Genomic DNA, 69,916 nt, shown 5'->3' with positions numbered 1-69,916 from the left:
ACACACTCTCACACTCACACCTAGGGGCAATTTAGAGTAGCCAATTAACCTAATGTGCATGTTTTTGGTATTGTGGGAGGAAGCTGGAGAACCTGGAGAAAACCCACGCAGGCACAGGGATGGATTTCACAGTTTTAAAAGTGCTACAACTAGACAAAAACACAGCTTGATCAGATTTTTCTGTATTTAAAAGGACTATCCTATTTTTTTTACCAATATTTGTACTAATATTGTTTTGAAGGACTGTTGTGACAGGCCTACAGGAATACCAAGCTCTGTGCCATCACATGCCACATCAGTATTAGGGCCAGCTGTAAATGTAAGGCTATAAAATATATCCGGTTGTTATCATATCAGACATTAAGTGTACATGTATTCACCTGCTTCCTAGGTGCACCTTTTGAAAAACACTGATGTCTTGGCAGTTTGTTCAGCCACCATAATTTTTTATTCACTTTTGTGAACATATTCTGTTGAGAACGCAGGCTGCCTTTTAGTTCTATACATTTTGTTGCTTTTCTTTGTGGTTAAATTTAGCATGCTTGCGTCAATGTTTGGTGTCAAAGTGTCGTCGTCTATGCATGATAATGTGCTCCATAGTATAGCACAAATCATCGTGCATCGTGCACAGTAATACAAGAGAGCGAGACATTCAAAAATATTTATAGACCTAGTACATGAAGGGGGTCATGAACGCAGTCGAAATTACAATCACAACCACGCTCGTAGAACAAGAAGAAAACCAGAGGGCGGCAGTAATGCAACTCAAAGGCAGTAAAACACCTAAGCGGGATGGGAAAGGAAGACGAAGAAGAGGAAGAAGGAAAAAGAAGAAGAAAAACCCATGGACAGACGTGTGTTATAAAATGGGTAAGATTAACTTTATTTAAGGATAGGACAGGACTATACTGTACTTCAGTACTTCTGGTGTGGGTCAGCACAGTTGCTCCGTGGGTCGCCCGAGAGGAACGCTGTAGGGAACTTTAGCCGGTGTGGGACGATATTCAGACACCTTAATTTAGCGAGCTACAGTTAACTACAGTTAATTCGTGATACTTGCGGGCTTTTGAAGACCCATTGTTGACGACGTCGCCTCTATCGCACACACACATATACATATATATAGATGTCCTTGGCGAGTATTTCTGTATGCTGTCTTTCCTGTTCCCTCGCGTCTCACTTTGTCAACCTTAGTCTGTTGAAGGGGCCTCACATGTGTGTGTGTTTCAGTCAGTGATGGGTTAAATGCAGAGAAGTCATTTCCCAGCTTGGGATTGATAAAGTAAATTGTATCTTGTTAAGGTTACTACAAACACACACATACCCTCAATGCATAGGACCCAAAGGATTCAACATCCCGATGCTGGTGACCACACAATACCCCCAGATGTCCTGCGTCCCTTCCCCTGACAGGTTGTGGCTTCCAGGTGGGTGTTTCTGGTCTGCAGTGTTTAGGTGAGCAGTGTGTTTCAACATCCACATGATTCCCACATGTTTCCTTGCATATGGCTAATTTTTCATTCACTTCATTCATTTCATCTGTCAGTGGTTTTGGTTTTGTGGCTGATTGGTGTATATAGCACCAGCTTACTTACTTACCAACTTATGACGTTGACATGAGTAAATTCTTCACAATAATATCATCTCAGTGCATATAAACTTTATAATGTGAGGTTATTATATTAAATATTTTACAGTATGTATGAATATATTAGCCAAGATTTGCTCTTGTGTCTACCTAAGTCTATAAATGATCTATAAAGATACAATGATAGAAAGTATCGAAGGCAGGCCTTAAATCTGAAACAGCTAGGCCACTGGCTACACCACTGTAGCCACTGGGAGTGACCACAGCAGTCCTATTCACTTAGTCACGATGACTGGGAAAGTGGCTTCAGGAAGTCAGTGATTTTGGAGGTTCTGACATTTAAGTGGGTGGGAGTAAGAGAGGACAGTAAGATGTTGGGTATGGCTTCGTTGTGGTGAGGCAGTGACATCAGACATAAGAGAAGGATCATCTGCTCAGGGCAGTGAGGAAATAATTGGTTGTATTAAAATGTTCACTTTTGTTTAAACTTTGAAAAAGGAGTTGATTCATCTCTGTAGATTTCTGAAAGATATTTCTATTAATCATTGGTAGTCTATAACATCTCCTTGAAGTTAAAAGCTCAAATTCATTGTGCAGTGGATAAGAAGGGTCATTATTAATTGTGTTTGCTTTATTGAGAGTTCTTCATACATGTTAGTTAGCAACCTTTATGGTTCCCCCACCATTTTGGAGCTCTGTTTACTGTTGCAGTTTGTTCCTCCTCTTGATGTCCAGATCACCAGATCGATAGATAGATACTTTATTGTTCCCTGGTTTTTTTTGTTTTGTTTTGTTTTTTTACCATATCACATGGTCATGTTAAAAGATAGGATGCTTTCAACCAAGCTCTTTTATACAGTTTTCAGGATATTTTGGCTCACTCCAAAGTTGTAAAGTTTGCGTAGCAAGTGGATATGTTGTGCACATTTCTTAAAAATTAAAATCGTTGACTTCCTCAGATATTTGCCCATTGATCATTATAGGGTGTACTGAAACTTTGCTGTTTTGTATAATGAGCTCTTTTGTCTTACTGACATTTATTTCTAAGGAGCTTTCTAGGCATCAGTTCTGAAGAGTTGACACATGATTAAAATAGCAACACTCACCCTCAGTGTCTTCTTTCTGCAGTGGGGCAAGCAGAGCCACATCATCAGCGTATTTAAATAGACCAAAATTAACATAATTGATCTTGAACTCATTTGTGTAGACAGAGTTGTGGGTGTTCAGAGAGAAAATCTCTGATCCAATGAATAATTCCTCCACTTACCCCTAGATCCCCAAGTCTCTATGCATGGTGATAAAAGCAGAGTTAAAATCAATAAAAAGAACTCTAGCATAATGGGTGGAGACTTGGTGTTTTGGTAGAGTGTTAAACAAGGTTACAATTGCATCAAATGTGCCTTTCTGTTTTTTATATACAAACTGTAGCTGGTCTAAGCAGCTAGATACAGTGTTATATATCTGCTTAGAGCTAGGTTTAGATATTTTTTCCAGCTTAGATACCTGGTTACCTGTAAAACAGAAATAGTATTCTAATAATGATGAGATATAACATTACAAGTCACATGCATTTTTGTCAAATGAGCCAAGGCAACACTGCAACAGTAAGATGAGATTACTAAGATAAGAACTTTATTGTCAATGTGCAAGTGAAATGGCCTGAAGCAGGCCTATAGATGCCTATTTAAAATAAATAAAAAATAAATATACAAATTGTTGACACTATACACCACAATATACCGAAATATATAATGAATAAGAACTAATTACTATACACAAAGCAAAGGTGTAAAGGTATAGATGCAAAAATATCTAATAAATAATAACGTAATACTAGATACTCAGTAGAAAGAGTAGATATGTCCAATAAATGGCAGCGTGAAGTGTTCACACAGAGTAAAATGTCAATTTAATGAGAGAACAGTAGTGCACCAATTAGAGAACTATTATGAAGAAGATATTGCATTTGAGGATTTGCATCTTTATGTATCTTTATGTATAATGTATTTGTGTGACATGTTCCTGGTATTAGGTTGTAGTATATTTGTATCTGAGATGTATTTCACACTTTGTACAACAGAGACTTAAATGCTATACCACAGCTTACCACATGGGCATACTTTAAGTGATTGCTAAGGTGTTAATATTTGATATCTGGGTGTATACCATATTTACCCAAGGCTGATAACTAAGTCAACTGAACCCGAAACACAAACATGCTCAGTCTACCCTTCAGGTTCTCTAGAGGAACCACCTGCATGGGCTGGTAAATTTAAGGTATTTACTATTGGTATTAGTATCTAGCTCTTGAACTGAAACCCACACCACATCTACTCAACTAATTTCTTCTAACTAGTTCATCAGTCAAATAAAATGTGTATCACCGCTAAACAGTAAGCTAATTAATAAACATGTATGATATATTTCTGGCATAGTTCTGTTTAATACTTATAATAAATAATGCAGTTGGCAGTGTGGAGTGATAAGTGCAGTGGCACAATGGTTGGCATTGTCACCACATAGCAAGAAGGTTAGCTCAGACGGTGATCTTTCTTTGTGGAGTTTGTTTGTTTTACCGGTGTTTGTGTGGGCCATCGAAACATGTTTGTTAAGCCCCTTGCACAGATGCAGTGTCACCCTGAAATTTCCCAGGCTTCAACCAGAGGAGTTGTAGATGTGAAAGCAAATATCAGAATCAGTTGGCCATTTAGAGAATTCAGAGCGAGTGTGTGTGTTGATGATGCCACTGGCTTAGAACTGGAGGTGGTCACTGGGTGCTGCACAATAAGTGCTCTCTGCTCATAGTACTTAGGATTTGTTAAATGCAGACTTGGAATTTTTCAAATGCTGAAATGGATTGATGATAATGAGTGTTGACCTGTTCCCTGTGTGTCCACCACAGAGACCAGCAATAATGCCACAACCCAGAATGATGCTGGTGGTTACAGGAGATGATTTCGGCTATTGTCCGAGGAGAAACCAGGGGATTGTGGAGTGCTTCCAGGCTGGAGGGATTTCCAATGTGTCACTGCTGGTTAATGCATCTGCTGCAAAAGAGGCAGTGGATCTGGCTAAAAGGTAGTGAAGGTGCTGAAAAAATTCTGTATCCTTAAAATCCTAACACAATTCAGATCTCTAAAAACAGCTAGTGGTGATATACGGCGGGCTTTGTGTCTGTTTATTGGTTTCTTAATCCCTCACATAACTCAAAAAAGAAGAAGAATTTATTATTTATTATGTATTATTCTTTATTTTTCACATAGCATATTAGTCACGCTGAGACATATCCAGCTCAGCTTCAGTTAATTTTGAAAACACTTCATATTTTATCCATCTAAGACAGTAACTGTAACATTTTGTTAGTAGGCTATATCAGGTTTATTTCTGCAGCCCCTCTGGACCATCAGAAGTGTACAAACTAGGAATACACAATATTTATTTCACAGATGAATTACCAGCTTGGTAATGGCAAAATTTATAGTTTCGGCTTTCAATGGTTCTGCAACTCAGATAAGACCAAAACCGGTTTAGTGCAGTGTTTCTCAAGCTTTTTGAGCCGCGGCACACATTTTACATTAGAAAGAATTCACGGTGGGCCACCGGGCAAAAATGTTTGGATCAGATCACACTCTCTGTCCCCTACCCTCGTTTTCTTGAAACTGAAAACTAGTTGCGCTAAAAATGCACTGACAGTGAAAAACATAGACATGGACATAAACATGATGAAAAATTACTGGCATTGGAAATTTTGAATGTTAAATAAAACAGAAATGTTAAACTTAAAGTCACTGAAAATATGAAAGTAAAAAAGGCTCCTGTACACTTGGGAACCTGGTAAAATATGTCTTTGTTAAGAGGTTGAATGAATTTTCAACAATTGTTGTATTTGTTAATCTAGTATTAATGGAATTACCCACCTCAGTTGTATATGTGATATTCTCTATTTTCTGGATGTAAAAAATGAGTATCTGCTGGGCATTTGCTAAGATATTATAATGTATTTATTAGATTGCTGTGTTCTGCTACTTCTGACAGCAATCCCCAGTCTAAATTACAATGGAAACATGAAGTGGATGTACACATAACTACAACACAGCGGATTGCAGCACTTAAAATGGTTCTAAAATTTCAAATTGTGTAAGATACAAGATTTAGTAAATTGTGCCTTGCACACTGAATAGATATTGAAAGCCTGTTATGTCTTCTTAATATAGTTATCAAACCCTGTCCAGTAAATTGTACGCCAGATGTGAAAATAACCACTGTGCAACCACAAATTGTACAAAATTTTATAACATTGGCCTATCATCCAAGTGGATCATGTGGTTGTTTACTAAACATTCTTGTCAGACATTTTCAGTTAGAATCATATGAAATGATAGAATTTTCTCTTTTTCTATCAGGCACAACATCCCCATCGGTCTCCATGCCAACCTGTCAGAGGGCATTCCAGTATGTCAGAGTCTCCAGAAGGCCTCCACATTGATAAACCAGCATGGCTTCTTCCATGGGAAAATGGGCTTTCGTCAGGCCCTGGAGGGAGATCAGCTCAGCATGGAACAGGTACACTGCTCCAAAGTCCATGTTGTATACATGTATTAATGAGCCCATAATCCTCCACCAGATCTGGTACAGTGAGTACTTAGTGTTCATATTGTAAATAGACAGATTTATTGAATTGCGAACACGATGATTTGGTTTGATTTATTCGTGGGGATCTGCGGTAAAATTGAGAGTGGATTTTTTAATTAACTTCACTGTGAACTGGATTGAACTGACCAGTTTGAATTAAACAACATGGGCTCATTCTTGAGCAGGTTGAACTCTGGGACTGTGGGCCTAACACACACACATTGCTTGTTTTTTGTTTCAATACACCTTGAAAAACTGAAATGTGGTGTTGATTATTTATGTTGCAATGCTGCATATATATTCTATGTTCATATTCTATCTATGTTGCATTTTTAGGCGTTTACTATTTGCTTTATTGTTTTTATATGGTTTGACTTTAGTATTTTCTTTCTATTTTGCAATTATTATTTGTATTATTTGTCAGATGTGACTCTGAGTAGCATCAGGATTTTCTAATTTATGCGTCAATGTTATGTTGTAGAACAAAAGAGGACTCCAAATAAGCAGACGAACAGAGGCAAAACTAAAGTTAAAGTGTGTTTACTTAGTCGTCTATTCAAAATACAAATAAGTGAGAGCCTGACTAGATACCACTGAGTAGACGGTATAATCTGGCAAAGTTGGAGAGGGAGAGTCGGCCTTAAATTAGTCACAGGAGCAGAGTGGATAATGATGTTGATGAGGTGCTCAGGTACCACTCCTTTATGTGAATAGCATAATAAACCTGCGATAAAAGTTGGCGAAGCCCCAGAATCTCTGTATCTGTTTCCGGGTCTCTGGTGTGGGCCAACTGGTAACGGAGATTACAAGTACAAGATTAAGACTTTCAGAGTGAGCTCCTGTTGATGGTTTCCTGAAAAAGTTAGCTTTAATGGAACAGTACTGTGTGTCCAATAAATGCCTGTTCAAAGCAGTGGCTGGCATGGGTGTAGACAGTTCTTCAGACTCCATCAGACAGGTATCAAATATAACACTAAGATCTAACAGTACAAAGTACAGAGACAAGTCCTGTGTCTTATGCTGTTAGGTCACCTGTAACTTTGACCAGTGTAGACTCTTTGAGATACAAGGTGGCAGCACACAGTAGTGCAGCGGCTTCTCGCGCTCCCCGGTTTAAGCCCCCTTTTTGTACTTTTTGTGTCGGTCAAAAGGCCAGCTCTACCTGTCTCGTTTGTGTGAACAAGCGTATAAGGTACAGCCAAGCCAAACTTTTTAAAATAAGGGACGGTTAGAGCTCCATGACCGCAACGACAACAACAACAACAACGGCCCCACTCCAACTCAGAGCCTCGCTGGGCAGACTGCAGCTCCTGAGAACACCGGACTGGCGTAGCAGGCTACGCCGGACGGAGAGCAAGAGGAAGCGGTGTGCGCGGAAGCAGAAGAGGAGCTAACGATTCCATCCCTGTTCCTGTCCAATTTTCGCTCTCTGGACAACAAAATGGACCTACTTCGACTGAGGCTGGGCGTTTCACGTGAGATGAAGAACTGTGCGGTGCTTTGTCTGACGGAAACATGGCTAAACCAGAACATGCTGCCTTCCGTAACCAGCTGTCAGGGAAAGCTCGCGGGGGCGGACTATGTGTCTACATTAACAAAGGTTGGTGTACAAGCTGCCTTAAGGTTAACAGCCACTGCTCTGAGGTGATAGCGTATATGACTGTGAAATGCTGGCCACACTATCTGCCTTGGGAGTTTACGGCGGTGTTTGTTATGGCTGTTATAGCTGCGCCGGGTGCTAATGCTAACGAAGCGCTAAGGGAGCTACACAATAACATCAGCTCGCTTCAGAACAAGCACCCGGAGGCTTTCTACGTGGTTGCGGGAGACTTCAACCATGTAAACCTGACAGACACTCGTTTGCTGTGTGTGTGTGCACGTCACTTGGGTGGGTTAAATGCAGAGCACGAATTTCGTTGGAGTGAGTTCCCTCCAATGACAAAATATGTCACTTTCTTTCTAAGTTTTACCAACATGTCACCATACCAACACGGGGAAATAACACGCTGGGCCTTGTTTACACAAACAAACGAGACGCATATAGAGACCCAGAGATGCAGTCCCTGCACTACAGGACTGTTTCCAGCGCACACACTTGCAGGTCTTCAGGGAAGCAGCTGTCCATGAGGGAGAGGTGGACCTGGAGGACTACTTATCTGTGGTCCTCAGTTACATCTACAAGTGTGCAGAGGATGTTACCAGTACCAGGACAGTAACCACCTACGCAAACCAGAAACCCTGGCTGAACACGGAGGTCCGGTCTCTGCTGAAGGCCAGGGATCAGAATCAGAATCAGAATTCCTTTATTTATCCCCGAAGAGAAATTCTTTTTCGTACAGACATTGCACTTGCAGTTTTCCCCACCAAGAAAGATAAGTGAAAGATATAAAAATAGTATAAACAAAGATAAAAGATAAGTATAAATCTAAAAATACAGGTATTTACGTGTTAAAAATTTAAAAATACAGGTTTTTACATGTGTGAAACAATATATACATGTCACAGTGCAGAGTTTAACAGTGTGATGGCGACAGACAGGATCGTTTTCCTGTGTCGGATGCTGCGTTTAGGTCAGGTGACAGACTGGCACTCAGGGCGGCGAGAAGAGAGCTGACGGCAGGAGTGAAGAGGGCCAAGACCGCATACGCCCAGAGGATCCAGGGACACTTTGCATCCAACGATTTACGGAGCATGTGGAGGGGCATTAAGAGCATCACAGACTATAACACCAAAGATGCACAATGCCCCAGGGACGCCTCTCTGACTGAAGCTCTCAACAACTTCTTCGCCCGCTTTGAGGACCCAGACACCCCCCTCAGCACCTGGTGAAGAGCCCCTCAGTGTGACCCCAGAAGAAGTGAGGAGGACCCTCCAGAGGATAAACCCACACAAAGCTACAGGTCCCGATAACATCCCGGGGCGGGTGCTGAGGGGCTGTGCACATCAGCTCACAGAGGTACTGACGGACATCTTCAACACCTGTCTGAAGACCGCCACTATCATCCCCATCCCCAAGACCTCCACAGTGACGAGCCTGAATGACTATCGGCCAGTAGCGCTCACTTCGATAGTCATAAAGTGCTTTGAGAGACTGGTCATGGCCCGCATCAAAGACTGCATCGACATCACTGTGGACCCACACCAGTACGCTAATAGGAAGAACCGATCCACAGAGGATGCCATATCTTCTGTGATCCACACAGCTCTCACCCACCTAGAAAATAAGGACTCCTATGTCCGTCTGCTCTTCGTGGATTTTACATCAGCTTTCAACACAGTGATTTCACAAACACTGATCCACAAGCTCAGTACTCTCGGACTGAGCTCCACCCTCTGCAACTGGGTCCTGGACTTCTTGACGGACAGGTCGCAGACCGTGAAGATCCATGACATTTCCTCCTCCCCCATCACCCTCAGCACCGGCTCTCCCCAGGGCTGTGTGCTGAGCCCCCTCCTGTTCACCCTGCTAACACACGACTGCTCAGCGCAACATCCGAGCTGCCTCATCGTGAAGTTTGCGGATGATACAGCTGTGGTTGGACGCATCGTCAACAGTGACGAGTCCGACTACAGGCAGGAGGTGGAACACCTGGAGGGTTGGTGCAGAGAAAACAACCTCTGCATCAACGTGAAGAAGACCAAGGAGATGATTGTGGACCTCAGAAGGGGAAGACATCTCCCCCTTCCTCCCCTGTACATCGGAGGGACAGCAGTGGAAGTGGTCTCCACCTTCAGGTACCTGGACATCCACATAACGGACGACCTCACCTGGAGCAACAACACTTCCTGCCTCATCAGGAAGGCACACCAGCGGCTCTACTTCCTCAGGAGGCTGAGGTGTGCCGGACTGGGGAGCTCAGTCCTGACATCCTTTTACAGATGTGTGGTGGAGAGCGTCCTGTGCTCCTGCATCACTGTGTGGCACGGCAGCTGCTCTGCGGCAGAGAAAAAGGCTCTGCAGAGGGTGGTGAAAGCTGTACAGAAGACTGTGGGACACAGCCTATCCACCCACCACCACAGACATTTACACCTCCAGGTGCAGGAAAAGGGCCTCCTGCATCATGATGGACCCCACCCACCCCTCACACAAACTGTTTGCCCCTCTCCCCTCAGGCAGGAGGCTGCGGAGCATCAAGAGCAGGACCACCAGACTGAGGAACTGAGACTGTTGAACTCTGGAGGACCTCTGTAGCCCCTGCTGCTACTCCATCCCACACACACACATCACCTTCCCTCTCCCCTCCCTGACAACCACCCATGAACATTGCACAATGCAGCCATTTTGCACAGCACTATGCACTGCTTGTTTCATTTGTACTATTCCTTCATTTGCACAACTCCGCAATACCACTGTAAATATTGTTGCCATCCCACTGGTTATATCTTTTTATTCTGGTTGTTTTTTATATTTATATAGTGTTGTTTTTATATTTATAGCATTCGGTATTTGTAGGTTACTGGGATTATACTGGGACCAGGGAAACTAATTTTCGTTCCACTTCATGTTCCTACATGAGTGAAATGACAATAAAGCTCCTTAAATCCTTAAATCCTTGAATCCTTGAATCCTTGTTATGATCCATTGAAAACCTGACTCTAAATATTCAAAGTGTTGTCTTGTATAAAGTCACATAACTGATTTCTGGGGGTATTCTGTGGTCACTGGCATGGAAATGTTGGGTCCTTTGGGTCTTGTGCATCTGACGCAATACGCTCACTGTGAGTCGGAGGAGGAGGATTGTGAAGCTACATTGAAGAACTGCGGTACAAAGTCTGTTAATAGAGGCACATTTTTCATATCTTGTAGAGATGTACTAACTCATGATTAAAAATCTTGAAGCATCTGAGTTGGGATGGGGAGACATGTTAACGGTTTAGATGAAGAAATGATTGAAGTTGGTGAATGCCAATGATAGATAGAGATAGAGTCCTATGTTAAACCTAGTCCCTTATGATTTACTTAAGTTACTGAATGTGGTCTGAACAATCACATCTCAAATGCATCCTCAGTTCACCTTGGGTGCATGTACTGTACTTTGAGCTGTCCACTGGTGTCTGTACACATGTAATACCAGGTCAGAACAGGACCAAACAACTGGATTCAGTCCATAGGAGGCTTCTTGGTAATGCTGTTTTGCAGCATAGACTGCAAGTCAGATGCAGACATTGAAGCCCTACACACAAAATAAACCAAGCTAGGACTCAACAGAGAGAGTGTTTGGTCCTTGGATAGCACCTGGTTTCAGTGATCTTTCAGGCTACTTCATTAAAGAGTATCTAGACTTGGATGCTGAGACAGATTCTCGATGGGGATTAGTCCATAATGAAGCCTGTTAGACACTAATATTCAGATGTGTTTTTCCTTCCCAGGTGGAGTTGGAGTTGAGAGCCCAGGTCCAGCTGTTCAAGGAATTGACAGGTCACCTGCCTCAGCACATGGATGGACACCAACATGTCCATGTACTACCAGGTAATGCAAAGTGGCTCATTTAAATCATCCATTTTCTATACCGCTTAACAGTCATTGTCACATGAAGGGGGCTGGAGGCTGTCCCAACTGACGGGTGAGAGGTGATCGTAAGGCTGACACGCAAAGACAGACAAGCACACACTCACGGGCAATGTAGTGTAGCCAATTAACGTAATGTGCATGTTTTCGGAACTGTGGGAGGAAACCAGAATACCTGGACAAAACCTACACAGGCACTGGGAAAACATGCAGCTCAGCACAAAAGGGCCCAGACCAGGATTCGAACCTGGAGCCCTTTTGCTGGGAGGCAACATTTCTAACCACAGCACCACAGTGCCACCCTAAGTTATTATTGAAGGTTTTGCAGGTTTTGAGTATGAGTATAAAGTTGTGTGAACTAAAACCTATAGTCCGTTAAATTTGAAGTACTACTACTAATCTGGTCGATTTTTCTTGATTGGACAATGAATTAGGTTTGATCAACAAAATCGCAGAGAAATGGCAACAAAAGTGGTTCTTAGAATTTCCAAAAGGATGATATTTTGTTTGATCTACAGTCCAAAATGCAGTGAACACTCAATAATATAAAAAACAACAAACACACGTACACCCATACTCACACAATGTAACTAAGAAGTTGTGGGTTTAGGGATTCAGCTTCATCTTGGTGACAGAGAAAAAAAAAGAGGCCAAGACCAAACATCACTTGTTCGGTGAAAAATATATTTTGCACTGAAAAGCAAAGCCCTGGCAAATAATACCATGAAGCTAGCACATCTATAGGGGCACCAGAGCACCAAACACTCAGGAACTGTCATAATTGTTTTCTGAATTCTAGTCAATTTAGTTACATTGAAGAAAAAGACGTGTCAAACAAGGCGCTTGAGGCGTCTTGTGCTGTGTCACTGCTTGTGGCTAAGTTGTTGCACATCGCAAGAGCTCGTTCTCCCTGCAGCCATAGTTTGGGGCAGTCGTGGATCAGCGGTTAGGGTGTCGGACCCGTAACCGGTGGATCGCTGGTTCGATTCCCCGTACCGGTGTCCATGGCTGAGGTACCCTTGAGCAAGGTACCTAACCCCCACTGCTCCCCGGGTGCTGCACACGGTCGCCCACTGCCCCGGGTTTGCTGTGTGTGTGTGCACGTCACTTGGGTGGGTTAAATGCAGAGCACGAATTTCGTTGGAGTGAGTTCCCTCCAATGACAAAATATGTCACTTTCTTTTCTTTCTTCTTTCTTTCCATTGAAACTATGATTCACTAGAAAGCAAATACTTTTGGACAAGTGGTGGATAAAAAGAAGCACGTAGGTCTGTTTGCTTTGTAGATGAAACTACAGATGTTTTTGGTGGGCTCAGCTTTTGTTGTTTGTGCATTGTAAAGAATCAGTATTGTAAAGCAGCATATTTGGTTTGGCAAGGACACTTTCACATTGTAAACAACAATCTGGAGTTAAACATACATTCACATTTGTATGGATGGTGCGGCAGCACTGATGCAGAGATTGCATTGGCTACTTGGGCGTGTGAAGAAGGTAACCTGACATAAAGGGTATGTATGTACTGTATTATTCACCAGGAGGCACTTGCAAACAAATGAATGAGCCCCAAGTTGAGTGCTGTTCTGGATGATGCAGTCAAGGTAATTAATTTCATTCAATCAAGGACATTGAATCACAAGTTGTTTCAAAGTGTTTGTCATGACAGCAGGTCAAAGCATGAGCAGCTACGGCTTCATGCAGATCTCCACAGATGTCTTCTGAAAAACACTACTGAGAATGAACTCCACAGTGAGGTATTGCCCCCCCTTGTGGCTTTGTTTGAGGATGCAGATTAGGCTGTGTGCCTGTCATATCTTGTACATGTGTAACTGTAAACTGAATGACCTCAACCTGTCACTTCAAGGCGAAGCTTCACATATCCTTCACATATGTGACAAAGTGAATGGATTCATGAAGAAACCACTGATATTGACTTGAATTAAGTCCTGTGGTGAAAATGGTGAAAGCATCTCTCTTCAGGCTTGACACTGATTTGAACCAGTGATACTGATTTTGAAGCAAACTCAGAAAAACTGTGCTGGGTATCTGGTGGTTTTTTTCTTTGATTGTGCAATAAAGAAGACACATGCTGAAAAGTCATTGACAGAGAAAATTCACATCATTGTCATCATTATTGTTCACTGTCAAAGGCATTCTACAAGTGGAAAGATGAGGCTGGGTGTAGCAGCTGTGGCAACACTGCACAAAGTCTGAGGTGTCATTCAGTCTAAATCAGGTCTTGGAGCAAAAACATCAGTACTCCCATTCGTTTTGAGTGTGAGAAATGTGTTTAGGCTGCATTGGTGTGGACCATAGCTTTGTTACTGAAAGAAACACTGAGATTCTTTGGTTTTTTAGGCCGCATTTTCTGTTTTAAGGCCAAAACAGGAAGTCTTTTTTTTGCTTGGTTTAAGTGTATGATTCAATGCAAAACAAGTAAATGCTGGGAAAGTTCTGAACTGAGAGTCAAGTCCTTCACCTCAGTCAGTGCCCCAGAAGAATAATACCATGGACAGTTTCTTTTTGTTTTGTGTGAGTCGACGGCTGGGTTTACGACTGGAGGACCTTAAAGCGGATTAGTTGGCACAATTTTTCGGGTAAGCCTTTTTGATTTTTAACCTTTAAAACCACTGCTGGTATGTTTAGATCAACCAAGCCATTGTCATGTTAGCTTGTATCAGTGAAATAACTATGGATCGAATCGTACCTTTTTTATTTATGAAACATGGTGACAGTCAATTCAGCATTATTCACGAACATCATCTTGTGTGTCCCTTGGTTATAACGTCAGTGTTGGTCGAAACAACAAGAAGTTAAAAATGCACTAATACCGCCTTGTTACATTAGGCTGCTCTTGCTTTTATACCGGTTGTTTTTATTCTTGCGCTCCACCAACTATGTTTTGGTTACATACAAAAGACATAGCATTGGCCTCTAGGTCATATGTCAACCACGCAGCTATAGAGCACTGGACAGGGTCAGACATGAAACTTAGCTTATGACCAAATGAAAATTGATAGGCAAATGTACTGCATAAAGGTGTGAAGTCATACCACTTTTGAGGCGTTGCAAGTACCCTTCATGTTTGGCTTCAATGTTAGAAAGCTCCCCAAGACCATGTCCTAAAGCACACTAATACGTAGCATTAGCCTATCCCTTGTAGTTCAGAAAGAAGTAGATTTTCTGAGACTAGTTTGTTGTCCAGGGGATATTGTGTTCATACTTTTAGTTTTTAGTTTTTTTTGGTTTGACCTGTTAGTTGAAAAAGATTTTTTTCATGTCCATCCACAGGCAGTATTCCTTAAAGATGACCACACCAAGTTGTGGTGCCAACACGAAGAATGTTCAACACCATTGACATGAGTAATGATAATGACAGTGAAGTATACAGAAGGTATTATGGGGATTATGATAGCAATATTAGTAACAATAATAATGGTAGCAGCTGCAGCAGAGTAGCCCTATGACCCTATGACCAACCCAATGTCTACTGTTGACATCTGCCTGTCATTCTTCTGTGCACCGACTATCGGTGGGGTGGTTCTCCCTTGCAGACCAGGTCCTGCTCGGGGTTTCCTCCTGTTGGGGTGGGGGGGTGACATGAAAAATACATGAATGATACAGCATTTCATTATAATTTCAGTCTTGTGAAATGTTAAAATCATATTGAGGTGGTATGGAAAGTGAAACTGAACGGATGAATGAAAATTTAAAATTTTTATGAGTTGAGATTTTGTTTTATTTGTCTTTTTAGTAATGTTGTTCTCATGTTATTAACTGCTTTCCTGCCTGTACAACATCCATTGCACATCTGCCCATCCTGGGTGAGGGATCCCTCCTCTGTTGCTCACCCTGAGGTTTCTTCCATTTTTTCCTGTTAAAGGTTTTTCTGAGAGTTTTTCCTTAGTCGATGTGAGGGTCGAAGGGCAGAGGATGTTGCTGATGTTATGTTAAGCCCTTTGAGACAAACTGCTTGTAAAAATGGGCTGTACAGATAAAGTTGTCTTGTCTTGTCTAGTAATAGAATTAAAATAGATTATGACTACACAGTATTCATGGTGATTATGACAACAATAGTAGTAACAATAATAATGGTAGCAGCTGTACAGAGTAGTGATAGAATTAAAATAGATTATGAATAAACAGTAGTAATCGCAGTAAGTTTCGAGCAGGACCGCAGCAGGAGGTCCGACCAAAATCCATGGGAACCTGCAAGACAGAAAGAAAGCACAAGGACTCCAGGGAAGAAGTTGAGTTAGTAATATGCATTAACGGAACATAAATGTGTGCAGAAGGAGAGGGAGAGGAAGAAAGAGCTCAGTGCGTCATGGGAGGGCCCCCGGCAGTCTAAGCCTATAGCAGCATAACTAGGGGCCGGCCTAGGCCAGCCCTAACTATAAGCTTTATCAAAAAGGAAAGTTTTTAGTCTACTCTTAAATGTAGAGAGGGTGTCCGCCTCCCGGACCGAAACCGGAAGATGTTTCCATAGTAGAGGAGCTTGATAACTACAGGCTCTGGTTCCCAATCTACTTTTGAGGACTCTAGGAACCACAAGTAGCCCTGCATTTTGGGAACGCAAAGCTCTGGTGGGATAATAGGGAACTATCAGCTCTTTAACATAGGATGGTGCCTGACTGTTCAGGGCTTTATATGTGAGGAGAAGAATTTTAAAATCTACCCTGAATTTCACAGGTAGCCAATGTAGAGAAGCCAGAACAGGACAAATATGATCTGTCATGCTGGTTCTTGTCAGTCGTGCTGCAGCGTTCTGGATTAGCTGGAGAGTCTTATTGGGGCAGCCTGATAGAAGGGAGTTACAATAATCCAGGCTGGAGGTAATGAATGCATAGACAAATTTTTCTGCATCTTTCTGACTCAGGATTTGCCTAATTTTTACAATATTGCGGAGGTGAAAGAATGCAGTCTTTGAAATATTCAATATGTGTGGGTTAAAGGACATGTCCTGGTCAAAGATTCCTAAATTCCTTACAGTGGAGCTTTAGCCACTGCCAAGCAATCTAGCATTGCTATATAACTTGATAATTTGTTTCTAAGGTGTTCAGGGCCCAGAACAATAACTTCAGTTTTGTCTGAATTTAGAAGTAGGAAATTGCAAGTCATCCAGGTTTTATGTCTTTAAGACATGCCTGAAGCTTGACTAGCTGATTTGTTTCATCTGGTTTCATTGACAAGTACAATTGTGTGTCATCCGCATAATAATGAAAATGAGTGTTTCCTAATAATATCATCGATGGGGAGCATATAAAGGGTGAGTAATATTAGCCTGAGGACAGAACCTTGGGGAACTCCGTGACTAACTTTTGTGAGTGTGGACGATGTGTCACAAGGACAGAGGTAAGTCCCTCGTCTGATGCCAGTAGGAGGTCATTTGTGACTTTGCCCAATGCCGTTTCTGTGCTACGATGACCTCTAAAGCCAGATTGAAAATTCTCAAATAAGTTATTATTTTTAAGAAAGTCACATAGCTGATTGGCTTTGTTCTTTCAAGGAACTTGGAAAGAAATGGAAGATATTGGTGTATAGTTGCTTAAAATCTCTGGGTCAAGTGTGTGTTTTTTAAGGAGAGGTTTGACTACAGCTACTTTAAAGGACTGGGGTACATAGCCTGTTATCAGGGACAGATTGATCATGTCTAATAGACAGGTGCTAAGTAAGGGTAAAGCTTTTTTGAGTAGCTTAGTAGGGATGGGGTCTAAGAGGCATGTTGTTGGCTTGGATGAATATTTAAGTGAATATAGCTGATGAGGGTCAATAGGAGAAAAGCAGTCAAGATGCTTATCTGTTTCTACTGTTGTTTCTAAGATTCCAGTGTTTGGATGTCAATCTGTAGGTCAGTAGGTGTTGAATTTTGTCTCTAATGTTTAAAATCTTGTCATGAAAAAAGGTTATAAAGTCATTGCTGCTGAGGGTCACAGGGATACAAGGCTCGATAGCACGACGGCATCAGGACATGATACTGAAGTAAATGACAATAGAACTGCTTCTTTAAATTTGGCCACAGCACTATCAGACAGGTATCTAGTGTAGGAAGGGAGCCTTTGCAGACGTAATCTATACAGGTATGTAATATGCTGTTGGTTTGTACATAAAGTTAATACATGAGCATGATGTTACTGTTAATTTGCAAAAAGAAACAACAAGACTAACAACAATAATAATAATAATAATGATAATAATAGTAATAAGCTCGAAATCAGATCTCCCAATCCAATCCCCAATCCTCACATAATTCTGAGTTGTGATGGTAATCTGGGGGCGGCACGGTGGTGCAGTGGTTAGCACTGTTGCCTCGTAGCAAGAGGGTTCCAGGTTTGAGTCCCGGTCTGGGCCGTTCTTCACGTTCTTCAACAAAACTCCTATTTTGATGTTGATAATGAACAAAAGCTGCTGAAATTGTGAGTAAGCTAGTTTGCAAACTATTCTACAGTCAGATGTTCTGTTGTCTGATTTTGCTGGTGGGCATAAATACAGCACAGTAATATTCTATTCATAAAGTACAACCAATAATAATGTTCAATCTTACTTGTGAAAAGTAATCCTCTGAGCCCTGTTTTCAATGGTCCGCCGATTTGTACAGCAATATGCCGCACAGTGCTCAGGCATCTTGCTGCTGTGGCAGTTTACGGTAGAATGACCGGCGTCTACTCTTTATTATGTCTATGCACAGCCCCTCTAAGGACAGCCTGTCCACCCCCTATTAATGCCATTGTACTGAAAATTGGCTGCAATTTACCTAGAGGACACTCGTGAAGTAGTCCGCAATTAGCGGGAGTGAATGGACCTAATTGGCTAAAACAATTGTTTATGCCCACTTCTAGACAAAAAAGCCTAAATTCTATTTTAGCTTTTGGAAATGTCAATTATATATCAGAATTGAAAAGAAAAAATACTTGCTTGTTCATTTTTTTTACAGGACAGACAGATTTGCTCATAAAGCAAAAACATTCTGCTAATGCTGATTGGTCGGTTAAAGATTTAGGACTAGCCATGTTACGCTAGGGGGGCAGTGGTTAGCACTGTCGCCTCATAGCAAGAGGGTTCGAGGTTCGAATCCCGGTCTGGGCCCTTCTATGTGGAGTTTGCATGTTCTCCCTGTGCCTGCGTGGGTTTTCTCCGGGTACCCCAAAAACATGCACATTAGGTTAATTGGCTACTCTAAATTGCCCCTAGGTGTGAGTGTGAGTGTGAGAGTGTGTGGTTGTTTGTATTTGTGTGTTGGCCCTGTGATTGACTGGCGACCAGTCCAGGGTGTACCCCGCCTCTCGCCCGTAGTCAGCTGGGATAGGCTCCAGCCCCCCACGACCCTGACGGATAAGCGGTATAGAAAATGTATGGATGGACTTTGACTAAATTTCTCATTATGTCATGTTGTATGTGTGTTAGTGGAGCCATTTTAAAGTAAATTTTACTGCACTTAAGTAGATGCACTGCCAAGGAGGTCATGTTTTCGGTCTAGATTATCTGTTTGACTGTTTGTCAGCAGAATCACAGAAGAACTGTTTACCTGATTTTCATTAAACTTAGTGGAAGGGTACAACATGGGTCAAGAAAAATCCCATTAAAATTTGGAGTGGATCACATTAATGAGACAAATTAGTTTTCACTTTCATGAATAAGATTCACTTGTTGGCCCCTAGTCTCTGGCTCAAGAGAGCAGTGGTACTTGATTGAGCTAGAGGTAGCAAAGTAATGAACGAGATATATAAAATCTTTCTAAAGTACAAGTACTCCACATAACCCTGTTGAAAGGTGCCACATTGCCAGATTTTGTTTGAATTCCACAATTTTTTTGTTTGAATTCATCCCCCTGTCCCAACTTTTGGGACAGGGGGATGATATTGCAGACATGAATATTTGCAAAAAACAAAGCTTATCAGTGTGAACATTAAATATCTGGTCTTTGTACTGTATTCAATTGAGTATAGGTCGACAAAGGGCTCATGAACTGATGATGTACTGTGTGTTGCAGAGGTGCGTGAGGTGTTTGCACAGGTCCTGTCAGACCTCAGGATTCCATACACTCGTGTTCCAGTGGAGACAGGTTTACACAGCTGCCCGTGGCTGCCAGCTCACCTCCACAGGTTTTATGCACAAGTGGAGAAGGATGCTCTGGACTCCATCCCTGTCTTCACACGCTACAGAATCAGGTCTGTTGGGGCACATGTGTGTGATTGTAAAAACAGTGACGTGTAACTAGAATTTCAAAATAAGGGCACTTCTTAAAGACGGTGATGTCATGTCATCGATATGTCAAACCAGATCGATGGATCGTTAAAACCCCTGGTACTAAGAGGAAATCAGTGTAGTTCTTGAATTTCCCTTGGGATCAATAAAATACCCTTCTATCTAGCTGAGTTGTTGCATAGCTGCTTCACTAAAACAACATTGCTGCTAGTGTAAATAAGAATTCCTTAGTGGGGATCATGTGCCCCCCCCCCCCATATACAGTAAAGAATATGTTTAATGTGTTCTCCTGGCTTACTCTGTCTGTTGTTATTTCCTTTTTTTTTTTTCCAATGTATTTTTGTTGGTTTAGGAAAACATATGAGCATGTTGTTACTGTTAATTTGCAAAAAGAAACAACAAGACTAACAACAACAATAATAATAATAATGATAATAATAATAATAAGCTCAAAATCAGACCTCCCAATCCAATCCCCAACCCTCACATAATTCTGAGTTGTGATGGTAATCTGGTGATCTGTAGGGTTTTTTAATTTGGTCAGTCAGTGGATGTGAACAAACAGAAAGCAGGATCGGCAGCCCGACATACATGTTTTTTTTTTGTTGTTTTTCAGATAGCGAAGGGAAGATCAAATGTCAATAGAAGTTTAGGATGTCATTTTAATTTTTTTTACCCAATCCGTTAAAAAATTTGTCAACATATGATATATATATCTATATTTTTGCACAGCTCATTTTTTTCATTGAGTTGACTCTCAGTCATAGTAGAGCATCTTGTTGTGACTACTGACTACTGGTCTCCATGACAATCTGATTAATAGCAGCTGGGTTGCAGTACCATTTAAGTGTGAGGCACAGCATCTGAACTCCTATCATTATTTAATATCCTATTTTCTTCTACACATCTCAAAGATCAATGACAATAAAGAAGTGACCTGGAAATCTCAAGCTACTGGACACTATTTAAAAGGAAATATAGGCTAGAGGGACCAGTACAGTCGCAGTGACATTTCCAAGCTGGTGCGGGTTGTTAAATTAGTGAAAATAATTTATTTGGGTGGGTGGCCGATGAATGATTTATGTAAGCACGGCAATACTGATGAGTCAATCTGCAAATCTGTAGCTGATGAATTCCACGGCAGACTTTGTGTTAATGGTGACAATCACGGCGACAGTTGTCTCATATGAACACATCCACAGGTTCGGTGTGCCTCAGTAAATCTCTGAATGTGCTCATCTCCTGCGTAGAGAGGCTGTACTTTCCTGTATTATTATAAACTGTTAGTCACTGTGGCTGCTTTCTTGTACAGTAGGCCATTTTGATGTTAACGTTTGCTCCCTGTGGTGATGTAACATATTGTGAAGTTAGGTTAATGTTAATAAATCTTAAATATAAGTAATCCTTGTCATTCAATTTAATCTGTTCTAAATGTGCATATTTTCATATTATACAAACAGAAATTTAGACAACACACCTTAATCCCCCCACACAGGTAACAGGACAAGTTAGACGCCATAGAAATCATCCCACCTCTGCCATTATCGAGGAGCTTCCAATCCCTTAAATGCTCCTTAAGGAGATGCGCAGCAAGTAGAGACAGCAACACTGGTAAAATATTCATCTCAAAATTACAGTACCCTCCATTTTGCACATTGTGAAATTATTATTGTGACATCCGCCATAATCACCAAAGAGCTTCATGTACTAACATTGCTAAACCTCAAGTTACATTCATTCCTGCAAAGCGAAGTGATAAGAAAGCATGGGAACTACCCATTACAGAATTGCTGTACTCAAAATATTTTCCTAAGGTTGGCAGGTCTGCATTAAGTATTATGTTAGAGGTAGTGTGAACAGGATCTAAAAATTCTAACTTGCGTTGGTATATGTTTTGTTAAATAATCATTTATGTCAGTCTTGTCAGTCCATAGCTATAGCATTTAGATGGGGTTCCCCGCATAGGCCCTCACCGTCCATTGCACTAAACACAAACCAGGGTCTAAACCTTTTCTGTGTCCACAGGTGGCCAGACATGTACCTGGGACTGACCACCATGGGTCAGAATATGTCCATACCCAACCTGCAGAGAGCCCTTAGCCATGCCTTGGCTGCAGGGCTGTCAAACATTGGCTCCAGTGGCGGAGAAGGCTCTAATCAGCCTGTGGTTACAGCGGAGCTCATGGTTCACCCAGGTTACCCCAGTCATCCCCAGGAAGGAGGCTGTGGAGAGGGCCCTGATGACTTCTCCCAGTCAGCTGACAGACAGCATGAGTTGAGCATGCTCAAAGACCCGTCCCTGCTGGCCCTCTACAGCCAGAAGAGAGTGCAACTCTGTGCCTTCAAAGACCTCTAAGTACTGTATAGTATAAAATGACAATTGGTTTATACTGTATATGTATACTGTAGAACTATGTGCGTGCGTACGTGCGTGTGTGTGTATGTATAAACAACACAACAGTGTAATGTTGTTTTCTAATGAACACTACTTCCCATAAGCAGGACAGTTTAAACGCACTCAGCAGATTTAAGCTGGTGCTTTGAGTGGAGTTGTCTCTCCATTTGGCACATTTTGTCCTTTTCACTGTGCTGCAGCAAAGCGGGGCCTGTCCTATAAATGAAAAAGTCTGTCCATAACTTAGTGAGTAAGTGAGTGAAGTAACATCTTTGGTTTGTAAGATGTTGGTTCCCTGTTGGCCATTATTCTTTTAAAATGAGTAGGCGTGGAAAGTCCTGAATTATATGCTCTGGAGGCTTTTACAGCAAGTTGACATTTCCTTTACTGAAAGAAACAAAAAATCACAGGGGTTTTCTTTCCAGGTTTTGTAAGCCTTAAAGGGGATAAATGACTGTGTGTCTCTGCACTTAAAAGGGGTTATCTGACAAACAAGAAAACAATAAAGCTTTGTTTCTGTTTTTCTGCATATGTATTCTTAACGGAGCGTGACACTTGTGGAAGAACACAGACTCAAAGGAAAAGTTAAAAAAACTTTGTTAAAATTTAAAATTAAGGTACGTTTTAAGAAATTTGAAAATTAAATTAGGAAACATTTTTATCAGAGATGGTAACGGTTATACCTTTACCTTCACCCGGCCGACTATCAGCAGGATAGTTCTCCCTTGTGAGCCGGGTCCTGCTCAAGTTTTTTTTCCTGTTAAAAGGGAGTTTTTCCTTGCCACAGCTTTATTTGTATAGTCCATTTTTACAAGCAGTTTGTCTCAAAGGGCTTAACATAACATCAGCAACATCCTCTGCCCTTCGACCCTCACATCGACTAAGGAAAAACTCCCAGAAAAACCTTTAACAGGGAAAAAATTGGTAGAAACCTCAGGGTGAGCAACAGAGGAGGGATCCCTCACCCAGGACGGGCAGACGTGCAATGGATGTTGTACAGGCAGGAAAGCAGTTAGATTAGATAGATGGGGAATGTTCAGTCAGAGGAGAGCTGATGGAGGGAAAGCAGAAGCAGCAGATTGGTTGATGAGCAGAGACGGCAGACAGGGTAGAAGCAGAGGGAAGGAAGTGATGCAGGTGGAGGTTGGTGCTGGTGGATCGAGCTCTGGAGAAATCTGTGAAGACACAGAGAGAGTACGAGACAGTAAGGCCAGACTACACAGTATAACAGATGAAGATAGAACAGCAAATGTGTAGGAGAGGAGAGGAGTTTGCTAAAGTAAATTCAAATGTTATTGAGTTAAATTAAAGATTTCTATAGATGATTATTATGGAGATTACAAATTGCCTCGTGGACCAGATAGTAAATTTGTCAATCACTAAATTCCCTCAGACATTATTCCAGTGTCTGATAGTATGGACAAGTTAGTAAACTGAGATGAGAATACATGGTGACATCAATGAATATGGGTCCAATGAAATGAGCAGCCAGAAGATTACAGGTTGGAAACAAAGCAGCAGGCAATGTAAACTTAAGGTGAACAGTAAAATTAACTGTCTATATCAAAGGGAAAAAATTCTGCACACTGAAAAGCCATGGAGGTATGGGGCACAGCAGCATATTTCTGCCACGTGACCCTAAACAGGTAACCAAGCCATGCGATCTTGGTAGTTTTTATGGAAGAGAGAATTTCCAGTGATCTCAGTTCTGTGTAGCCCAAGTAGCAATGAACATCTAATCACCTGCCAAGAATGTTATTGTAACATTAAGATTTGAAATCACCTGTAACTGGACAGTAAGTTTGTTATCTTAATGTTGTTTGTGAGGTAATTGTGGTCTTGGTATTTGAAATAGTGATAAATGTTGAAGTTTCTGTTGAAACTTTTTATGCGTGGCTATATTTTATATAAGATATAGATAATAAATTAAGTCAAACTGTTGTCGGACGTTTCTTTCTGTAACCCGAAAGCAACATGTGATATTTGAAAATCTACTTTGATAGCACTTTGTAACATTTTAATTTCCATTGATCTCCAATCACCTCTGCTTTATTTATTTTTTGTGGAAACACAATCTGTGTACCTTCAGCTCAATCTATTTTCTGTTCTGAAACAGAAATCAAAAAAACAAACATCAGGGCTTTTATTTTGTCCTGAAGAATTGTGGAATGTTTAATAATTTGATTTTCATACAGTGAGTCAAATACAAATAATTCAACTTCCATTTCCACAAAATCTAAAATTGAGGTGATTTTAATTATTAATTAATTAGTTAATATAAAGTATTAATGTCAAGAACTGACCATCTCAACATTTATTGAAATAAAACAATCAAAGGTTCAGAGGGAAAAAAAATCAGTTTGATGGAGCTGTTAACACTCAGACATGTGAAATGTGACCCATATTACGCTGCCTTTTGTAAGATGTCAGAAGCCAAAATGGTTGGAAAACACTTTAATGTCCAACAATGTGCTGTATTTTAAAAGCTTGCTATATTTTCCATTGTGTACAATCTTAAGCTGAAAACTAACTAGTAACTAAACCTGACATATATGTAGTGGATCAGAAAACATTGTCAATGTTTTCCGAAATGTAGTGGAGTGGAAGTTTAAAGTTTCAAAGAGAAATACTTAAGTACTTGATTTGAGTAAACTGAATACTGGTTACTTTAGACTTTCAGCCAAATAATTAAGGGGCTTGTTCATTCAGCCGTATATCACTCATCACGCACAGATCACATGTACAGTGTCTGGGCACTGTGGATAATGTGCCATGTGGACAAGGTCATAAAAATAATTATCCTCATTTATAATGGGTGGGTAAAATAATACATCTTTAATGAAGAATATTCATATTAATTACAATTAATGCAGCAATCCCCCAGCAGCAGAACAATGAGGGTGTCTCCAGTCCACATTTGCACACTAGACACAGCAGCTTAACTTCACTGATTATTTAAATATCCAAGCATCTGACAGAATCATTCAGGATCTAATTTGAATTAATGCTCCTTCACTCGATTACACACAGTCCAGGTCCATACAGCGAAATTATTTGTAGTAAAGAAGCAGCAGTAAAGCAGCCATCCTTCTTATAAACCCTGAACTCCTGTCAGATCTGTGTAAAAACATTTATTTCAAAAATTCAAAGTTTATTTCTGTTTCCTCAGGGGCATTTTGTCTGTCTTACCAAGCTTATTACCACCTGGGTACCACATGCACTCCTCCCCCACCCACCACCTCAACGATGACCTTCACAGTTGATCAGGTGAGAAGACAGCTGCAGAGACTCCGTGCAGGCAAAGCTGCAGGCACAGATGGTGTGAGCCCCAGGGTCCTGAAAGCCTGTGCCCCCCAGCTAAGCGGAGTACTCCATCATGTCTTCAACCTCAGTCTGAGTCTTCAGAGGGTCCCCGTGGTGTTGAAGACGTCGCATCCCAGTGACCCCAAGAACAGCTCGCTCCAGAAGAAGCACCCGGAGGCTTTCTACGTGGTTGCGGGAGATTTCAACCATGTAAACCTGACAGACACTCTGCCTAAGTTTTACCAACATGTCACCATACCAACACGGGGAAATAACACGCTGGGCCTTGTTTACACAAACAAACGAGACTCATCCAGAGCTGTCCCCCACCCCCACCTCGGCTTCTCCGACCACATCTCCATCATGCTGGTTCCCGCCTACCGTCCGCTGCTCAGACGCCACACACCAACGCAGAAGACCATCACCACAGGACTGTTTCCAGCGCACAGACTGGCAGGTCTTCAGGGAAGCAGCTGTCCGTGAGGGAGAGGTGGACCTGGAGGACTACACATCTGCGGTCCTCAGTTACATCTACAAGTGTGCAGAGGATGTTACCAGTACCAGGACAGTAACCACCTACGCAAACCAGAAACCCTGGCTGAACGCGGAGGTCCGGTCTCTGCTGAAAGCCAGGGATGCTGCGTTTAGGTCAGGTGATAGAATGGCACTCAGGGCGGCAAGAAGAGAGCTGACGGCAGGAGTGAAGAGGGCCAAGACCGCATACGCCCAGAGGATCCAGGGACACTTGGCGTCCAACGATCCTCGGAGCATGTGGAGGGGCATTAAGAGCATCACAGACTATAACACCAAAGATGCACAATGCCCCAGGGACGCCTCTCTGCCTGAAGCTCTCAACAACTTCTTCGCCCGCTTTGAGGACCCGGACACCCCCCTCAGCACCAGACTCACCCCCCCACCTGGTGAAGAGCCCCTCAGTGTGACCCCAGAAGAAGTGAGTAGGACCCTCCAGAGGATAAACCCACACAAAGCTGCAGGTCCCGATAATATCCTACTTCTTGACAGACAGTCCGCAGACTGTGAAGATCCATGACATTTCCTCCTCCCCCATCACCCTCAGCACTGGCTCTCCCCAGGGCTGTGTGCTGAGCCCCCTCCTGTTCACCCTGCTAACACACGACTGCTCAGCACAACATCCGAGCTGCCTCATCGTGAAGTTTGCGGATGATACAGCTGTGGTTGGACGCATCGTCAACAGCGACGAGTCCGACTACAGGCAGGAGGTGGAACGCCTGGAGGGTTGGTGCAGAGAGAACAACCTCTGCATCAACGTGAAGAAGACCAAGGAGATGATAGTGGACCTCAGAAAGGGCAGACATCTCCCCCTTCCTCCCCTGTACATCGGAGGGACAGCGATGGAAGTGGTCTCCACCTTCAGGTACCTGGACATCCACATAACGGACGACCTCACCTGGAGCAACAACACTTCCTCCTCTACTTCCTCAGGAGGCTGAGGCATGCCGGACTAGGGAGTTCAGTCCTGACATCCTTTTACAGATGTGTGGTGGAGAGCGTCCTGTGCTCCTGCATCACTGTGTGGTACGGCAACTGCTCTGCGGCAGAGAAAAAGGCTCTGCAGAGGGTGGTGAAAGCTGCACAGAAGACTGTGGGACACAGCCTATCCACCACCACAGACATTTACACCTCCAGGTGCAGGAAAAGGGCCTCCTGCATCATGAAGGACCCCACCCACCCCTCACACAAACTGTTTGCCCCTCTCCCCTCAGGCAGGAGGCTGCGGAACATCAAGAGCAGGACCACCAGACTGAGGAACAGCTTCTTCTCAGAAGTTGTGAGACTGTTGAACTCTGGAGGTCCTCTGTAGCCCCTGCTGCTACCGCATACCTTACACCCCACCCACACACCCACACACACACCCCCACCCCCTTCCCGACAACCACCCATGGAACATTGCACAATGCAGCCATTTGCACAGAACTCTGAACTGCTCATTTCATTTGCACTACTGTTGCACAATACCGCAGTACTGTTTATATCTCTTATTCTGATTGGGTTTTTTATATTTATATAGTGTTGTTTATATTTATTTGCATTAGGTATTTTGTTAGGTAACTGGGCTTATACTGGGACCGGGAAACTAATTTCGTTCCACCTCATGTTTCTACATGTGTGAAATGACAATAAAGCTCCTTGAATCCTTGAACACCCACCTGGACAAGCCGGCAAGCACTGTGAGAATCATGTTCTTTGATTTCTCGAGTGCGTTTGACACCATCAGGCCGGTTCTGCTGGCTGAGAAGCTGACAGCGATGCAGGTGGATGCCCCATTGGTGTCCTGGATCGCAGACTATCTGACGGGCAGACCGCAGTATGTACGCCTGAAGTGCTGCTCCACAGGGGACTGTCCTCTCTCCCTTCCTCTTCACGATCTACACCACAGACTTTACGCACTGCACAGAGTCCTGCCATCTTCAGAAATTTTCTGATGACTCTGCAGTGGTTGGGTGTATTACTGGGGGGGATGAGAGAGAGTACAGGACGGTAGTGGACAACTTTGTCACATGGAGCGGGAAAAACCACCTACAGCTCAATGTGACAAAGACCAAGGAACTGGTGGTGGACCTGAGGAGGACTAAGGCTCCAGTGACCCCTATCAACATCAAAGGGGCCACTGTGGAGGTGGTGGAGGAGTACAAGTACTTCGTGGTGTACTTGGACCACAAACTGGACTGGTGCAAGAACGTGGACATGGTCTACAGAAAGGGCCTACTCTCTACTTTCTGAGGCGATTGAGGTCCTTCAACATCTGCAGGACGATGCTGAGGATGTTCTATGAGTCGGTGGTGTCCAGTGCCATCACTTATGCTGTTGCCTGCTGGGGCAGCTGCCTGAGGGTGAGGGACACTAACAGACTCAATAGAATCATTAAGAAGGCCAGTCATGTTGTGGGAGGGGAACTGGACTCTCTGACAGTGGTGTCTGAGAGGAGGATGTTGTCCAAAATAAGAACTATACTGGACTTTCCCTCTCACCCTCTCCACAATGTGCTGATCAGCTACAGGAGCTCGTTCAGCAAAAGACTCTTACTGCCACGATGCACCACAGAGCGACACAGGAAATCATTCCTGCCTGTCGCCATCAAACTGTTAAACTCAGCACTGTGACCGACACACTCACTCACTTTATATATACAATGTATATATTGTTTTTACACATGTACATACCTGTATTTTTTTAAAAAAAAATTTAAATTTTGAACACATTGTAAATACCTGTACTTTTAGATTTTAGATTTTAGATTTATACTTATCTTGTTTTGTTTATCCTATTTTTATACTCTTCACTTTTCTTTCTTGGTCGGGAATACTGCAAGTGCAATGTCTGTTCGATGTGTTTATGTATCCCCTTCGGGGATAAATAAAGGAATTCTGATTCTGATTCTTTTGTTTTAGCTGTTTAAATTTGCCATGGTATTTGCTGGAAACTTCAGCAAAACAACGTGAGGGAGGTGTGGAATGGAAAACAGCGGTGGAGGAGTTGATGGCAGTGTGGAACAGTCAAATGAGCTGAATCAGATTAGACACAGTGACCCCAGCTCATGTTTCAAACAGCTCCTCAGCAGTATGGCAGCAATGAGCCACTTCACTCTCTCTCCCTCCCCCCACATCCCATCTGGATGGTCTCGCTCACACCTCGTCCCCGGACGCCCTGGCTGACCGCACTCTCCTGGGAATCACTGCACCCCTCCTCCACATGTCACCTCAACAATAACCTTCACGGCTGAGCAGGTGAGAAGACAGCTGCAGAGACTCCACTCAGGCAAAGCTACAGGCTCAGATGGTGTGAGCCCAAGGGTCCTGAAAACCTGTGCCTCCCAGCTAATTGGAGTATTTCACCATGTCTTCAACCTGAGTCTTCAGAGAGTCCCCATGGTGCAGAAGACGTCATGCCTCATTCCTGTCCCAAAGATGCCGTGTCCCAGCAACCCCAAGGACTACAGACCCATGGCTCTGATGTCACACATCATGAAGACCCTGGACGGGACTCGTCCTGAGACAGCTCCAGCCCATGGTCCAATCATTTCAGGATCCCTTTCAGTTGGCCTATCAGCCCTGCCTCAGAGTGGATGATGCTATCACTTGCTCAACAGAGTCTACACCCGCCTGGACAAGACAAGATAACTTTATTTGTATAGCCCATTTTTACAAGCAGTTTGTCTCAAAGGGTACATAACATCGTAGCAACATCCTCTGCCCTTCGACCCTCACATCAACTGAGGAAAAACTCACAGAAGAAACCTTTAACAGGGAAAAAATGGGAGAAACCTCAGGGTGAACAACAGAGGAGGGATCCCTCACCCCAGACAGGCAGGAAAGCAGTTAACAGAGGAGAGGAGTTAAGGAGAGGAGATGGCTCCCTCTATCCTGATGTGTTCCCCAGCAGTCTAAGCCTATGATAGCATAGCTATAAAATGGTTCAGAGTTAACTGAACAGCCCTAACTAAAAGCTCTATCATAGAGCAATGTTTTTAGCCTGGATTTAATGTGGAGAGAGTGTCTGCCTTTCTGACCCATGGAGAGAGTTGGTTCCACAGTGGTGGAGCACGATAGCTGAAGGTTCTACCTCCCAGTCTGTTTTTAGAGATACTGGTAACCACTAGCAGACCTGCTTTCTGGGAGCGAAGTGTTCTACTGGGGCAACAAGGAACAATGAGGTCCTTGATATAGGACAGAGCTTTGTTATTGAGAGCCTTATAAGTCAATAGAATGATTTTGAAGTCTATCTTATATCCCACAGGAAGCCAGTGGAGTGAGGCTAAAACAGAAGAGATATGTGGTCTCTTATTAACTCCTGTCAATACTCTCGCTGCAGCATTCTGGACCAACTGGAGACTCTTCAGAGAGTTTCTAGAACATCCTGACAAGAGAGAATTACAGTAGTCCAACTTACAAGTGATGAATGCATGGACCAACTTCTCAGCATTACTCTGAGAAAGGATGTTCCTTATTTTAACTATGCTACGAAGGTGAAAGAAGGCAGTCCTAGTGATATGTTTTAAATGGGAATCGAAGGACAGGTCCTGGTCAAAAATGACTCCAAGGTTCCTCACCGCTGTAATAGAGTTAAAGGTGATGTCATCCAGGGTGGCGGCCCGGCTAGAAAAAGAGTCCCTGAGATGTTTAGGTCCAAATACAGTAACTTCTGTTTTTTTTCTGAATTAAGTAATAAAAAGTTAGAGGGCATCCAGAACTTAATATTTTTCAGACAGTTTTCAAATACAGTGGTATGAAAAAGTTTGGGCACCCCTGATCATTTTCAGGATTTTCCTTTATAAATCATTGGTTGTTCGGATCAGCAATTTCAGTTAAATATATCATATAGCAGACAAACACAGTGATATTTCAGAAGTGAAATGAAGTTTATAGGATTAACAGAAAGTGTGCAACAATTACTTAAACAACATTAGGCAGGTGCATAAATTTGGGCACCCTTGTTGTTTTATTGATTTGAGTACCTTTAGCACTAATTATTGGAACACAAAGTTTGTTTGGTAAGCTCATTGACCCTTGACCTACATACACAGGTGAATCCGATCATGAGAAAGGGTATTTCAGGTGGCCAGTAGCAAGTTGTTCTCCCTTTTGCATCTTCTCTGAGGAGTGGCAACATGGGAGCCTCAAAACAACTCTCAAATGACCTGAAAACAAAGATTGTCCAACATCATGGTTTAGGGGAAGGATACAAAAAGCTGGCTCAGAGATTTAAGCTGTCAGTTTCCACTGTGAGGAACATAGTGAGGAAATGGAAGACCACAGGCACAGTCCTAGTTAAGGCCCGGAGTGGCAGGCCAAGAAAAATCTCTGATAAGCAGAGGCGAGGAATGGTGAGAACGGTCAAACTCAACCCACAGACCAGCTCCAAAGACCTACAACATGATCTTGCTGCAGATGGTGTCACTGTGCATCGTTCAGCTATTCAGCGCACTTTGCACAAGGAGATGCTGTATGGGAGAGTAATGCGGCGGAAGCCTTTTCTACGCACATGCCACAAACAGAGTCGCTTGAGGTATGCTAAAGCACATTTGGACAAGCCAGCTTCCTTTTGGAATAAGGTGCTGTGGACTGATGAATGTAAAATTGAGTTATTTGGACATAACAAGGGGCGGTATGCATGGCGGAAGAAGAACACAGCATTCCAAGACAAACACTTGCTACCCACAGTAAAATTTGGTGGTGGTTCCATCATGCTGTGGGGCTGTGTGGCCAGTGCAGGTACTGGCAATCTTGTAAAAGTTGAAGGTCGCATGGATTCCAGTCAGTATCAGCAGATTCTTGCCAACAATGTTCAAGAATCAGTGACAAAGTTGAAGTTGCGCCGGGGCTGGATACTTCAACAAGACAACGACCCCAAACACTGCTCAAACTCTACAAAGGCATTCATGCAGAGGAACAACTACAACGTTCTGGAATGGCCATCTCAGTCCCCAGACCTGAACATTATTGAAAATCTGTGGTGTGATTTAAAGCGGGCTGTCCATGCTCGGAAACCATCAAACCTGACTGAACTGGAGATTTTTTGTAAAGAAGAATGGTCAAAAATACCTTCAACCAGACTCCAGACCCTCATTGGAAGCTATAGGAAGCGTTTAGAGGCTGTTATTTCTGCAAAAGGAGGATCTACGAAATATTGATGTCATTTTTCTGTTGGGGTGCCCAAATTTATGCACCTGCCTAATGTTGTTTAAGTAATTATTGCACACTTTCTGTTAATCCTATAAACTTCATTTCACTTCTGAAATATCACTGTGTTTGTCTGCTATATGATATATTTAACTGAAATTGCTGATCCGAACAACCAATGATTTATAAAGGAAAATCCTGAAAATGATCAGGGGTGCCCAAACTTTTTCATACCACTGTAGGTGCGATGGCTTCTGTCATCTGGTTTTATAGAGAAGTGTAGCTGTGTATCATCAGCATAGCAATGAAAATTGATGGAGTGCTTCCGGATAATATTCCCTAATCTTGGTATTTGGGTCAAGGGAAGGTTTCTTCAATAGTTGTCTGATGACAGCCACCTTCAAGGTCTGTAGTACATAACCTGTGACCAAAGAGAGATTGATCTGGTTCAGTATAGAAATGTTAACTAAGGGAAAGACATCCTTAAGCAGTCTTGTTGTGACCGGGTCAAGTAAACAGGTGGATAACTTGGATGAGGGAATGACTGAAGTTAACTCTGAGAGGTGAATGGGTGAGAAGCTGTCCAAATGTGCTTTAGGTGTGAAGGTTGCTATAAGAGAAGCTGTGTTTGGTGGAGTATTACTGCCAATCCTCGCTCTGATGTTCACAATCTTATCAGTGAAGAAAGTTAAGAAATCATCACTGCTGAGAAGAAGAGGTGCATGGCTCAACACCACTATGGTCTTAAGTCAGCCTGGCTACAGTATTAAAGAGGAATCTAGGATTGTTCTTGTTCCTTTCTATTAATGAGAAGTAATATGCCCTTTTGGTGCTACAAAGTTCTTTTTTATAAATTAATAAACTATTTTTCCAGGTTTGACGGTCTTCTACACATTGGCTGGAATGTGATTTTCTTTCCAGCTGTCCAGTTTTCTGTTTCAAGATGTGTAGATTTGCATTGCACCAGGGAGCTACTCTCTTCTGGTTAATGACCTTCTTTTTCAGAGGGGTTACAGAGTTAAGGGTCCTAAGTGATGTTTGGTGCTATCTACAAGGTCTACCTGTGAGGGAGTGAAATTGGCATAGTTGCCCTCCATTGTATAAATGTAGGGTGTAATGGCAAGCCCTGCTGGAATAAGTTCTTTAAATTTATATACAGCAGTGTCATAAAGGCATCTGCTGTAGTGAAATTTTTTTCCAGGCAAAGTATAGTTTGCTAAAGTACATTCAGATATTATTGAAGAGTGGTCAGACAAGACAGGATTTTGGGGGAAAACTGTTAGGTGGTCAGCCTCAATGCCATAGGTTAGTACCAGGTCCAGGATATGATTAAAAGAGTGTGAAAAAGACTGTCTTTGGGTTTTTTGAACCCCTGTCTGGTGTGCACATTCAAACACTGGATCCAAGAGCCATTTCAAAGGTTTTATTAGGACAGAGGGTGAGTGGACAATGGTTTGGAGGATTGGATGATTTTCTAAATAAAGAAAAAAAATATATAAACATACACTGCCATGCATGCCACATCTTCTTAGATAAACAAAGGAAATAATTTTCTTACTTAATTATGCATCCATCAGAGGATGAGGGGAGTGCTGCTCTATATCACGCCATCTACTTGAAGAAACAATTAATACACATCCAACTTACTTAATAGCACTGAACTGTGTAAAATAATCTCAAATACAAGCAGCATCATACAGAACACATAGAACATACATAGAACTACTTACTGGTGTGGCAGCATGGCAGGGAACAAAGGGAGTCTGTGGAGAGCACACAGCCTCTTAAGTATTTCCTGGTCTCCTCCCCTGCCCATGTGAGCACCACCGCCCACTTCCTGTCTCATCTCCACCTGAGATTCTTTAACAGCCGCCTCTTCAAATATAAAATATTTGAACCAACCTAGAATCTCAAGTCAATCAAGAATGTGTATCATCAACTGGTGTGCTTTCCACAGGATTCAAGGTTACTAATCGGGCCACAGGCCTAACATACTGTTTTCCATTAATGGTAACTAATACAGTCCGGACTCTTCCATCTTTGCTTGGCATCACCCGAGTTATTTTGGCCACAGGCCACAAACCCCTCGGTAACTGAGGATCCATGCATAACACAACTGCACCTTCTTCCATCTTGCAGGTGTCCTTCTGCCATTTATGGCGAAGTTGGAGGCTGGGGAGGTAGTCTCTGATAAACCGAGACCAAAACAGGTCTGTTAATATCTGGCTATGTCTCCATCGTCTCCTGCCAATGATCTCAGTGTCTGCATACACTGCCTGAGGGAGGGAGGCATCTCTTCTTCCCATGAGGAGGAGATTTGGTGTTACGGGGTCCGGGTCAGCCACATCTGCTGACACATATCCAATGGGCTTGGAGTTCAGAATCCCTTCTATTTCAGTCAGAACAGTGACAAGGACTTCTTCTGTAACCGTCTGATTGCTTAATACAACTCTTAGTGCTGATTTAATTGCTCTCACCTCTCTTTCCCACATACCACCAAAATGAGGGGCATTTAGTGGATTGAATCGGAAATGAATCTGTTGGGTTTCCAGCTGATCCTTTAACTTTGGGCTGAGACTTGAGAATGCCTCTTGAAGCTCCTTCTCTCCTCCTTTAAAGTTAGTTCCACAGTCTGAAAGGAGTTCAAAAGGGCGTCCTCTACGGGCAATAAAGCGACGAAGGGACATGAGAAAACTATCAGTATCGAGACTGGTAAGTAGCTCAATGTGAGTACAGTGGGTGGTTAGACACTTGAACACAATTCCCCACCTTTTCTCCTGTCTTCTCCCTATTTTAACATTGAAAGGGCCAAAACAGTCCACACCTGTGGACCAAAAGGGAGGGGGACTCATAATCTCAGCCTGCAGGTAGGTAGGTCAGCCATTTTTGGATAATTAGGTTTTGCCCACCACCTTTTGCATTCATAGCATGTCCACTGATGCTTTTTTACAGCTTGCCTGCCTCGAAGAATCCATTAAGTACGGCGGATAGCTGAAAAGTCTTTTTCATGGTCCTTCGAGCCGGATAGAACCTCTAGTCTGGACATGGATCCAAGAGCCAACACGAATGAGGAAGCACATGGAAGGCCGCAACGAGAGAGGAGGCCACCTGGTTATCTCCGGGACTACCAAACCCAACTTTACAACCAAGCACTTGCACAGGATGGAGCAGCCTGTCCGTCACCTCCAGAAACGTCCTCTTAAGGCAAGAACTAGCCCAGCTAAAAGGTATTGTAGATGAACTCAAGCACAGACTCGATCACTATGAACAGAGTGTTTCAGGAGGAGATGAATGTGAAGAACAGAGTTATGAGGGATCCCTTGAAGGAGAATGTGTTCAACAGGACAATGCCCTTCCCCCAACAACACACAATCCATGTGCATATAAGTCACAATCAGAGCCTGCTTTATCAGAGTCTGTACAAATAACCAAACATGAGAGAATTTCTCAGTCTGTCCAAACACTTCCATGTTAGGGGTGCCATGAGAGACCACCGCAGCCTGTCGCCACCCAATTTCCTACTGCCACAGGTGGCAATGTAACCCAGCCTGCATCTAGAGGAACTGCTGGCCCATACTATACATCTGCCATGCAAGAAGCTCCAGACACATTATCTGAATTTCATTTAGCTGCCAGTGTGATGCCCTCAGCCAACACAAATACCAGTCAATGGACCTCTGGCAGTAAATATTCCACTCAAGCACCCCAGACCTATGCTCCCCCAAGTCGCCCAGTCTCATCTCATGAGTCATACAGGCAGCCATATTCTACCCAGGTGTCTGTGGCTCAACAGCAGCAAATGCAAGTGCCACAATCCCATGTGTACCCAAGCACACTGCCTCCAAACTGTGCACCCCAAAGCCAAGCAGCCTTACCCTTTGTACATTATACTCAAACCCCAACAATTCCTGTACAACAAATGTCAATCCCATTAGTGCTGCAAGGCCCTCTACAGGCAGACTATGGTCATGTCACTCATATTGCACAAACGCAACCACATGTTCATCGATCCCAGTCCGCAGATCCTCCTCAGTCGCAATTATATCAGCCTGCTCCAGCTCCTCTTTCCCAACCTGGTCCCTCACCTCAGTCCCAGTTTGTTCAGACGTTGCAACTTCCACCAGCCCCAGTGTTGTTTCATAATCGATCCAGATATTCTTCACGCATTGAGGCACCCTCTTTCCCCAACTTCATGCATGAAGACCCCCATGAATTTGCAATGTTGAAGATGGCATTGAACAACCTTTTACCTCCAGATGAACCTGAACTATACAAGTATCATATTCTATAAGACCATCTGCACCTGAGTTCAGCCCGCCATATAGCCCTCTCCTATGCTCACGACCCCCGACCCTATACCAGGGCTCTGGAAGCTTTAGAGCAGCAGTATGGTCAGCCACACCGTCTTGCTCTTAAAGAAATACAGTCCATCCTGAACCTTCCCAAAGTTCCTGCTGGAAATGCAGAGAGTTTTCAGAGGTTTGCAGTAAGAGTGAGATCTATGGTTGGCATGTTACAGTCTCTTGGCTCAGAGGGGGGAGCAGAGCTCGCTTGTGCATCACATCACACCAAGTGAGTTTGTGGCTAACTACGCAAGATATGCTCGCACAGCTCACCCTAACGAACACTATAACCTGGTAGATTTCTCCTTATGGGTCCAGGAGGAATCAGAGTGCCAAGCAGTGGCAGCCCAGGTTTCCACCCTTCAAGTGAGTTCTTCTCAAGCCCCCCGTAGGGAGTATAGTCAGAAAGATGAAAGTCGAAAGATGAAAGAAAGATGAAAGTGACATATTTTGTCATTGGAGGGAACTCACTCCAACGAAATTCATGCTCTGCATTTAACCCACCCAAGTGACGTGCACACACACACAGCAAACCCGGGGCAGTGGGCGACCGCGTGCAGCGCCCGGGGAGCAGTGAGGGTTAGGTAGAAGTTTTCTTTGTCAGCTACTGTACTCCATGGTGCCAATTCCAAAGCTGTTCGTGGCACAACAACTTCAGGTAGAGCCACACCTAAGTTCAGATGTTCCTACTGTCAGTCCCCAGATCATTCCATGACATATTATAGAACTAAAGGAACTAAGTACAGAAAGGGTGACTAAATGGATCAAAGAACAAGGAAGATGTTGGAGATGTGGACAATTTCACATGGCAGCACACTGCAACCTTAAAAAGCCCTGCCCTAAATGCAATGGAAAGCATTTGGGAATCCTCCATGATGTAAATAAACAAGCCACTGTCTCCAAAGTGCTGTACATGAATCCTCGAAATACATCTCCTAAAGTCCTACTTAAGATAGTGAAAGTAAGGTTGAGTAATAAGAATAGAATCCTCGACACATATGCAACCCTTGATGATGGCTCAGAACGCACTATTGTACTGCCTTCAGCAACTGAGTACCTTGGTCTTGACGGGGCGGCTGAGAAACTAGACCTGCGGACAGTAAGACAAGAGACGGACACAATGTATGGCAGGTCAGTCAGCTTAAATATAGCAGCAGCATCCAGTCCCAACAACACATAAAAAAATGAAGGAGCATTTACATCCAATAGACTATCATTCGTGGAACAGACTTATCCTGTTAAGAAACTTAAGCAACGTTATAGTCACCTCCATGATGTACCCTTGGAGACCTTTTCCAACGTGCAGCCCCAGATCCTCATTGGAACCGATAACCCTCACCTTATAACCCCCGTTGAACCTGTTCGCCTCCCAGTTGGCTTGAAAAAAGCCCCTGTTGCAGTAAACACTAGGCTTGGCTGGGCTCTCCAGGGACCTACAACTTTACCTGGACTGCAATACTCACCCCAGTGTTTATTTACCTCAGTAACTAGTTCTTATGCAGAGCTGAAACAGGATGTGGAGACACTGTGGCAGGCTGACATCCTCCCCTACAGAAATGAGAAATTGATTACTAGATCAAAACAGGATAGAGAGGCTATGGAACTGCTGGAAACAAAGACCATGAAGATCAATGTGGATGGAACTGAACGTTATGCAACCCCCTTGCTACGAGCCAAAAATGCTCCAAAGCTCCAGGCTCCTAAGGAGTCTGTGATGCCCCTCCTCCGCAGTGCAGAACGGCAGCTACAGAAGAAGCCAGAGCTGGTCAAAATCTACAATAAAGAAGTAGATAAGCTGGTTCTAACAGGGTACATCACCAAACTCAGCACTGAGAAAGTTTCTCAGTCCTCTGAATCGTGGTATATACCTCATCACCTTGTAGAACATAATAGTAAACATCGGATTGTCTTTAACTGTTCTTTCTCCTACCAAGGGCAAGTACTGAACAACCAGCTTCTCCCAGGTCCTACTCTAGGCCCCTCCCTTATTGGTGTGCTCCTGAGATTTCGCCAGCATAGAGTGGCTATTAGTGGAGACATCAAATCTATGTTCCACCAAGTGAGATTATTACCTGAGGATAGACCTCTCCTCAGGTTCTTGTGGCGCCACGTGGAACGGAAAACCCCACCAGATGTGTATGAATGGCAAGTCCTTCCATTTGGAACCACCAGTAGCCCGTGCTGTGCTACATATGCAGTGCAGAGGCATGTCCAGGATCACAAGGAACAGAATGAAGATGTTGTGGAGACAGTAACCCAGTCATTTTATGTTGATAACTGCCTCCGATCATTCCCACATCCAGAAGAAGCTAAACAGCTCCTTTTGAAGCTGCGATCCTTATTAATGTTAGGGGGATTTGACATCAGACAATGGGCAAGTAATTTTCAATCTGTAGTTGAGGACTTGCCTTCAGAAGCACGGTCAGATAGCACTGAGCTGTGGCTAAATAAAGACCAGTCAGATCCAAGAGAGGGTGCTTTAGGGCTAATTTGGCACTGTTCTTCGGATTCCTTAGGCTTCAAACATAGATCTGTCCAATATTCCAACCTCACCCTGAGGAACATATACAAAATCCTCGCCTCACAATATGATCCACTGGGATACATTGTACCCTTCACTACAAGAGCGAAGGTCTTACTTCAACAGTTTTGGATAAACTGTAAAGAATGGGATACATTTATAATGGACAGTGAACTGAGTCAAGCTTGGAAAAGGTGGGAGAATGAACTTCCAGGTTTGATGCATATCACCTTCCCCAGATGGTATGAAAAGAGCAGCAGCTTCAGCTCCTCAGAAGTGAAAAACAGAGAATTGCATGTGTTTTGTGATGCTTCAGAAAGGGCCTATGGTTCAGTGGCTTACCTGAGAATGGAGGATAAAGATGGGCAGATTCATGTTTCCTTTGTTATGGCTCGATCACGAGTAGCCCCCTTAAAATCCCTTTCTATCCCTCGCCTGGAACTCTCTGCAGCTCTTACAGGATGTCACTTGGCCCAGCTAATTCAAGCAGAGGTAACTCTCCCTCTTCATCAAACAATCCTGTGGACAGACTCTACAGTAGTCTTGAATTGGCTTCAGTCGGAATCATGTCGCTATAAAACCTTTGTGGCCAATAGGATTGCAGAGATTCTAGAACACACCTCTGCTAGCCAGTGGAGGTATGTAAATTCAAACCAAAACCCAGCGGACGACATTACCAGAGGTAAAACCATCCAGCAAATAATTACACAAGACAAATGGCATAATGGCCCATCATTTCTCCATCTGCCTGCTTCTCAGTGGCCTACTATTCCAGCTCCTACCCAGGAAAACCTCCCTGAACTGAGAAAACCCCTGTTCTGTGGTCTCACTCAACCTGTTAAGTGTTCTGTCACTATTGATCCGAGTCAGCACACCACATGGAAAGATTTTGTGGAATATGCATACGACAAAATTAAGGAATCTCCCCAGTCAATCAGCACTGATTCCACTAACCTAACTAGAGCAAAGACTGAAGCCTTCCTACTCTCACAAGTCCAGCGTGAGAGTTTTCCTGAGGAATTCCAGGCTGGTAAAGAAATTTCCCCACAAAGTCGCCTTCTTTCCTTGTCTCCTCAATTTGATAACATTCTTGAGATCATTAGAGTTGGAGGTAGACTTAGGGAGATAGAAACATCAGATCCAGATGTGATACATCCCATAGTGCTTGACCCTAAACATGCTATAACATGCCTCTTGATCAAACATTATGATGAGCAACTCCTTCATCCAGGACCAGAAAGAGTCTTTGCAGCTATCCGCCGTACTTACTAGATTCTTCGAGGCAGGCAAGCTGTAAAAAAGCATCAGTGGACATGCTATGAATGCAAAAGGTGGTGGGCAAAACCTAATTATCCAAAAATGGCTGACCTACCTACCTGCAGGCTGAGATTATGAGTCCCCCTCCCTTTTGGTCCACAGGTGTGGACTGTTTTGGCCCTTTCAATGTTAAAATAGGGAGAAGACAGGAGAAAAGGTGGGGAATTGTGTTCAAGTGTCTAACCACCCACTGTATTCACATTGAGCTACTTACCAGTCTCGATACTGATAGTTTTCTCATGTCCCTTCGTCGCTTTATTGCCCGTAGAGGACGCCCTTTTGAACTCATAGCATGTCCACTGATGCTTTTTTACAGCTTGACTGCCTCGAAGAATCCAGTAAGTACGGTGGATAGCAGAAAAATCTTTTTCATGGTCCTTCGAGCCGGATAGAACCTCTAGTCTGGACATGGATCCAAGAGCCAACACAAATGAGGAAGCACATGGAAGGCCGCAACGAGAGAGGAGGCCACCTGGTTATCTCCGGGACTACCAAACCCAACTTTACAACTAAGCACTTGCACAGGATGGAGCAGCCTGTCCGTGTTGGCTCTTGGATCCATATCCAAACTAGAGGTTCTATCCGGCTCGAAGGACCGCCCACTTCCTGTCTCATCTCCACCTGAGATTCTTTAACAGAGTGAGTGGGTTTATTTACCCTGTGGGAGAAACCAATTGAGTCGACCAGTGATTTGAATGCAGAAGCTAGACAGTCTCCCACTATGATTACTTTGTCTGAGTTTATAGCTAAGTATGATAGAAAGTCAGGGAATTCAGAATAAGGCACAAGGGGACGGTACACCACAGCAAATAAGAGTGGTTTATCTGCTCTGGTGATGAGAGTGAGAACAAGACTGTAGTGGACAACTTTGTCACTTGGAGTGGGAGAAACCACCCACAGCTCAATGTGACAAAGACTAAGGAATTGGTGGTGGACCTGAGAGGACCAAAGGGACCATTGTGGAGGTGTGGAGGAGGATTACAAGTACTTAAGGGTGTACTTAGAAAATAAAGGCGGCTCTGGCCCTTTGTGTAAACAGTGTCCACATACTTGCACCAGTCCAGTTTGTGATCCGAGGCGACTAAGGCCCTTCAACATCTGCAGGACGATGCTGAGGATGTTCTATGAGTCGGTGGTGTCCAGTGCCATCACATATGCTGTTGCCTGCTGGGGCAGCTGCCTGAGAGTGAGGGATACTAACAGACTTAACAGCATCATCAAGAAGGCCAACCATGTTGTTTTGTTTTGTTTTTTACATGAAATGCTTTAGTCCTGCCCCAAAACCAGATGTGAACAGTACTTACTAGCAGTGAATTGTGAGTCAGTAGTGCTGGTGGAAGTTGGAAGGATAGCATTGTCCAAAATGTTTTGGTATGCTGAAGCAAAGATTAAGATTTCGTTTCACTAGAAGTAAGCTTCCTCCTCCAACCCCTGAAAAACAGCCCCATAAAGAGGTATGTTTGGAAACCTTTGCTTATAATAGTGTATGCTTAAATCAGCCTATTATTCTTACTCCTGCAAGCAACTGAAATCCTAACTCAGTCCTAACTCCTGACTAGCCTAATACTGCTGCTGACAGTGAGATGCTCTTAAAAGCTCCAGAAAACGACTGATTGTTTATCAGACATTTTTGTCAAAATGGGGCAATTGTATAATTACAGTTTTTAATTAAATATATCAACAAGTTCAGTTAAAGTTAATATCTACCAAGTCATCTATCAAAACATGTTCATAGATTTGGATTAGTTCTGATTAAATTCATTAGGCAGTATAGGTGAAAGTGTGTGCTAAAATTTAGGTTAAAGATATAGGTAAACGATGATCCTAAGGGCCTAAAGGAATCATCAGTCAAATCATGATAACATTAGGTTTTGTTTTGTTTTGTTTTTTACATGAAATGCTTTAGCATTTTTCCTGCCCCAAAACCAGACGTGAACAGTACTTACTAGCAGTGAATTGTGAGTCAGTAGTGCCGATGGAGCACTATGCCACAGCCTTAAAAAGTTGGCGGACCAACAACCAGTGTAAGCAGCATATATTAGCATGATAGTTTTGTTTTTTCTTTATCTTGAACTTCTCCATGCCTGTTGGTGTGGTGGGATAAGAGGAGCAAACAGGTAAGTTCACTGAAAATGAAGTAGCCACTGCCAACCTGATGACATTATCAACAAGAGCAAACTAAATACTGATACATCAACGCTGGGACAAAAATGGAGGCAGCACAAACACCCCCATCAATAGCAACAAGACAAAGTTTGAATGATAATGCCAAATACAGAAGTGAACAGACATAACCCCAATTCCAAAAAAGCTGTGGCACTGTGTAAAATACAAAGAAAAATGGAACGCAATTATTTGCAAACAATTTTCTTTTCTCATGTCTCCCAAGACCCTGTTGGAATATCTTTACTACAACTGCGCACTACAAAGTGGTGAACCTTGCCTCATCCTTACTTGTTAATGACTAAGTCTTTTGAGGATGTTCCTTTCATACCCAATCATGATAGTATTCACCAGTTACCTGTGAACCTGTGTTTTTGGAATCAAGCTTGCAATAAATTCTTTTTTTTTTTTTCATGGAAAGGGCCATCAATTTTACATTGTCCTACAGCTACTGTATCCTAGATGAATGCTTCTGGTCTTCCACAAATTCCAATTAAACAAAACAAAGCCACAAGCCATGAGAAATTGCTTAATGTCTGTTCCATCAAAGTTGCACACAAGCGACCTGGGCCGAGAAGCAGCATTATTGTCATCTGGCTACTGTCAATTCATCTAACTCTCATTTGGGCTTTTTACTTGGGCTCATGTTCCAGGTTTATTGAAGTTCTGTGTTAGATTTAAGCCCGTCCATGGGCTGCAGCTTATCCCAGCTGACTATGGGCGAGTTACATTTCAGCATACTCTGTAAACTACACTATATAGACATAACTAGTGGGGCACCTGACCATTATACCAACAGGGACATCAATGACATAGCTTTCTAAATACAGACAGCCGTAACAACTTCCACTCTTCTGAGAAGTGTTTCTGTGGAATTTTTTGCCCATTTGTGCTGTAGAGCAATAGTGTTGTCAGGCATTGCTGTTGAATGAAAAGGCCTGGCCTGCCATCTCCATTCCAGTTCATCCCAAAGGTGTCCGATGGGTTGAGATCAGATCATTGTCCAAAATGTTTTGGTATGCTGAAGCAAAGATTAAGATTTCATTTTACTAGAAGTAAGTTTCCTACTCCAACCCCTGAAAAACAGCCCCATGAAGAGGTATGTTTGAAAACCTTTGCTTATAATAGTGTATGCTTAAATCAGCCTATTCTTTATCCTGAAAGCAGCTGAAATCCTAACTCAGTCCTAACTCCTGACTAGCCTAACACTGCTGCGGACAGTGAGATGCTCTTAAAAGCTCCAGAAAACGACTGATTGTTTACCAGACATTTTTGTCAACCTATGGGGCAATTGTATAACTACTTCATTTATAGTTTTTAATTAAATATATCAACAAGTTCAGTTAAAGGTGATATCTACCAAGCCATCTATCAAGACATGTTTATAGGTCTGGATTAGTTCTGCTCCTCAGACTAGTCATCAAAAGCCAAATGTGCAACATCCACTTGACTACCAGGCAGACAGTGAGGCCAAATGGCTGGCCATCTTTATTATGAAACAATATTGGGACCAGATCAAACAATTGTTACATGGTGGATTTTTTGGCCACTACAGTCCCTTTCCATGTCCTGACATATCCCTGGACAGCCAGTCCTCTCCCAGGTGCCTTCAAGGTGCTTGTTTCTAGGACCGCCTCCAGGAGCTGAACTTGGATCCAGCTGAGTGCATCCTTCTCCTGCTTCTCCTTCCTTCCTCTCCTCCCAGCAAGTTAGGTCCCTTTCAGCCAGGCAGCTGACAGTCGATGTGATGCTGGATTATGTCTCAGCGTGGTGAAAGCATCTGTTTATAGAATGATAGGGCTATATTGTACTGGGGTCCCCAGTAGTACAGGAGATGTACACATTATTTAAGTAATGTAAATAACATAACTTTTTGTTCTATAAATCAAAACAATTTCAAGTGGAAAAATCAAACTCTCAATACTAATGGGGGAAAAAAAAAATCACATTAACCTTATATCAAGCAGTACTGTTAAATGTGGGGATAGTGCTGTTCAACTTGAAGGGTCTGCTGATACAAACTACATGTTGCCATCTTTATTATGAAACAACAGACTTTGGAAACCAATTGTGTTTACTTCAGTGCGCAATAATGGCCTGCAGCATTTTTAGCAATAACAATTCAAATTATATATGGCCTGCCATTATTTGTTCCTACTAAGGGGATTAACAGCTGTGGGGAAGGAGATGTGACAAGGTTTGTCCCAGTCCAGAAGCAGTGGAGGCGAATAAGGGAGATATTTCAGTCAGCACACACTTGGAAGTTCTAACTACAGCTTTTCATCTTTCTGACATGTTTATTAGCTTAAAAGATTGTTGATGATGGTGGGGTGGGGAGTAATCAATTGGTTTTGCTGCTCTGCAAAAAAATAAAATATTTAAGAAAACCACATCTAAGAGACATCTATTTCACACAAGAATTGTTTACGTAGAGTCAAATCCAACAGAAAATTAACACATTAAGTATTTCCATCTCACTCTTCATCTGAACATCATTTTTCCATAGCATTTCATTTTCTATTTTTCACATTAAGAAAAGAGTAGAAAGTTAGAAATGGTTTGGATATTTATGGCTGAAGAGAAGGGAGAAAGGGTGGGGGGTGGGGGCTGTCTGTTCCACAGAGAGTCCTGGATAGGAAAGGAGGCTGAGGCTGCTTCTGCCTTCAGTCTTGCTTCAGCTGGGCGGCTCCTGGGCTGCAGGGAGGACTGGTGTGAGGAAGAAGGTAGGAGAAGAATGAGCAAGGAAGGTGGTGGGGTGTGAGGAACAGCATAGAAGCAGGAGGAAGATCGGTATTTGATCAGGCAGGTGGGACAGGAGGAGAGGAAGAGAAAGAGAAAGAGAGAGAGCTACACGCTCATAGGGTGATCAGTCCATTGGCCGCTTCTCGCCATGTTTCTTTGTAAACTCTTCAGCGTTCTTCAAGAATTTTTTACGGTCTTTTGAGTATTCTTCAGCTAGGTCTGCCCTCAGGGGATGTTCCGGCTGGGGGTCGTTCACCAATGCAATGAGGGACTGAATTACTGCAAGAAACACATTGTCAGGAAATCAAGTTAGATGCTTTTACTAACAAGACTGCGGCCTCTAGTTTCAGTGGTATGTGCTGGCAAAAAGAGCAGTGGGAGCATGTGCATAGTTAGAAGTAACAAAACTGAGAGGGTAACGTTAATTTAAAGACCAAGGCTTTGGTTTTGCACAATAGATCCAGTTAGTCCTATGTGCTTACATCTACCAGTTAATGCAAGTGGTGCTGTACCCTTTCAAAATCGCCACACAAAACCAGCAAACATTGGAGTACTGACTGTACACTACCTGTCAACTTTTCACCCAATAATGTAATATGTAATATATTGTTTACTGATAGTATGATTTGGAACATGCGTCTTGTTACACAATGATAAGGCCATGTCTCAGCATAACTGGTCTGAGCTTGATAGTGTAACTATTACCTGTGATTATGTTTTGGATGAAGATATATTAACACACATTTTGAAGTGCCAAACTCATACAACTTCTGGCATGTTGATCAGCTGATCCCAAAGCTGTGCGGAAGCAGAGTGATTCTATGTAAACAGTGGTTTACTGCACCTGCCTGCAACAGAAAAGAGCCCTGTAGCAAAAACTACCGGCCATCAAGTCCCAGTCCAGGAGAAACAATACACATCTTTAGAGTTGCTGAGGGAGAGGAGGAAAACTCAGTTCATTGAGAAACTACTGAGAGGTGAGCTGCAACTACCACAGGACCTGGATCTGACAATACAGTGAGCCCACAGTTCTCTGGCACACAGACCCCGAACCAAAGCCCTTCCGAGACCTATCATTATTAATTTCCTGGAGCTCATGGCCAAAGTGATGTTGCTGAGACAAACTTGGAAAAAGGGAAAAATTCAGCTGTTTAAGAGCAGACTTAAACTTTCCTTTTTTAATAAAGCTTATAGTTAGGGCTGGCCCCTAGTTATGCTGCTATAGGCTTAGACTACCCGGGGGCCCTCCCATGACGCACTGAGCTCTTTCTTCCTCTCCCTCTCCTTCTGCACACATTTATGTCCCATTAATGCATATTACTAACTCAACTTCTTCCCTGGAGTCCTTGTGCTTTCTCGTCTCTCAGGTTCCCATGAGTCGTGGTTGGACCTCCTGCTACGGTCCTGCTTGAAACCTACTGTGATTACTACTGTTTAGTCATAATCTATTTTAATTCTATTACTACTCTTTACAGCTACTACCATTATTATTGTTACTATTGTTGTCATAATCACCATGGTACCTTCTGTATACTTCATCATTATCTATAGTTCCAATACTTCTGGTATTATTGCTTCTGCTGTGTATCTCTGTGTGCTCCTTCTCTCACCACCTTGGTAAACCAAGGTTGCTATATCTTCTCTTATCACTACCAGTCAGAATTCCAGAATCTCAATTCATAAAATGGCTCAAAAAGATTTTGCAGTTTATTGGGGCAGGTCCTGCACTGCCCAATTTCAGAGAGTATCATTATATATGGTATATGGTATACTGGTGCTCTCCAGAATACCAAGCTAGATGAAAGTACATTGAACTGAACCTAACTCAATCTCCACCTCAGGTGAGGCTTGGAGGAAAGGATCATACAGACTAAAAGGGTGAACATTCTATTTTAGAAGACATAGTCAAAAGATACAGGTTGGAAGGAGACAGTGTACTCCTAATCTGGCCTACTCAGACTTCTGATCTTAGACCTGGAGAGATCGATAACACATTCAGAAACAAAAATCTCGGCAGCATGTACACTCACAGAGGAAAATATATTTAAAACTATTGAAAATCTTAAAAAGAGAATTTAATCTGGGTAATGAGGATATGTATAGACCTTTTCAACAGAGACACTTTATTAATACAGAAATTCAAAAAGCAATTTCAGAAGAGGGTAATGAAGTGATCATAGTACTGGTAAGTGCATATAAGCAAACGTCATCCAAAATAGTTTACAAACTACATAAGAATTATAAGAAAAATACATTGGAAGGAATACTTTCCATGTGAAAACGAAATGGGAAACTCAACTGAATGCTAATCTGTCAGAGAGGGAGTAGCTTTCCATCTGCAACACCCAGCAGACATCCACCAATCGTAAAAGATGGAGAGAATTTGAATGGAAGAATACAACCTGCTTTAAAGTTCTAGAAGCGGAGGCAACTGGACATCTTTAGGTTGTTACATGTTTCACCTCTCATCAGTTCTAAGATTGATGGAGAGTTCCAGGTATTTAACCTTTAACCTGTTTTTATGGTTTAGACAGCTTCTTTTGGAATCTGGGTTGTACAAGACTCTTATTAGGAGAGTCAGCTCATCCGGACAAGACTCGGCTGTATCTCGAGGATAAGGGGAAACCCCTTTGAGGACTCAAACGTTCACGTTTTGGACAAAGAAGACTGATGGTTTGAGAGAGGTGAAAGAGGCCATCTTTGTCCAGATAGAACAACCATAGTTGAACAGAGGCGGTGGCTTACGACACCTTTTAGCCTCTCCGGACGGTTTAACCCCCATTCGCACCATCCCTCATGCGACCCTAATGACTCACATGATGGAGTGGGACAATGACTCATTAATGAGTCACACCTCGGCTCATGTGACCGTGATGACTCACGTGGTGACAACCCCAGAGGTTAAATACCTGGAACTCCCCATCAGTCTTAAAACTGGAGAACCTTTCGGATGAGAGGTCAAATGTCTTCAACAACCTAAAGATATCGGCTGCCTTCCCTTTTTTACAGGAGGATGAGGAGACGTATTATCCATCTTTATATGTCAGTGGTCATCATTCAGATATTTCCTGATTTAAATCATAATTTTGTTAGTGTTACACTTATTTACATTATTATTTAATAAATTTGGTAAGTCTGACCTATTTATACTAAAAGGTGTTTACTCTACAAAGATACTGTAAACATTTTCTTCACTAAAACCTTTATTACCTCTTTTATTGAGCAGTTTCAACCAAAGCCCTATGTGTAGCAGCACCGACAAATAATAACATAAAAATACACCAGAAAGTGATTTGTAGCATCTGTTTACCAACAAAGGCTGTCTATAACACTATAATACCCACCTTGGTCAGTTTTGGTGGCAGGCTTCCAGTTCTCTGCACTGATCACAGGCAAGCACACCTGGCCCTTCTCATCAATGTTGGGGTGATAGATTTTTGTCTTGAACGTGATCTTGGGGGGCTTGAAAGGGTACTCAGTGGGGAAAATGATTTCAATTCTGAATGCCCCTTTGTCATAAGGAGGGTTGTCCTGGAAGTGAGCAAAGGAGGTTAATAAAAGAAACTATGGACCAACAAATGCCAAAGTAGTCATACATATCACACTTACTTACAGGAACAATGAGCCCTTGCCATGACAATAGGTTTGATTCTTCAACTTGAATGTTTCTGAAGTTTTTCATTCCAGACCTGCGGATTTCGTCAAGTTCCTGAGAGAGCCAGCAGACAAGTATATTACAGAAGTGACAAATGTTAAGAAAGGAGGGCCATATCCTGAGCAGGAGATAGACAGAAGTGAAAAAAACCTGCTACCTTGTGGTTTACACTGATGTCTGTTCAGACTCATAATACCATATGTAGTGACAGATAGAGATCTTTGTCGCATTGTTCAAAAACAATCTCCTAAAGCTCAATATTGCACCGGTTAATTGTTTTGTCTAAGATGTCACTGAAGAATGTGATGAACATTTTTATATGGCCCTTACAATATACACAATATTTTATTGTACAACCTTAACCTTATAGATTAAACTGTGCTCATTTGTTTCTTGACAGTTTTCTTACTTTTAGGATAGCTGACTAGTCCAAGTTTAAACTTCCCATTTGGACATCAGGGAACTTAGTCATTAGGAACATTCCTGCCTTTGACCACCAAAATCTGATCAATTCATTCATAGGTGCAAGTGGATATTTGTTCCAAATCTGCACAAATTACCTCAAACGTTAGTAAAATATCAAGTTCGCAAGAATGAAACGCATTGCAAGCATTTTTCTTAAATTTAATAACTAAATAATTATATTTGTGAGATGAACATCCGTTGTGAATACTTTCTGCGCTGTCACTCAAACGAACTGTAACGGGACAGAGAAGCAATCAGACGTAACAACAGACACTTTGGTTTCAGCTCAAAAATCCTGCATCTTGTCACCATCCAGTACAACAATGACTTTCCCCAAGACTAACGGTGCAGCACTTTATTAGATTTTCACACCTCCTGCTGATTACAGAGGGCCAAGTCTGAAAGGAACATAAAAGTAGTGAGGTTTGAAATACTCATTTAAAAATTTGGTTTGTATCCTGTTTGGTGTGGTGAATCTATGTTATCGTGGCATCACAGTCATTGCTAAACCTGCTCCACACTTTTTAAGGCTGATCAGCCGTGTCCTAGAGGTTGGAGAAGCGGCTTGTGATCGGAGGGTCACCGGTTGGGATGGGCAGGAAAAATTTGGGTGTGGTGGAGTGATTAATACGCCGCCTCCATCAGCCGGCTGATGTGCCCTTGAGCAAGGCACTTAACCCCCCAATATGCTCCCCGGGCGCTTGATGCTGCCCACTGCTCCTGTGTGTGTTTCACTGCATGTAATTTGGGTGTTGCATGTGTGTGTTCAACTAAGGATGGGTCAAACGCAGAAGACGAATTCAGTGTGTGTATGTAAAAATATATATACTGTCAATAAAGTTGATTCTTCTTCTTCTTCTTCTTCTTCTAAAAGGTGTAGCATAGTGCATTTTATAAATCAAGAAGCTCATTTCACTGTTGTGAAGTTCGAGCCACAGAGCCAGTTAGCCTGAAACTTGTCTTTGGACTGGTATAACAGTTTTTAAACTACAAACTATCTTACAAACTATTCATTTCTGAATAAATACCAATACACCAGTGAAAAATTAAAGAAAAATTCCAATTCCAAACCCTTGATAACAGAGCCTGGAAGAGAAAAAGAAAGCTTTCTCACTGGATGTGAACACAAGCACTGACCATCAACATTATGACACAGAACTTTTTACCACTAAACTTAACTTCCATTTCACACTCACATAACCTTACATGCAAGTACAAGGAAAACAGCAACAACAATAATAAGAGAGAGCTGAAAAGAAAGCTCAAGCGGATCTTGCACCTCTACAAACTCATCTCAAAAGCATTAACATCAGCTGTGGTACCTGCTCAGGGCTTGTTTAGGACACAGACCATTGTAATGTGTATTTATTACATGTAGATTGTGAGGTTACCATCAGAGGTGCATTATTACACAAGAAACTGTGGGATGATTACAGTTCCAATGGTGTGCTCATGTATTTATACTTGTAATTGTTATCATAAAACTACTCCAGTACAGCCAAAGTCCAGAATTCATAGCTGACCTTATTTACACAACCAACTACACAATGTAACTGAAGCTGTCTGAGGATCATTAAGCTTGTTTAGGTGTCACTTTGGTTTGTTTTCGTTGGTAAAATGTTTTTCTTTAGTTGAACTGTGGGTTTTGTATTGGGAACTGACTGCCTCGTTGGTGAGGGTCTGAGAAGATTTTCTGTATGTAGTTGTGATTATAGATTTCCCAAGCATTTTATATATACTAATAAAAATAACATTTTTTAAGAAAGTGCAAATATTGAACAATCATAGGTTAATTATCCTTTGTAATGTGTGATGTTTATTGCATGTATGTTTCTTTCTCTCTCTCTCTTTCATCCTCTCTGTCCTGTCTACCTCTTCTTCCCCCCCTTCACCCAGCCGACTATCAGCAGGATAGTTCTCCCTTGCAAGCCGGGTTCTGGTCAAGGTTTCTTCCTGTTAAAAGGGAGTTTTTCCTTGCCACTGTCTGCTTGCTTGGAGGTGCAGGCTCTGGGTTTCTGTAAAGCATCTAGAGACAATTTTGATTGTATAAGGTGCTATATAAATAAACTGAACTGAATTAACAAACACAGTTGATGACTCATTTCCTGCTCCTATTATCAATTTACCTTAAATGAAAGAGAAAGCATTCTCAGAATGATCAACTACTCCACTGTAAGTACTTTGGCAGGGGGAAAAAAAAAAACAGTGCATCCCTGCATGTTATCTCTAATGATGGTATTTGTTAAACAAACCTCTTTCTATGAAGAGATTAGGCACTCAAACATAATTAGGTACACAGATGATCTTAACCATTTTGGTGAATTACAGCCTTCCAACGACTTTCAAGATAACAACAAGAGCTTGTAATGTCAGACAGCAATTTGATATGGCTTTCCTGGCAGCACATTTAAACTTCCAGGTCCTACAGGCCCCTCCAGAAATTTTTATTAAGGCAATTTACATGAGAAGTGTATCACTAATTAGTTAAACACTTTGTAACATTTGATTAAAGACAAAAATACAAAGAAGATTTACCGTTTCTTTCTAGAGCACACACAATCACACAGCTAGGCAATAATATGATCTTGACAGGGATTTGCTGAAAAATTTATGTTGATAACAATAATAAGCTTGGTACATTTTTCCTTGACATGGATAGATTTAACAGCTTATTACACAGCAGTAATAAAAGCGACAAAATTTAGTCAGTGTGCTGCGTCCCTGCCACTGTCTTTTGCCTGACTTGCACAGGATGGCAGGGTTATGAACACACAGAGGACAGAAATGCACAGCAGAGCTAAATAAACAGGTTCACTGGTGTTGATCCATACCCATAAGTGTAACAAATGGAGAGTGTATGATCAATTTATCAAACACTGGTTGAACAAGCAGAACACAGACTTGCAGACTTCTTCGGCCACTTGTCCCACAGTAACACAAAAAAGGTAACCAAAAAAAGTCAATTATGAACACGACGCAGCCCAGGGTACAGCAAAATATGCTGTTGGTCGATGCCAACTAAGAAAGGACACACCACAAATCTTATTTTATCACTCAAAAAGATATCGGAGACCATACCATTTTTAATAAGCTGGAAAGCATGCTATTCTTTTGGCTTCAATCATTATCTGGATACTCTTCAAAGTGAAAGCAATTTATATATTGTGATAAATAGATATTGATCAATATGGAAACAAATACGGTACTGTGATCAAACTTTTTGTCATATCACTCGCCCTAGTATATCTTCAACACCTGACAAACAAAACCAACACTTTCGACTGTGCATTACAGATGCTCCACAATGATCACACCAACAAGTTAACTGGACTGTAGCCTATTCTACACATCATGAAAGCCAGAAGTAAAGTTATGACTGCTTTTCTGAGTTTCTGATTCAGCAATGCAACAGACCTGAAATGGCTTGCTGACAGTGTGGAAAGGATAAAAGGCTAAGACTGAACATGAGACTCTGTTGCTCTTTCTGTGACAATATGAGCTATTTATTTCAAAAATGTTAGCCTGAGAAAAAGGCAAGCAGGTTAAAATGCTGTTCTTTGGGGTGATGCAGTAACATACCAACAATGTGGGTGAAAGAGCATAAATAAAAAAAAAGGAATTTCTCAGACTATGAGTAGAGGAAAAGTTAGCTAACTGCTAGGCTAATTTATGAAATGCAAAATGCCAATAACAGGCCAATAACAGTGACTAGTAAATTATAGAGGATGTGCATTTTCATTCATTAGGCCCATTCTGTATTTTAATTTAGACTTTGGCATGTTGTATTGAAACTTATCAATACTTATCAAAAGTTTGTTAAGTTGCTGCAAATAGCTGCTGCGAGTTAATTTTCAAACATCTGTGACTGAAATAAGTAAAAAGAAAAAAAAAATAAAATAACTGTGGAAAACTTCTGTGTATGTTTTATGAAAGAACTACAAAGCCTAGTACAAGCATCAAGAGGACGCATAAGCTAGGGTTGTCAAGAAAATGATAGACAGTAATCAGTACTAAAAATTAGTATAGGATTAGATACTCATTTACAATGCAATCGATACCAATGCAGCCTGTTCCTCCTCCAGCTGACACACTACTTCACACAGCACGGCGGCAGACAAGTAGGCGATCAGGCCCTACCCTGACTGGCAGCTCAACACACGAACGCTCACCGACGTTCACAACGCTGAGCTGGCTGAACATGTTTAGTGCTGCTGCTCAAGGGCCTCCGCGACCACTTTTAGTCAAAAATGAAAAAAAGCAGAAGCATCGTTTGAAAGTGTTTTGCAGATGACACAAGCGACCACGGAAATTCTAAAGATGCAGATTAGCCTATATGCAAACAATGATACAAAGCGGTGGCGACAAAGACAAGTAAACCTAGCAAAGCAACTTAGTGAGGAATTTCGAGAGGCCAGTAAAGCTCCTGCTTTATCAATCAAATGTTAAGTACTTATCATAAATGTACCATTTCTGTATATGTCTACAGAGACTGCCAAAATAATGTATACACACACCAGGAAAAAAGGGTAACGCCATCTGTTGGGAAAACATCGTACAACAGTACACAGACTTCGAAAGAGGTATCTATATGTATAGAAGTACTTACACAAATTAAATATTTATGCATGTTTTTTCTTTTCCTGATGTGTGTATACATTGTTTTGGCTGACTGTATATCTATATATCTATATCTATATATAGATATCTCAAAAATGATAATGTTAATGTGGGAACTAGGTAGAAAACATTATCGGTCAGTGTGTGTCTGTAACGTTAATAGACACTGTGTACCTCGGACAACATTAAAATATTTTTGTCGTTGATGTCATTGTTTCTATTCTTCTAATATTTACTTTGAAAAGTTATGCCTCTTAATCAACCCACACACCCCCACTATTTGAAACGGCAGCAGTTTTTCACTTTAGTATTTCACAAATACCAGCATTAGAAGCTTATGTTGCATTTTAAATCATCCATGTCTTCATAGTCTGTGTTTTCTAGTCATATTTTAATTTCAGAGACAGAAATTTAAAAAAAAGATTAAGAATGATGATTTGACTTTGGTTTGAAAATCTAAACATCAGTGTGTGCCAACAGATACCTTGATCCATATAACTGGACAAAATATTAATCTTGATACCTTGCTCAACACCTTGATATTTCTTAATTTCAAACTTGAACAATTAATGAATAATTAATCATTTCTGACCTCATTCTGCCAAACTGGAAAGGTCAACTTTTCCATGCAGACTGTCCTATGACATCTGGCTTGTAGGTTTACAAACCGAGCAGGAATCCATGATTTGATTCAGGTGGGATTATTATTTTCTAATACTACTCGTGATGATGTGCAAAATTAGTTTAGAAAGGTTTGAAATCAAACAATATATGTGTATTATTAAGCTTAGGGCAGCATAAAGATTAATATTATGTCACTAAAAACAGAAAAACCATGATATCTAGTAACAAAACAAACAATTACAAAATGTAATTTGCAACTTTCTGCAAACTGATGAAAAAATGGGTTTAGCAGATATCATACAGCACAGTACAAACATCTACCTATGAACTAACACCAGTTTTTTTAAATGCAAGACCAAATGATTCTAAGTAGAACTTACAAATTCTAAATAAATTCTAGATAAGAACTATTAATACTACACACAGAATCAAAAATTGATTGCAGAAATGGGAAAACTCATGAAGACATAATCTTTTGAACATTCACTGATTCTTCATGCAAGAACAAAAAAAACCCATTCTTTATTCATCATTTGATTACTGTAAAACATCACAATTATTCACATTCATTTCAAATTATCTTTAGGGTTTCTTGAATGTCAGTACATATTTCAACCTAATCCAGTGAAAAATAAGAAATTCATAAGGCTTAGACTACACAGTATGCAAGTATTGCAAAAATGATAACATTTAGCTCTGAAACACAACAGCAGCTACACATAACAGACACCCTCTTGGCTTGACTCAAACTGTTAACTCATTGGGCTTTTTTCTGAATCATGACACAAACAATGAGTTTTGTGATCCATTGCACATTTAGTTTCCCACTACAGTTAAAATCTAGAGATGCTTGTCAGCATGTCTGTCATTATTTTACCATTTCATCATTAATTGTACAGTAAGCCCCCTGTTGGTTGTAGCTCTAAATAAAATTTAAAGAGTAACGTAAACCCTAAACACATTTTTCTGCTGGAAATAAATTTGAATAGATATTTAATTGTGTTGCCGATTGATTCAGCCCCTGATCTTAATATACTGGTGCAGCTATTTGAATTTTACATATTGTTTTACAAATATGCACAGCAACTGCCTTCTACAGGTCGGTTATAAAATTGAAATTTGTGAGAGGCAGACATATGTGATGTTTTGAAGGCAGCCAACCTAACCAGCTCCCATCCCCACCCCTTCATATAAAACCAACATCTCGCCACTACTGTGCAGAGTTAGGAGCAGTCTGAGCGGATTCCATGGATTAAATATAATGACTTACTTGTTTCATTGTAATGTTAGCATAGATGTTTTAGTATCAATTTTGTTGTTAGTTCTGTGGTTATAGTATTTAGTAGGTTAGTTAGCGATTTTTGATAGGTTGTAGAGTTTTCCTATTTTAGTAGTTGTGTGTGTAGTTACCCTTTAAAATGCAATAAATAAAGATCATGGTGTCTTTCAAAGATATTAATAAAATAGTCTATATCCCAAAGCAGCCGTAAGCAAGTACTACTGGTGTAACTTTACACACATAATTGCTAATATTTTAATGATATAAAACATAAGTTTGATTTTTTGTGCTAAAGCTAGAATATCCAGTATGTACTTAGCAAAAGAGGCAGCAGTGGAGCAAGAGGGAGGGAATTTTATGTTGAGGAAAATTATATAATTCCTAATTCTGCAATTAACATATTTAATTTTTATGGGCTACACAAGAAGAACCCCAAAGTACGAAACATAATAAACATAAGCACCCCCCCCCCCCAGGCTAAGAGAAATGGTTAAGCCTAATGCTCAGCAGCCATTGGGAACATAACACACTGTCTCCTTCAAACTGAATAAGTAGCCTAATGTTAACGCCTTGTTAATGTGGGTTGAATATCACATATTCTTAAACTAACTGGCTTAACAAAGTAATGGAGAGGCAAATCTCTGCTGCACTGGGCTGACACGCCTTGCCAAGGCAGCACATGTGTATGGAAAAGACCTATGGATATGTGCTACACAATAAGAAAACACTAAGTAAAGACAATAAGGTACACTGAAGCCCCCCAAAAAAATGAAATATCAAAAAGGTCAACTACCTATTATGAGGTTGTGTATAAGGTCGCTGTTCATCTAGAACTTGGCCTACTGCTCACGTACTTAGTTATATAAAAACTACCTGAACTGGGCCAACAAGAATCGTAAAAAGTAAATACAAATGACAGCGTCACGTGGCTTAACTTCATCTTGAAGTTCTTTCTTTTCAAGCCTCAGGTGGACCAAGACGCCCCGCCTCTACCACCACACACACACACACACACACACACACACACACAATCCCAAACAAAAAAAGCAAAAAAATACGGAAAGGAAAGGCTGGAGGACTTCTTAACATATATGTTTGCTTCCACATTGAGCACCGCCCCGAGTTACACACTGCAGCGAAGAGCTTTTCGGCTCACTGACTAGCCTGCCAAAACGCAGATGTAGTCTGAGACTAGCACGATAGCTAACTGATTAGCAAATGCCGTTGAGATTCGCACACGGTCTTCTATTAGTCACATCTAAACTCTCATCCTCAGTTACACAACACGTAGGTGTCAATGTTAGTAAGTAAACGATCAGTTATTTTGCCTCTTTCGAAAGGCTGATAGTCAACTATCTGGCCTTATTTACCGGTGCTAGTCTGCCTAACAGTAACATAACGTTAATATTTTTGTCGGCTAGGTGGCCAACAGTGACCTCTCGCTTTTATTAAGTTTACGGCTAAATGGGCACTAAATGTGTCTTCACACAACAACATTACCTGATATGTGTTTAAACGAAGAACAAATTGGTCCACTAACCTACAATGTGGCTTACAAATTAAAGACATTACAAACTATTTGAGAATAACGGGATCGGGAGATTTACCTTGGCCAGCCTCCTGCTCGCCGCCATCTTGAAACTACTGTGTGTTCCCAGAATACACAGCGCGGCGAATATGGGGCGCTGGGGGCTAGTTATCAACCCGTTAACGAGAAATGGACATTTTCAGCGTAATCTCGGATTTTCCACCGTAAAATCACAGAAAAAGCCCTTGGCATAGCAGAGAGGTTAACGTTTAATCCTAGGCCATCTTTTATATTTAAGGAGATATTGTACAACAATATATGGCAGCAGGCGCACCAGCTATATTTTAAAATGGGGGAGCAAACTTGTAAAATTAGCCAGTTGGCTTGGGGTGTAGGGGTCATCCCCTAGAAAAATCAACTGTAATTTAGAGCAAATTAAGTCAAGAATCAGCATAATAAAAGACAACAAAAGATAACAGCTAATAAAATACAATAAAAGAGCTAAGTGGTCTCGTAATAATTCCACTGCATTGGTAAATATAATAAAATGGCTGGTCTGTTGTAAAATTCTCAGTTCTTAAAAATCTAATGCATCAATAATATTCAGTTGTTTTGTTTGTTGTTGTTGTTGTCACTGGTTTAAAGCCAGCTCAAGTTCCCCTCAGTTGGTGAGCAATGCAGTACTAACACAAATTCAGTTTCTTATCCCCCATTATGATTGCAACTGTAAGAAGAAGAAGAAGAAGAATCAGCTTTATTGACAGTATATATATTTTTACATGCACACATTGAATTCGTCTTCTGCATTTGACCCATCCTTAGTTGAACACACATGCAACACCTGGCAAATTACATGCAGTGAAACACACACAGGAGCAGTGGGCAGCATCAAGCACCCGGGGAGCATATTGGGGGGTTAAGTGCCTTGCTTAAGGGCACATCAGCCGGCTAATGGAGGGGAGGCATTAATCACTCCACCACACCCACATTTTTCCTGCCCGTCCGGTGGGGGAATCAAACCAGTGACCCTCCGATCACAAGCCGTTTAGTGAGAGAAGAGATTTTTTTCTAGCAAATTATACATATTATTATTATTATTATTATTATTGTTAAGTATTGCTGTAAAAGACAGATGAAAAATAAATGAGCTGTAGTTTCCATACATCACAATTATAATATAATTGATACCCATTCTTTAAGGTATGCTGACAAAAAGGTTTGAGAAGCTGAATTTCTGCTTAATTGTACATTTGTCACTTTTTTGGCACAGTCTTACGTAAAAATCACGTCCATCAGCAGTGAAGGAAGGGTGCAAGTTAGTGCATTTTTAGCCATCAAAATAAAGGAAGTTGGTATAACCTCATCATGTTGTTCACAATTACACAGGAAGTGTAATTTCAAACAGAATACCTCAAAAGTGATGTTGCCAAATACATCTAATAAATGGGTGACAGACCAAATATTCTACATCCAGAGACTGAAAAATCCAGACCTAATTCTAAAGTGAAAGAATTTCAATTTCACATGGAAACGGTGCGCTGTAAATTTGTATTTGTACCTGTGCAATTTAACAGTACTTGTGAATAAAATGAGGACAATTTGGCTTCTAATTTTTTTGAATAAATATGTCACAATGTGAAAGAAAATCAATACCATCAATCTTTTTGTCAGGGTTCTACATTTAATCTGTTTTCCTAGTGTTCTTCTCTGTTTTCCATTGGCTAGGGTTTTTTTCTGTCCTTGTTTGTCTCTTTCATCTGTCCCTGTGCGTCTGTGTCTCTGGAGCTGTGCATGGCTACCTGGTGCCTTCCCACCACCTTACCATGAGAGCTGAATCAGAACTCCTCATCAACTCCACCTCCTACTTGCAGTATATTAATTCATTCACTCTCTGTCAAATTGTGTGGTTCGCCAACTGGCACTATACCTCATTCCTAGTGCATTTTCTTGTGTTAGTTGCTCCTGTCTAACTACTTGCCTCCTTGTATCTTCAGCCCAGTTTCTGCTCCACATCCATATGCTATGTCCAGCTCCCTGTGTCTCTTTGGATCACCATTGTTCCTGGACAGCTCTACCATTCACCTGATTCAACTCACTCACCTGCCACATCACTCCTTGTGGTTCCTGAATAATCTCTTCTCCATCCCACTCCCTCCATTCTGAAAAGCCATCTGCCAGCTAAGGACTCTCACATTATTGAATGCCTTTGTAACATTAAAGACTTTCTATTACTTTTTTACTTATTACTCTATTTTACGTTTTACTATTACTATTACTTTCTCTATTTTCTACTAAGTGACTCAGTGTTGTGTGTGATCTGCATCATGAATTCACTATAGTCTTGTTTATTTTTTTCCCTAAAATTCCTAGGAACACAAGAGCATAAGCTCCTGTTGCCTACTAAAAAGATTTACCCACAGGGTTCCATTTATATTTTATTATGGTTGGTTGGGGTTGGAGTTTTGTTTTCTAAATATAGTCAAAATAACTTGTTGATGCCCTTTACTGGTGCGTTAGATATGGAAAAGAACAAGCTGAATAAATGCACATTGAAAGACTTAATTTTTATTACATAAATGCAATCAAATATGATTTCTATTTAACCTTTCAGTTTAATTTTCCTAACTTCAATTTACAGCAATCCATTTTGTTCTATATTTTCATCTATACATTTTCTATACCGCTTATCCATGCAGGGTTGCAGAGGGCGCCGGAGTCTGTCCCAGCTGATGAAGGGTGAGAGGCAGGGTACACCCTGGACTGGTCATCAGTCAGTCGTAGGGCTGACATACAAAGACAGACAATCCCACAGGCTCATACACTCACACCTAGGTGCAATATAGAGTAATCAGTTAACCTAATGTGCATGTTTTTGGGAACCTAGAGAAAAGCCGTGCAGGTAAAGGGAGAACATGCAAACTCTTCACAGAAGGGCCCAGGCGCCCAAATCCCTTTCCTGTCAGGTGATAGTGCTAGCCACGTGCCACTGTGAATTGAGAGTACTTCTACTGCAACTATGATGAGTGATGGTGAAACTGGGCAAGCTTTTTATACACCATGAACTGTAAAAAGAGGTTTTTTTTCTAACTTCGCTTGGTGTTTCACTATGGGAAATCGCTTTGGGTGTGACCAACTACACTACTACTACTCACATCTGTCTGTGACAAGCCGGCCGAGCCATGCTAGGAGTCCCGCCCTCCTTTTATTAAGGAGGCAGAGTTGCAGTCCTACATGCCTCTTTGTGCTTCCATTAGGACAGTTACCCACCCAATATCCCATAGAGACTGTGTCTGTCCCCAAACCACTTAAACTAATTAAATCAAATACAAAAAGAGGAATTATACATAAAAATCTAATAAAGATCAACACCAACACTTCCATAGCTACAACAAATAGGAGAATTAAATGTGGACTGTTAAATATTAGATCTCTTTCATCTAAAGCTGTACTAGTAAATGAGTAAATACTGGACTATAATATAGATTTATTTTGTTTAACCGAAATCTGGCTTCAGCAAGAAGAATATGTCAGCTTAAATGAATCCACTCCCCAAAGTCATATTAACATTCACATTCTTCGGAACACCAGCTGAAGAGGTGGAGTTGCTGCCATTTTTGACCCAAACCTATCATTCAGTCCAAAGTCCAAAGTCAACTACCATTCATTCGAAAGCCTTATTCTTACTCTCTCACACCCTACCTGGAGCACAGCACAACCAATTTTAATTGCTGTAGTGCACCGCGCTCCTGGCCCATACTCTGAATTTCTACTGGAATTTTCAGAGTTCCTATCGAGTCTTGTCCTTAAAATTAATATACTTCATACTGCTTCATACAAAAACTCCTACACTAGATACCTGTCTGATAGTGCTGTGGCCAAATTTAAAGAAGCAGTTCTATTGTCATTTACTTCAGTATCATATCCTGATACTAGTGAACATTACAATAATCCCTCTCAAATTGACCATTTTGTGGACAGCGCTGAAAGCTCAGTAAGGACAACGATAGACTCTGCTGCCCTGCCAAAGAAGAAACGCATAAAGCAAAAGAGACTTGCACCCTGGTAAAACACAGAGGTTCGCAAAATGTGCAAAAACTTGAGAGGAAATGGCGTTTCTCCAAACTTATTAAATCTCGCTCAATCTGGCAAGACAGTCTTAGATTATATAGGAAGGCCCTACGGACTGCCAGAGCAGCTTATTACACAAAATTAATTGAGGATAACAAGCATAATCTCAGGTTTCTCTTCAGCACTGTAGCCAGGCTGACAGGGAGCCATAGTGCTATTGAGCCTTGTATCCCTGTGACCCACAGCAGCAATGACTTTATAACCTTTTTTAATGACAAGTGTGAGGGACCAGAGTGGTCTCCCCGAATAGAAGCGTCAGGTGCCAGGAAAAGCCCTTTTATTCTCCCGGAACACAAGGTTTTCACAGCCAGACAAAATGCAGTAATAATGCAGGAACCAAAAAGACCAATAGCAAACACTTACAGCAGTACACAGTAGTTCTCCTAAGGAACAACAAGAGCAAAATGAGGCTCCTTTAAATAGGGCTGCTTGTTGAGCCCAAATGGACCAGACCATTATGGAGGGGATTACCAACAAACATAAAGGTCCATCCAATACACTAATCATAATAAATAAATACAAAAAAATAAATACTGCATTATATAATTTATCCAAACACCAAATATTTACACACCATACACTAATTTTACAGAAACACCACATAGCCAACACCATAAAAAATGTAAACCTCCCTGAGTGCAATGGGCCGTGCCCCCTTGCCCCGTGCTCAATAAAATCCGCCCCTGCAGCGGCGCGCGCTTCCGCAGAGGAGCAGTGGAGCTGGACCGGGAGTGCAGGTGACTATGTGTGTATGACAAACCAGAGTCTTTGCAAACTGAACTGAAGAGGTGGACGAGTAGTGGGTACCTCACCACACGCCTGGATGCTAAACCGGGGAGAAAACTGACGTGGGTGAGTTGTGGTTGTGGTGAGTGAGTGACGCAGCGGGCTGAATTTACAGCGCCGAAGCATCCATGGCGTACACGACGCCAAACATGTCACCAAGCATTTAAAATATATATAAACTGACGTCAGAGTCCATTTCTCCGTGTGCGTGTGTGTGTGTATGTGTGTGCGCACACGCATCCGCGTATACATGCGCCACAAAGTCCAAAAAGTCTTTTAATTTTCCGATGCTGCCTCGCAGGCCACGTCACCAAAACGCGTCCCTCGCCTTCTCACAACAAGATTTTAAACATTAGAGACAAAATTCAACACCTACTGACCTCAGCTGGTACAGATCGAAATCCAAACACTGTTAGAAACAACAGTAGAAACAGATAATCATCTTGACTGCTTTTCTCCTATTGACCCTCATCAGCTATATTCACTTAAATATTCATCCAAGCCAACAACATGCCTCTTAGACCCCATCCCTGCTAAGCTACTTAAAGAAGTTTTACCCTTACTTAGCACCTGTCTTTTAGACACGATCAATCTGTCCCTGATAACAGGCTATGTACCAAAGTCCTTTAAAGTACCGTAGCTGTAGTCAAATGCCTCCTTAAAAAACACACACTTGACCCAGAGGTTTTAAGCAACTATACACCAATATCTAACCTTCCATGTCTTTCCAAGATCCTTGAAAGAAGGCTTTTAAGGACTTTCTTCAAAATAACAACTTATTTGAGAATTTTCAATCTGGCTTTAGAGCTCATCATAGCACAGAAACAGCATTGGTCAAAGTCATAAATGACCTCCTACTGGCATCAGACAAGGGACTTATCTCTGTCCTTGTACTGTTAGACCTTAGTGCTGCATTTGACACCATTGACCATTCCATCTTACTGCACAGATTGGAACATCTAATTGGCATTAAAGGAACTGCATTAAGCTCAGTTTGTTCACGTTAATGATACATCGTCCACACTCACGGTTTCCGGTTCTGGCGCTGCGGGGAGTGGCCGCCTGTTGCAGCAGCTCCGGCTCACCACTGAGCTTTTCTTGCGTTTTTTGTAATTATTACCTTCTTCTTGTGTGCTCTTGTTCCTTTGTTTATCTGCGTAAACATGGATGCTACGCCTTTTTGTACTTGCACTTTTTACTACCGCGTACGGGGATTCCGCGCGGAGCCATGGCTCCATTGTTTACAGTAGAGACCAGCTGTTAGCAATACTCGCTAACTCCTGGCTACTGTTTGGAGAGAGAACCAATGTCCCCCGTGAGCTGAGGCGGAAGAGACGGGGGTGCCGTGCAGGGGCTGTGCGCTGCACCAGGAAGCAATGTTATCAACCTGTCCTCCCTTCCATCATAATGGGGAATGTAAGATCTCTCCCCAACAAGATGGACGAGCTCGTGGTGCTAACCTGGCACGAGAGGGACTCCCGGGAGGCTAGCCTTATGCTGTTTACAGAGTCGTGGCTAACGACGGGGAATCCGGACGCGGTCGCCGAGTTGGACAGCTTCCAACTTATATGGGCTGACAGGACGAAAGAGAGCGGTAAGAGGAAAGGAGGAGGGCTGGTGATGTTTGTGAATGATGGATGGCGTAACCTGGGGCACATTACTATCAAAGAACAACTCTGCAGCAAGGACATTGAATTGTTAGCGGTTAACATGTGACCCTACTACATCCCGAGGGAATTTACGCAGGTTATCGCGATAACTGTGCATATCCCTCCGTCTGCTAACAGCGAAGCGGCCTGTGACGTCCTGCTCTCAGCTGTGAGCAGGCTGCAGACACAGCACCCCAATGCCCTGCTCCTCATTCACCCAGTATGTTACCTGCCACACCACACACAATAAAATACTGGACCTTTTCTATGCCAACACCAAGGAGGCATACACATCACTCCCCCTTCCCCCGCTGGGCAGAGCTGGTGCTTGCCTCCACATGTGACCCGCACAGTGAAGAAATGGTCTGTTGAAACTGAAGAGGCTTTAAAGGACTGTTTTAGCTCCACTGTGTGGGAAGTCTTCAGTGATGCCCACAGATCACTGACTACATCAACTTCTGCGTGGAGAACACTGTACCCACCAGGACCATATGGTGCTTCTCCAACAACAAACCCTGGTTCACCTCTGACATTAAGGCTCTCCTGAAGGAGAAGAAGAGAGCCTTCGTGTCAGGGAATAGAGAGGAGCTAAAGTCTGTGCAGCGCCAGCTTAGGAGGAGGATCAGAGAGGGAAAAAGGTGCTACAGGAAGAAGATGGAGGACCAGCTGCAGAATAAGAACATCAGCGGAGTCTGGCAGGGCCTGAAGACCACCTCAGGCCACAAGGAACCCAAGACTCTGACTTGGGGGGGGGGGGGGCAGGTGTGGGCAAAAGAGTTTTTCAACAGCTTCGATGTGGTCCTGCACCTCCCCCCACTCAGTCCCAGCTGCTACCCCCTACTTCTCCTGCTGTGAACTGCCCCCCCCCCCGCCAGCATTCAGCCCTCAGTCACTTCACACCCCATCTACAGACATGGGCTCCCCCTCTTCAGCCCCCAGCACTCCTCCTCTCTGCTCAAGCCTGTCTGTCACAGCCTCGCAGGTGAGGAATCAGCTGAGGAAGCTGAAGGTGAGGAAGGCAGCAGGTCCAGATGGCAGTCCCAGGCTCTTGAGATCCTGCGCTGACCAGCTGTGTGGAATCTTCCTGCACATATTCAACCTGAGCCTGTCACTGCCCAGAGTCCCACAGCTGTGGAAGACATCATGCCTGGTACCAGTGCCAAAGACCCCCCCATCCGAAGGAGCTCAGCAGTTACAGGCCAGTGGCACTGACATCTCACCTGATGAAGACTCTGGAGAGACTCGTCCTCGCCCACCTGCGCCTGCTGGTGAGCTCATCGATGGACCCGCTGCAGTTTGCCTACCAGCCAGGAATTGGAGTGGAGGATGCCATTATTTACCTCCTGCACACATCACTCTCTCACCTGGAGAGGGCTGGGAGCACTGTGAGGATCATGTTCTTTGACTTCTCCAGTGCCTTCAACACCATCCAGCCCACCTTACTGGGAGACAAGCTGAAATGTGCAGGAGTAGACCACCATCTCAGTGTCTGGACCGTGGACTACCTGACAAACAGGCCACAGTATGTGAGGACGCAGAGCTGTGAGTCTGACATTCTTCTCTGTAGTACAGGTGCACCACAAGGAACAGTTCTGGCTCCCTTTTTGTTCACTCTCTATACCTCTGATTTCAGGTACAACAACCTGCCACCTACAGAAGTTCTCAGATGACTCTGTGATCGTCGGTCTTGTCATGGACATAGACGACAGAGAGTATCGAGAACTCATCCAGGGGTTTGTGGATTGGTGCCAGGAGAACCACCTCCAAATCAACGCGGGTAAAACCAAGGAGCTGGTGGTGGACTTCAGCAGGCACCAACATACCCCACCTGCACTGGTGAACATCCAGGGAACAGACATTGAGAGAGTCATCTCCTACAAGTACCTGGGCATCCACCTCAACAATAGACTGGACTGGACTGACAACACGGACGTCCTGTACAAAAAGGGCCAGAGCAGACTATACCTGCTCAGGAGACTGAGGGCCTTTGGAATACAGGGCCCATTCCTCAGGAGTTTTTATGACTCAGTGGTGGCATCAGCCATCTTTTATGCTGTGGTCTGCTGGGCAGGCAGCATCTCTGCCCGGGACAAAAAGAGTCTGGAAAGACTGGTGAGGAGGGCCGCCTCAGTCCTGGGCTGCCCCCTGGACTCAGTGGATGAGGTGGGTGACAGGAGGACGATAGCCAAGCTGTCGTCCATGCTGGAGACCCCCTCCCACCCCATGCAGGGCACTCTGACAGCACTGGACAGCTCCTTCAGTGACAGACTGCTACACAGACTGCTACACCTGCACCGTGTGAAGGAGAGGCACCGCTGCTCCTTCCTGCCCACTGCTGTCAGATTCCACAACAAGCACAGCTGATAGACTGGATATTTTAGCTGTTGAATGTGTTAACTGGACAATAAATCATGTGCAATAATGGGACAAATGGTCACACCAGACCTGCAGTAATACATGTGTAGTAATAATTGTGCAATAATCCTTACTCATATGACACTACTACTAGGATCAGTACATACATACTTAGTCTTTTCCTGAAATAAACTGGTACAATAATCAATCCATCCGTTAATCATAACTTGAGGGACTCAAGTGTGAATTTTCTTTTTCTTTTCTGTACTGTGTACAGCTGTAGGTACTGGTTTCCTGTGTATTTATTCTTATTGAATGCTCATCCATCCCTTATTCTTGCATACTTTGCACCCTCTATATCATTTCCCAGTAATGGGACTAATAAAGGTTTATTTTATCTTAGTCACAGGGTTCCCCAGGGTTCTGTCCTCGGGCTAATATTATTCACCTTTTACATGCTCCCCATTGGTGATATTATTAGGAAACGCTCCATACATTTTCATTGTTATGCAGATGACACAATTGTACTTGTCAATGAAACCAGAAGAAACAAATCAGCTCGTCAAACTTCAGGCATGTCTTAAAGACATAAAAAAAATTCAGACAAAACTGAGGTTATTGTTCTGGGCTGTTAGAAACAAATTATCCACTTATATAGCAATGCTAGATGGCTTAGCCGTGGCCTCAAGCTCCACCGTAAGGAATTTAGGAGTTATCTTTGACCAGGACATGTCCTTTATTGAATATTTCAAAGACTGCATTCTTTCTCCTCTGCAATATTGCAAAAATTAGGCACATTCTGAGTCAGAAAGATGCAGAAAAATTAGACCTCCTGCTGCAGTCCTGCTCGAAACTTACTGCGATTATTACTGTTTAGTCATAATCTGTTTTAATTCAGTTACTGATTGGTGTCTGTCATGCCTGGTGTTTTTTGGTTATGCTTTGTCTTTTGATTTCTGTCCATGTGCCATGTTCCATGTTTGTCTTGTGCTTCCATGTATTATGTTCAAGGTTTTTGTCATGTCCTGTTTTATTTTGAAAGTGTCTCTTCCCCTGTGTGTCCTGTTTTCATGTAGCTTTGCTTTAGTTTTCCTGATTGCTTTTTCCCTCCTGATGTGTGTCACCTGTGTCTCGTTGTCTTGTCTATTTAGTCCTTGTCTTCCCAGTCACCATTGTCAGTGCGTCTGCTTTTTTCCTCCATGCCATGCCAGGATCTGCATTTTTCCTCATGCCATGCCAGGAGCTGTTGTTTTTCCTTGTAACGCCTTGCCATGTTTGTCCAGGAGTTTTGGCCACAGTAAGTGTGTTTTTTTGAGTTTAGCTTTGATTAAATAAAGACCATTGTTTTTTGGACCTCCACTACGCCTGCCTGCTCCTTTAGACTCTGCATCGGGGTTCAGCTCTTTCTCTGCGTCAGTGACGCCGACTAATCTTGACAGTGTCAAAATGGCAGCGCACAGTAGTGCAGCGGCTTCTCTCGCTCCTGGGTTTAAGCCCCCTTTTTGTACTTTTTGCGTCGGTCTAAAGGCCAGCTCCACCTGTCTTGTTTGTGTGAACAAGCGTATAAGGTACAGCCAAGCCGACCTTTTTAAATTAAGGACGGCTCGAACACCATTACAACAATGACAAAAACTACAACAACAACGGCCCCACTCCAACTCAGAGCCTCGCTGGGCAGACTGCAGCTCCTGAGAACACTGGACTGGTGTAGCAGGCTACGCCGGACGGAGAGCAAGAGGAAGCGGTGTGCGTGGAAGCAGAAGAGGAGCAAACGGGTCGGCCTGTTAGCTAGGCTAAAGGCTAACGTTGGGAGAACATCAATCCTGTCCTTGTTCCTGTCCAATGTCTGCTCTCTGGACAACAAGAAGGGCCTACTTCGACTGAGGCTGGGGATTTCACGTGAGATGAGGAACTGTGCGGTGCTTTGTCTGACGGAAACACGGTTGATCAAGAATATCCCGGACCCAGAACAGAACAAGAACAAGCACCCGGAGGCTTTTTACGTGGTTGCGGGAGATTTCAATCACGTAAACCTGACAGACACTCCGCCTAAGTTTTACCAGCATGTCACCATACCGACACAATACCGGGAAATAACACACTGGACCATGTTTACACAAACAAACGAGATGCATACAGAGCTAACCCCCACCCCCACCTCGGCTTCTCCGACCACATCTCTATCATGCTGGTTCCTGCCTATCGTCCGCTGCTCAAACGTCACATGCCAACACAGAGGATCATCACCGTGTGGCCCAGAGATGCTGTCCCTGCACTACAGGACTGTTTCCAGCGCACACACTGGCAGGTCTTCATGGAAGCAGTTGTCCGTGAGGGAGAGGTGGACCTGGAGGACTACACATCTGCTGTCCTCAGTTACATCTACAAGTGTGCAGAGGATGTTACCAGTGCCAGGACAGTAACCACCTACCCAAACCAGAAACCCTGGCTGAACGTGGAGGTCCGGTCTCTGCTGAAAGCCAGGGATGCTGCGTTTAGGTCAGGTGACAGACTGGCACTCAGGGCGGCAAGAAGAGAGCTGACTGCAGGAGTGAAGAGGGCCAAGACCGCATACGCCCAGAGGATCCAGGGACACTTTGCATCCAACGATCCACGGAGCATGTGGAGGGGCATAAAGTGCATCACAGACTGTAACATCAAAGATGCACAATGCCCCAAGGACCCCTCTTTGCCTGATGCTCTCAACAACTTCTTCGCCCGCTCTGAGGACCCCCTCTCAGCACCAGACTCACCCCCCACCTGGTGAAGAGCCCCTCAGTGTGACCCCAGCAGAAGTGAGGAGGACCCTCCAGAGGATAAACCCACACAAAGCTGCAGGTCCCGATAACATCCCCGGGCGGGTGCTGTGCACATCAGCTCACAGAGGTGCTGACGGACATCTTCAACACCTCTCTCCAACAGGCGGTGGTCCCCACCTGCCTGAAGACCGCCACAACCGTCCCCATCCCCAAGACCTCCACAGTGACAAGCCTGAATGACTATCGGCCAGTAGCGCTCACTCCGAAAGTCATGAAGTGCTTTGAGAGACTGGTCATGGCCTGCATCAAAGACTGCATTGACATCACTGTGGACCCACACCAGCATGCATATAGGAAGACACAGCTCTCACCCACTCCTGGGAAGCTCAGTCCTGACATCATTTCAGACTGGACTGGAGGACCACCAGACTGAGGAACAGCTTCTTCCCCTGCTGCCCCCCCCCACACACACACACATCACCCTCCCTCTCCCTTCCCTGACAACCACTCATGGAACATTGCACAATGCAGCCATTTTGCACAGAACTTTGCACTATTCTTTCATTTGCATAATACCACTGTAAATATTGTTGCCATTCCTGTTCCCTGTTTATATATTTTTTTATCCTGGTTGTATTTATATTTGTATAGTTATATATTTATAGTATTAGGCATTTTGTAGGTTATTGGGCTTAT

The 69,916-nt window shown here is 42.6% G+C and overlaps 2 protein-coding genes across 9 annotated transcripts; one reads left to right on the top strand and one right to left on the bottom strand.

Moving 5' to 3' along the window:
* Positions 1–701: 701 nt before the first annotated feature.
* On the top strand, positions 702–22,856 carry ydjc (YdjC chitooligosaccharide deacetylase homolog). 8 transcript variants are annotated; one of them, XR_006843143.1, is made up of 7 exons: positions 702–870; positions 4,491–4,666; positions 5,992–6,151; positions 11,591–11,690; positions 19,718–19,895; positions 21,428–21,543; positions 21,958–22,090. XR_006843143.1 is itself a non-coding variant. In XM_046386086.1 (7 exons), exons 3-7 carry the CDS (start codon positions 4,503–4,505, stop codon positions 22,286–22,288), a joined length of 933 nt encoding a protein of 310 aa, XP_046242042.1. In that variant the 5' UTR covers positions 752–870; positions 1,338–1,427; positions 4,491–4,502; the 3' UTR covers positions 22,289–22,856. The 8 variants fall into 8 exon arrangements, 7 of the variants coding, with proteins under 7 accessions (XP_046242037.1, XP_046242042.1, XP_046242044.1 ...); XM_046386086.1 differs by lacking the exon at positions 21,428–21,543 and adding an exon at positions 1,338–1,427 and having other exon boundaries at positions 752–870; positions 21,958–22,856; XM_046386088.1 differs by lacking the exon at positions 21,428–21,543 and adding an exon at positions 1,338–1,455 and having other exon boundaries at positions 752–870; positions 21,958–22,856.
* Positions 22,857–44,093: 21,237 nt separating this feature from the next.
* Positions 44,094–57,759, bottom strand: LOC124057632 (ubiquitin-conjugating enzyme E2 L3). The gene is made up of 4 exons (XM_046386080.1): positions 57,623–57,759; positions 48,989–49,084; positions 48,720–48,906; positions 44,094–45,654 (listed from the first exon to the last, which is right to left on the bottom strand). Exons 1-4 carry the CDS (start codon positions 57,647–57,649, stop codon positions 45,500–45,502), a joined length of 465 nt encoding a protein of 154 aa, XP_046242036.1. The 5' UTR covers positions 57,650–57,759; the 3' UTR covers positions 44,094–45,499.
* Between the last annotated feature and the right edge of the window lie 12,157 nt (positions 57,760–69,916).

The sequence above is a fragment of the Scatophagus argus genome, chromosome 4, assembly GCF_020382885.2.
Source record: "Scatophagus argus isolate fScaArg1 chromosome 4, fScaArg1.pri, whole genome shotgun sequence".
NCBI lineage: Eukaryota > Metazoa > Chordata > Actinopteri > Scatophagidae > Scatophagus > Scatophagus argus.
Note: the sequence above shows the minus strand (reverse complement) of the source record. Positions and strands in the feature narration are given on the sequence as shown.

Coding starts and splice junctions, on each gene's coding strand:
- ydjc (XM_046386081.1), top strand. CDS start 793: ATGGGAAAGGAAGACGAAGAAGAGGAAGAAGGAAAAAGAAGAAGAAAA. Junction 6,152..11,590: donor ATCAGCTCAGCATGGAACAG/GTACACTGCTCC, acceptor TTTCCTTCCCAG/GTGGAGTTGGAGTTGAGAGC. Junction 19,896..21,957: donor TTCACACGCTACAGAATCAG/GTCTGTTGGGGC, acceptor CTGTGTCCACAG/GTGGCCAGACATGTACCTGG.
- LOC124057632 (XM_046386080.1), bottom strand. CDS start 57,649: ATGGCGGCGAGCAGGAGGCTGGCCAAG. Junction 49,085..57,622: donor CGAGCAGGAGGCTGGCCAAG/GTAAATCTCCCG, acceptor TGGCTCTCTCAG/GAACTTGACGAAATCCGCAG. Junction 48,907..48,988: donor GGCAAGGGCTCATTGTTCCT/GTAAGTAAGTGT, acceptor GCTCACTTCCAG/GACAACCCTCCTTATGACAA.